Source organism: Notamacropus eugenii, chromosome 2 (assembly GCF_028372415.1).
Source record: "Notamacropus eugenii isolate mMacEug1 chromosome 2, mMacEug1.pri_v2, whole genome shotgun sequence".
NCBI classification, from domain to species: domain Eukaryota; kingdom Metazoa; phylum Chordata; class Mammalia; order Diprotodontia; family Macropodidae; genus Notamacropus; species Notamacropus eugenii.
In genome coordinates, this window is record NC_092873.1 from 279,300,210 (window position 1) to 279,372,298 (window position 72,089).

Consider the following 72,089-nt stretch of genomic DNA (forward strand, 5'->3'; position numbering starts at 1 on the left):
CTTTCAAATGCAAAAATCAAACGAAGTCTGAAAAGAGAGACAGGAAAGAGAAACCATAAGGGACTTATTGAAGTTGAACTACATGGAAAGATTATGTTTGTAACTCATGAGACCTTTCTCAGTATTAGCATAGTTGGAGGGAATATATATATGTGTTCATGTGTGTATCTATTTATCTGTCTACCTATATTTATATATACATATGCATATATCTATATATGCATGTTTACATGTTTACATGTACGTATGCATGTGTGTATAAGTGTGTGCATATACATATATGTTTATATACATACATATATACATACATATATATGTGGAGAGAGAGTGAGAGCACAGGGTGAGCTGAATATGAAGGGATGATAACTACAAAATTAAGTGTTGAGAGGAATGTACTGGGACAAAAAGAAGAGGAGTGGTAGGATTTAGTAAATCATCTCACATAAAAGAGGCAAGAAAGAACTTTTACAATAGAGGGGAAGAAGGGGAAGATGAGAGGGAATAAGCCTTACCTTCTTTGGATTTTGCAGGAGGAGATAATAGCATACACACTTCAATATGAAAGTTTTTCTTACCCTACAGAAAAGTAGAGGAAAGGGGATAAGAGAATTGGAATAATAGAAGGGATGGGAGATTGGGGGAAGGGGTAATCAGAAGTAAGCACTTTTGTAGAGGGACAGGTCAGAGTAAAGAATAAAATAAATGGAGGGTTCAATAGGATAAAGGAAAACATAGTCTTCCACAGCATGACTGTTATGGAAGTGTTTTGCATGACTACACATGTATAACCTATATTGCTTTCTCAATGAGGGTGGATGGAGAAGGGGGAATGGAGAGAATGTGAAACTCAAAGCTTTAGAAATGAATGATAAAATTGAATGTTGAAAATGAATGTTCTCTCCCTCCCCAGCTCTGCTGGTTGGGCCCTGTTGGGCCTGACCTGGCCATGAGGGGCGACCTAAGAGCCTCCCAGCCGACACCCAGGTGGTGGAAATCTGCCTCTTAAAGTTGGGAAAAGGAAAACAACTTTTTGAGTAATGAAGATGCCTCCTAAATTCAAGTGCCACCTAAATGATGATGATGTCACTGGTTCTGTGAAAAGTAAAAGAAGAAATCTTTTGGAAGAAGATTCAGATGAAGAAGAGAATTTTTCCTAAGGGGCCCATCTCAACCAAAATTTGGATCTCAGAATGACAAAATTAGGCATGTACAGAATCAGGTGGAGGAAGTAATTGATGTTATGCAAGAGGATATTACAAAAGTGATTGAAAGAGACGAGAGACTGGATGAGCTGCAATACAAATCAGAAAGCTTATCAGATAATGCAACAGCTTTTAGCAACATATCTAAACACCTTCGAAGACAAATGTGGTGGCATGAATGCAAAATGAAGGTCATCATGGCTCTGGTTGTTCTTATCCTTTTGCTGGTCAATATCATTCCTATTGCCCTGAAATATCGGACTGGATTTGGTGACCAGAGGTTTTCAGTAAAACAGATCTGGTACAATGTAAAAAAAAAAAAAAAAAAAAGGGGGGGGGGGGGGGAAGCCAAGATGGCGGAGTAGAAAGACGCACATACACATAGCTCTGAACCCACAACCCACACAACGGCTAGAGGGGACCAACTCACGCTGAATTCTGCACCCAGAGGCCACGGAATATTGGAGCGAGGGAGATTTCTGTTCCGGAGAGACCTGCAAACCTCTCACGGGGGGTCCTTCGCGCTGCGGACTGGGCACCAGGACTGAGATCTGAGTGCAGCCCTGCAGCAGCCTGCGACACTGAGAGGAAAAGATCCGAGCAGGCTACGGGGACGGGATCTCCAGCGGCCACGCGGGTCCCTCCACCCCCAGAGGGACCTGCAAACCTCTCGCAAAAGGTCCGTCGCTCTGCAGATGCGGAGCCCAGCCCAGACCTATGGCGGCCGCGGCTCCGAGAGGTAGAGATCCGAGCAGGCTTCAGGGACGGGATCTCCAGTGGCGGCACAAGTCCCACCACCCACAGGTGACGGGGGTCGGTGAGAGAGTCTCTTTGGCGGGTCGAGAGGGGAGTGGATTGCCCCCATGGCTCGGGCCCCCCCGGGAGGCAGAAGCTGAGAGGCGGCTGCAAACAGGGGCTCTCCAAGCGGGCGGGAGCCTGGATCCATTGTGGAAGGTCTGTACATAAACACCCTGAGGGAACAGAGCCTGAGAGGAGGCCCTGCCCCGACCTGACCACCTGAACTTAATTCTCACACTGAATAGCAGCCCTGCCCCCCCCAAAAGCCCTAAGGCGGGAAGCAGCATTTGAATCTCAGTCCCCAAACGCTGGCTGGGAGGACCAGGAGGCGAGGTGGGAGTGAGGAGAATATTCAGAGGACAAGTCACTGGCTGGGGAGAATGCCCAGAAAAGGGAAAAGAAATAAAACTATTGAAGGCTACTTTCTTGGAAAACAGACATTTCCTCTCTTCCTTTCTGATGAGGAAGAACAATGCTTACCATCAGGCAAAGACACAGAAATCAAAGATTCTGTGTCCCAGCCCACCCAATGGGCCCAGGCCATGGAAGAGCTCAAAAAGAATTTTGAAAATCAAGTTAGAGAGGTGGAGGAAAAACTGAGAAGAGAAATGAGAGGGATGAAAGAAAAGCGTGAAAAGCAGATCAGCTCCCTGCTAAAGGAGAACCAAAAAAATGTTGAAGAAATTAACACCTTGAAAACTAGCCTAACTCAATTGGCAAAAGAGGTTCAAAAAGCCAATGAGGAGAAGAATGCTTTCAAAAGCAGAATTAGCCAAATGGAAAAGGAGATTCAAAAGCTCACTGAAGAAAATAGTTCTTTCAAAACTAGAATGGTACAGATGGACGCTAAGGACTTTGTGAGAAAGACAGGTATCACAGAACATAGTGAGAAGATTGGAAAAATGGAAGATAATGTGAAATATCTTATTGGAAAAACAACTGACCTGGAAAATAGATTCAGGAGAGACAATGTAAAAATTTTGGGACTACCTGAAAACCATGATCAAAAGAAGAGGCCAGACATCATCTTTCATGAAATTATCAAGGAAAACTGCCCTGAGATTCTAGAACCAGAGGGCAAAATAAATATTCAAGGAATCCACAGAACACCGCATGAAAGAGATCCAAAAAGAGAAACTCCTAGGAACATTGTGGCCAAATTCCAGAATTCCCAGGTGAAAGAGAAAATATTGCAAGCAGCTAGAAAGAAACAATTCAAGTATTGTGGAAATACAATCAGCATAACACAAGATCTAGCATCCTCTACATTAAGGGATCGAAGGGAATGGAATAGGATATTCCAGAAGTCAAAGGAACTAGGACTAAAACCAAGAATCACCTACCCAGCAAAACTGAGTATAATACTTCAGGAGAAAAAATGGTCTTTCAATGAAATAGAGGATTTTCAAATTTTGTTGATGAAAAGACCAGAGCTGAAAAGAAAATTTGACTTTCAAACACAAGAATGAAGAGAAGAATGAAAAGGTGAACAGCAAAGAGAAGTCATAAGGGACTTACTAAAGTTGAACTGTTTACATTCCTACATGGAAAGACAATATTTGTAACTCTTGAATCATTTCAGTATCTGGGTACTGGGTGGGAGTACAGAACACACATGCACACACGCACACATACATAGAGACAGAGTGCACAGAGTGAATTGAAGAGGATGGGATCATATCTTAAAAAAAAATAAAATCAAGCAGTGAGAGAGAAATATTGGGAGGCGAAAGGGAGAAGTTGAATGGGGCAAATTATCTCTCATAAAAGAGGCAAACAAAAGACTTTTTAGTGGAGGGATAAAGAGGGGAGGTGAGAGAAAAACATGAAGTCTACTCTCATCACATTCCACTAAAGGAAAGAATAAAATGCACACTCATATTGATAGGAAAACCTATCTCACAATACAGGAGAGTGGGGGACAAGGGCACAAGTAGGGTGGGGGGGAGGATAGAAAGGAGGGTATGGGGAGGAGAATGCAATCCGAGGTCGACACTCATGGGTAGGGAAAGGATCATAAAAGAATAGAAGTAATGGGGGACAGGATAGGATGGAGGTAAATATAGTTAGTCCTATACAACACAACTATTATGGCAATCATTAGCAAAACTACACAGATTTGGCCTATATTGAATTGCTTGCCTTCCAAAGGGAAGGGGTGGTGAGGGAGGGAGGTAAGGAAGTTGGAACTCAAAGTGTTAGGATCAACTGTAATGTTCTTACCACTAGGAAATAAGAAATACAGGTTAAGGGGTAAAGAAAGCTATCTGGCCCTACAACACAAAAGAGAAGATGGAGACAAGGGCAGAGAGGGAGGATAGAAGAGAGAGCAGATTGGTCAAAGAGGCAATTAGAATGCTTGGGTTTGGGGGGGGAGGGGATGAAAGGGGAGAAAATTTGTAACCCAAAATTTTGTAAAAATAAATGTCAAAAGTTAAATTAAAAAAAAAATTAAAAAAAATTAAAAAAAGAAGATTGCTGCATTAATTTAATGAAATATGTATATGACATTCAAAAGTGTTTTTTCTCAAGAGATAAAAAGGCAAGTGTCCAGTTCAAATTGGAGCACTGACAAGTTCCTTTTTAGCTTCCACTACTTCACAAAAAATGCTCTAATTAATTTATTTTAAAACAGAAACATCAACTTTGTCATGTTATAGGGATCTGATTTGAAACTAAATACTTGCCAATACACTATTTGCATATAAAGTTAAACATTGATGGTAATATTTATAATTCAACACAATTCCTACTGTAAACTAGAGAAGTGGGGATTTATTGCATCAAGTTTAGGCATAGGGTAAGAGTTGAGAGATGAAACATTATGTAAAAGGGGATGGAAACTATTTAGTTAATGATTACAATGTGTATTATTTTTCTCATGTACAAAATTAGAATTTGGAAATGGTTTCCATATATTTTTGGAGAAACTAATGTTTTCAGTACTGCTACTTTGAACTGTGACTAAAGACATTCCAGTAAACCTATTTTGCCTGTATGTAGAATTTTTGACAACTTTTCTGTTTTTTACTTTGGAGCTATAGTAGTGTATTCTGATCAATTTTAAAGCATAGTGTGGCCCAATTAAGTCAGGAAACGAGATTGAAGGAAAGGAGAGCCATCAATGGAGTGTTTGGGATTAATGGCTCCTATATGTGGGCACATTGCATTAAAAAAGTTTTCATTTCCCTCCAGCAATAATTGGAGAGAAATTAAGAGATGATGAGTAAAGGAAATCCATAGATACTTAATTTGTTCCAGTATTTACCATCAACAAACCCTCCTTCCATAGCTGCTAACAAGTAACAAAACTCAGTTGCTATGAGTTTGACTACCATGGCCTACTCACCATCTCTCTTCTGAGAGATGTGCTAATTTGCCATGAGATGGACAAAAAGTAAGCAGGAAAACCTAGTAAAACCCCTGGGAGCCTGAGTAATCTACAGATGGGATCATCTGTATCTGAAAAATTACATGCTGGCTAACATTCAAAGTTTAACATTTTTCTTTACCTATTTTCACTTAATAAATAATTACAGACAGAAAAAAATGAATGATAAATTCATTTTAACAATGTGAATTTCGGGGGATGGAGCCAAGATGGCGGAGTAGAAAGACGCACATACGCTACCTCCAAACCCACTGCCCATAAAATACCTGTAAAAAAAAAGAACCACCGGTGAATTCTGGAACAGCAGAAGCTACAGAATGGAGCAGACAAGATTTCTGCTCTAGAGAGCCTGAAAACCTCTCGCAAAAGGTCCCTCGTGCCCCGGACCCAGAGCAGAGCCCAACCCTGCCTCGGCGGCGCAGCGCCAAAAGGAGCAGATCCGAGCAGGCTTCAGGGGCGGAATCTCCAGCAGCCACATGGGTCCCTCCACCCACAGGTGACAAGGGCTGGTGAGAGGGTCTCTTTGGTGGGTCGAGAGGGGAGTGGGGTGCCCCCATAACTCAGGCCCCCTCAGGAGGCAGCAGCGGAGGCGGGAGCAGACGAGGGCTCCCCAAGTAGGCAGGAGCCTGGATCCATTGTTGAAGGTCTCTGCATAAACCCCCTGAGGGAACTGAGCCCGTGAGGCGGCCCTGCCCTAACCTGAGCATCTGAACTTAATCTCACACTGAACAGCAGCTCTGCCCCGCCTAAAGCCCTGAGGCTGGGAAGCAGCATTTGAATCTCAGACCCCAAGTGCTGGCTGGGAGGATCAGGAGGCGAGGTGGGTGTGAGGAGAATATTCAGAGGTCAAGTCACTGACTGGGAAAATGCTCAGAAAAGGGAAAAAAAATAAGGCTATAGAAGGTTACTTTCTTGGTGAACAAGCATTTCCTCCCTTCCTTTCTGATGAGGAAGAACAATGCTTACCATCAGGAAAAAACGCAGAAGTCAAGGCTTCTGTATCCCAGCCCACCCAATGGGCTCAGGCCATGGAAGAGCTCAAAAAGAATTTTGAAAATCAAGTTAGAGAGGTGAAGGAAAAACTGGGAAGAGAACTGAGTGACATGCAAGCAAAGCATGAAAAACAAGTAAACACCGTGCTAAAGGAGACCCAAAAAAATGCTGAAGAAAATAACACCTTGAAAAATAGGCTAACTCAATTGGCAAAAGAGGTTCAAAAAGCCAATGAGGAGAAGAATGCTTTCAAAAGGAGAATTAGCCAAATGGAAAAGGAGATTCAAAAGCTCACTGAAGAAAATAGTTCTTTCAAAATTAGAATGGAACAGATGGAGGTTAATGAATTTATGACAAACCAAGAAATCACAAAACAAAATCAAAAGAATGAAAAAATGGAAGAAAATGTGAAATATCTCATTGGAAAAACAACTGACCTGGAGAATAGATCCAGGAGAGACAATTTAAAAATTATGGGCCTACCTGAAAGCTATGATCAAAAGAAGAGGCTAGACATCATCTTTCATGAAATTATCAAGGAAAACTGCCCTGAGATTCTAGAACCAGAGGGCAAAATAAGTATTCAAGGAATCCACAGATCACTGCCTGAAAAAGATCCAAAAAGAGAAACTCCTAGGAACATTGTGACCAAATTCCAGAATTCCCAGGTGAAAGAGAAAATATTGCAAGCAGCTAGAAAGAAACAATTCAAGTATTGTGGAAATACAATCAGGGTAACACAAGATCTAGCAGCTTCCACATTAAGGGATCAAAGGGCGTGGAATAGGATATTCCAGAAGTCAAAGGAACTAGGACTAAAACCAAGAATCACCTACCCAGCAAAACTGAGTATAATACTTCAGGGGAAAAATTGGTCTTTCAGTGAAATAGAGGACTTTCAAGCATTCTTGATGAAAAGACCAGAGCTGAAAAGAGAATGTGACTTTCAAACACAAGAATGAAGAGAAGCATGAAAAAGTAAATAGCAAAGAGAAGTCATAAGGGACTTTACTAAAGTCGAACTGTTTACATTCCTACATGGAAAGACAATATTTGTAACTCTTGAAACTATTCAGTATCTGGGTACTGCATGGGATTACACACACACACATGCACACGCACACGCACACACACATAGAGACAGAGTGCACAGAGTGAATTGAAGAGGATGGGATCATATCTTAAAAAAATGAAATTAAGCAGTGAGAAAAAAATATATTGGGAGGAGAAAGGGAGAAATGGAATGGGGCAAATTATCTCTCATAAAAGAGGCAAGCAAAAGACTTTTTAGTGGAGGGATAAAGAGAGGAGGTGAGAGAAAAACACGAAGTTTACTCTCATCACATTCCACTAAAGGAAGGAATAAAATGCACACTCATTTTGGTATGAAAACCTATCTTACAATACAGGAAAGTGGGGGATAAGGGGATAAGCTGGGGTGGGGGGAATGATGGAAGGAGGGAGCAATTTGAGATCAACGCTCATGGGGAGGGACAGGATCAAAAGAGAGAACAGAAGTAATGGGGGACAGGATAGGATGGAGGGAAATATAATTAGTTCTTACACAACGCTACTATTATGGCAATCATTTACAAAACTCCACAGATTTGGCCTATATTGAATTGCTTGCCTTCCAAAGGGAAGGGGTGGGGAGAGAGGGAGGGCAGATTGGCAGACAGGGGCAATTAGAACGCTCGGTGTTTGGGGGTGTGGGGAGGGGACAAAAGGGAGAAAATTTGGAACCCAAAATTTTGTGAAAATGAATGCTAAAAGTTAAATAAATAAATAAATAATAATAATAATAATAAAAAACAATGTGACTTTCTAGGGAAATTATTTTTAAATTAATTACTTTGTATTGATTTCTTTAAAAATAAGGCTAAATTTGTTTTACATGCTACTAAGAAATAAGTTATATAGGCAATGCCTATTGAAATCTAAATTACCCTACAGGAAAAAAAAAAGAAAAAGGGATAAGGGGGTGGAGGTAAAAATAGGAGGGAGGGCAGATGGGAGGAAAGGTCAATGGGAATGCATGCTTTCATGTCATGAGGGGAAGGAGGAGATGGGGAGAAAATTTGAAATTCAGAATTTTGTGGAAGCGAATGTGAAAACTGAAAATTAATTAAATTTTTAAAAAGAAACAAAAATAAACAGCTTATAATAGAAATTCATTACTCTATGTAGAATTTATCTTTTTCTCTACTGCTTTGTTTTTGAAACACTCTTTTTATTGGATATTGGTTAAGTTTAGAATTTTTTAAGAGGAGGAGCAAGATTTCCTGCTTCTCATTGTGTTCATGTCCATCCCTCTTCTCTTCCAAATGACTCCTCCAGAAACCAAAAGTAGAATGTTAACACCAGTCTTCTGCTAGAGTATGGCAAAGAATCTTTTTTTAAAATTAATTTGCAACCACATTGGAGATACCCTTCATAGATGGCAAGTCTGATCTGGGTAGCAATAACAACTCGATAGGTGGATCAGAGCAGGAAAAAGAAGGAAATGAAGAGAGTCAATATAGAGAGGAGTATAGAAATTTGGGATTTTAATGAAACTTTTCACAAAATTAATATATACATCCATAGGTTAGCTAATAGAAGGACATTTTGAATAACCTTGGCAAATCAAATGACTTCATACCAGGTCCTATTAGACTGATCATTACTTTTACCTTTTAAAAGTGACTGATCAGAAACTTTTATTGGGAGTATAAATTTCAGTGCTGTCACTGTTTTAATCATTATACATAGGAATTATTGCTAATCTAGTGTTTCCTTTGAATGAATTTTTTTTCATTCACTTGTCTATTTTGAGTCTAGTTTAGTTAAAATTCAATCAAATGGTACATAAATTCAATCTATTGGGCAGTGTAAATTACATATAAAAATATGCTGAAAGAAAAAAAGTAAGTAAAGATGCCATTGTTAATTCCATAGATTTCTCTGACATTTTATGTAACATGTAACCATCTAACCAATGATGGGTAAGGGAAACAATATCATTCTAAATATTATATGTCAGTAAAATTGTGTTTCTTCTGTTTTAGATTTTAAAAAGTTAGAAACAGAATTTTTAAGAATTTCTCCCTGTTGGTCAATTTGCCTGTACCATATCTTGAAGACTACTTGTTTAGTTAATCATATTAGAATTAGGTAAGAATTTGTGATCTCAAAGTTGAAACGAAATTTTACTGCTTTGTAATCTTTTCTATACAAGAACATCTACCTCAAAGTTATTCACAAATAGTTATCTAGGCTTTGCTTGAAAAATTCCATTGAGGGAGAAATCAGAACTTACCAAAGCAACGTGTTCTATTTTTCAATAGCTCCAATTGTTTTGAAGACATTTTTAAACTTAAATGAAATTTGCATCTATATTTAAATTTAAAAAAAAATTCCCTACAAATTCACAACAGTGTTTTGTTGAAGGATTTGAAGGGAGAAATTTTAAGTTTTAATTTTGTTAATTTCTGTGGTGACTTTGAAATTTTCATACGTTTTCAGCCATGCTTTCTTGGGTCCTGAAAAGGATAGTTAAACCCTCCTGTACAGTATGCAGCTAGACCATCAAGTACTCACCTTCCAGATTAAATGATCTATCATTTGTGAACATTTTCTTAATGGAGAGAACCTGGAAAGAAATGAAAAAGGAAAGGGTGGGTAAACAGTGTTATTATATATTTGTTATATTTATCATATAAATCTTATATATGTTACATATTTTTAAAAATATAACTATACATGACATTATATAATATACTTTTGCCTTTCTTGTCTATGCCTGTAATTTCATTAGTTGAATGGAATTCTCTCCATTGGTGAAGATTAGCAACATGCATGATATTATTAATGTTAATGAATTGACTAAAGCATTAAGAACTGAAGTGATTTGACAGTGGTCACACAGCTAATATTTGTGAGAGACCAAACTTGAAACAGGGTCTTCCTAATTGAAATGTCAACCACTTTCTACAATAACACACTGTTTGCAGTGATGGGGGTATATTTAAATAACAACAAAAACATCAGACCAATTTCTCTGCAACCAAAATTCACATAAGAAGGTAGATATGTTCAAGGAATATTTTATAACCTAATGTAAAAAGGTTTCTAATAAGGCACTAGTGAAGTTAAATACAGATCTATGCTTTGAGTATTAAGTTGTGCATTCCTTGAGGATGGAGACTGTGTTTTACCTTTTTTTATATGCCCAAGACTTGACAGAGTGCCAGACATAAATAGGGATTAACTAAATGGTTATTGACTGACTGAGGTCCTCTAAACCTCCAAGCCTTTCTTTCTGGGGTTCCAGGATTTGATTGACCCATGGTTATAAAATCTGACTAGCACATATTTTTGGTCTTAAAAATATCTGAGCACCATTTGAAAGTAAAGGATTAAACATGTCATTACCCCAATCTGAAAAAAAATAGCTTGTCAATTATGAAATCTCTGCCCTTTTCTATGCATCTTATTAATTGTTGGCAGTAAGTTAGATATCATAAAAATAAAAAATTGAAATTTAGACACATCTACTTATTCTTTTACCTAACACTGATCCTCCTTCTTGACCCTTCGCCTTTTCTCTAAATGATTTTTTTTCATGGTACAATCTTCCTGGTATTCTTTTGTGTTATTTATTTTTAAAGCAAGGAAAGAACTGGGAAGAAAAAAAATGGCAGAAATAGAAACTACTTCCAGCTCTAAAAATCAGTTTGATCTATTGTTATTTCCATAATGCTATTAATAACTGCTCATGGTGAGTCCCAGGCTCTCATATCCTTGACTAATACTTTGTTCCATATATTCTTTAAGAAACTGTAAAAAATGAACAATAATATTATAGTATTTAGTCACTTATTCATTCAACAACTGTACCCTCAATAAACATATACTAAGCACTCACTGCATACCAATAATTCACTTTATTAGGTGCTCTCTCACAATTTAGTTAGCTGGATATAAAGATATGTAGATATAGCTGTAAGTATAAATAAAGAGATAAACTACATAAAGCACATCAGTCTATACAATATATAGATATATTCTCTATGTAAATCCTATACATGTATATAAAGAAATATATATATATATACACATAAAAATAAATGTTTGATACTTCAAAAAGAAAATATTAAATAAAAAATTTAAAAGATGCTGCATAAGTTAATATGAAAATAGAAAGTAATACCTGTCATTCTACACTAGACCTGATTATTACAACTTCAGGGATATAGGATCATAATTATAATCATAGGAGGTATTTGTAGACTATATGACATTTAATAAAATGAGGGTTACTTAACATTAATATGGAAAGGATATTCATCAAGGATTTTGATTGATTCAATCTACAACAGATTCTCTTTTTTCTGAATTTGCAATAGTGGTACATTTATTTGGAAATATATATGTGCTATTTTATATCTGCTTAAGCTAACAGGAAGCTATATCATCATTTTGTGATAGTCCCCTAGATCATATAAGTCTTCAGGAAAGTTTCAAACGAGCAAGCCTACATTTAGGGATCATGATAGATGCTGCTAGTACTACATTGGACTTTTGTTAAGCTTCTAAGAAGAAAAGTAAGCTGAGTAATCATAACCATATCTCATATGCATGTGTATCTCTGATGAACTAAATATTTTCTCTGACATAAAAATGAATATATATGTATATGCATACATATATACATACACATATACATTATGGACAAATATACAGTATTCAAAACATATAATTATATAGTTGTGCATGTAGTTTGTATGTATATACATACATGCATATTGAATAACACATTGATGGTAATTCCTTTCATACAAACATTTTGCTTGACCTAGTGAAGATTCCAACTTACTCTCATAAAAATAAAGTCCTGTAAAGTGAGAGATTTTCATAGTCTAATGCCAGGCCTAGAGGCCTGTGTGGGCTACCCGAGTCTTCTTACCTCACCTCCGAGGTCTTCGGTTGGCCAAAACCGGATGCTCATATGAGAGAAAGGACGTTCCAGAGTCGAACAAGGGTTGAGCTTTATTTCAGGGTCTAGTTACAAGTACAGGGTGGTCTTCCTTAGGAGGAAGAGGGGGAGATTTCCTAAGGAGGCTAAGATCTTAAGGGATTGGAAGTAGAAGTACAAGTGGGGAGAGAGGGGGAGGGGAGAGAGGAAAGAAGAAAAGCGGAGCCTGCTGTCCTCTTGGCTCCTCACGTGCTAAGAGAGCTTTCAGGCTTCCTCAATCCTACTTAACCTTCAGCCGCATAGTTTGCATCTCAATACCGTGCTGTTAGATAACAATAGTGTGCCCAGATCCGGGACCATCTCGAGGGCGGGGAGATCTCTCTCCCATCACGTTTCTCACGGGAAGAGGCGGAATTACTCGAGATAGCTCGGTTCACCTCTATTCCCTGCGGTTTCCTGGGAGGGTCTCGTGAGAGCTCTAAGATTTAGAAGCTCCCACCTTTACCCGCCCGAGACTGTCCACACGGAATTGAGCTTCCAATCCCAACAGCCTAAGCTGAGTTTTGTGCCATCAAAAGAACTGTACAAGAAAATCACCAACAACTATTGTTTTAAATATAGATTGTCTGAATTTAGAGATTGTTACCCAAAGAAAAAAAAAGCTCATGCATGAAATTCTGAGACATTTAACAGTACAATTTCAGAATTTCAGTGACAGAGATACAACAAAATTTGTAAGCATCCACGAGAAAAGCCTTCACTAATGAAGAAGCATCCATTTGAAAAACACAGATTATTCAATAGCCATAAGAAATCATGGAAAAGAAGAAAATGATTTATCCCCAAAAGTGAAGAGTTGAAACTTCAATCCATAATGTCACATAATGCAAAATCAAGCTAAATTTTCATGAAAAAAAAAAAAAGATGGAGCTACAATAAAACCCAATTGCAGCAATTCTAGAGAAAAAAAAAGTGATTTAAATATTCATTTTACAGATACTCCTGAAATAAGGATAAGAATTATAAATAAGTGCAATTATAAAATAAAAATTAATTAAATAATTTACATTGTGTATTTTTATTTTTTTGTTGTTGATGACTTGAGCAGTAAATTAATGAAAGAATAGAAATCATCAAAATTCAATAGGATCTAAAGCATTCAAATTTTAAGGAAATTTGAAACAGTAAGGACAAGAAAATGAGAAAGTGTAAGGGAATTGCCAACCCTCAGCTCTCTTGGACAGCATACACCAATCACGGCTCAGGTAATCTGAGGGGAGATTGGTAAGGCATGAACAAGATGGCGCTGGGATGAAGGGTTCCGCCCCTGTTCACCACCAGATACTTCCTGAAACGTGGCTGGAAAGCAGTAGCAAAACCTGCTTAAACTAGTTTAATCTTGCTTGTGCTGCTTACGTAACTAAGGCGTACATGATACTATATTAGTGCCTGAGCTAGTTTGAATAAATGGAGTTGCCTTACATCTTTGCCTCCCACCTCATCGTTACTCACAGCGAGCTCCTTCAGGGTCGACAGGCCCTGCTGGTCAGGTAAACCTGTCGGCTCGGGGTGAACGGCCCCAATAAATCCCGTTCAAGAAAGAAGTGAATTAATAAAACAGAGACTAAAGCTTGCGTTCCACTATAATTGATTTGATATGTTACATGGGAGGATTACATCGTTGGAAGTCATTTGAGTAGAAAGGAAGTAAAAAATAAAAGGGAAGACTTGGAAACTTCCTGCCTGGAGGTAAACAGATAAAGACTAGCTGTTATTTTTTTATATTTTTATTCTCTCAACCAGAGTGAATGAACATGAGAGTGTGGGGGAAAAGAGGTGTGGATAAAAGACTGAAGTAGCGGGTAGTGGAAAGAGACGAATCAATCTAGAAGAGAAAATAAAATAATTTCAGTAAAGAAATATGACATGGAAAAGTAAGGCACTACTAATATGGAATACAGTATAAGTTTTCAGATGTGATAAATGTGTAATTTGGTTCTGCTAAATTGTTATTACTGCTGTTGATTTTATCTTTGTTGCAATGGAAGGAAGACTTACTGGATAAAAGTATCCAATCAAATTGATGTGACATAAAAGAAAAATAATGAAATTTTAAAACTAAATTCAATGAAAAAAATCAATGTAGTATGCATGTTATATGGGAGATATGGCTAAATATATGTTCCTATGAAAAAGAGGTGGATATTTAAATGAACTATTAGTAATAGACTTTTGAGCAAGATAGTAATATGGTCAAATCATTAGTTTAGGGAGATTTAGATAGCTCAAATCGGAGTGGCCATTGAGGTCAATATTACAAGAATTCTGATGAATGATGCTAAGTGTATGAACACTTTAGGAGTTTATGTAATTAAAGAGAATAGAAGAGGTGCAAGAGGAATTATGGAATTAGAATTTAGAAGAGTTGAAAACAGACTAGATATACTGGATACAGGGGTGAATAAAAATCCTAATGAATCAATGACGATTCACCTTTCTCATCTGTAAATGTGTTATAGCAAGTCTTATGCTACCTATGTCAGAGGAATGTTATAAGAAAACTTCCCATTGATTTAATTCCAATAATTTAAATCCTTATATCATTTAGGTGATTCTGTTATATCATAGAAATGAATCATAGGAGTATAGTTAACACATATGTAATCACCAACTAAGCATATCCTAGGCTGTGTGCTGAGTACTAAGGATACAAAAAATGGGGGAAGAGTGTGAAAACATTCTTGGTCTCAAGAAACTTACAGTGTAATAGGGAAGACAATATAAAAGTAACTAAGTACAAACAACAAATATCAACATATATATGGGATAAATTGAAGACTACCAATAGAACAAATTGTTTAAATCTAAGGAGTACTAAGAAAAGCTTCTTACATAAGGTGAGATTTAAGGTGCATCTTGAAGGAAGCCAGGAGAGAGAGAGAGAGAGAGAGAGAGAGAGAGAGAGAGAGAGAGAGAGAGAGAGACAGAGAGAGAGAGAGACAGAGAGAGAGAGAGAGAGACAGAGACAGAGACAGAGACAGAGACAGAGACAGAGAGACAGAGAGAGAGACAGAGAGAGAGACAGAGAGAGAGACAGAGAGAGAGAGAGAGAAAATTTTGAAGCATGGGGAACAACAGATGAAAATTCCCAGACAGAGTAAGAAGATTGAGAGTCATGGAACACAAGAAGGTGAATATCACTGGCTGCAAAATATGTGGAAAAAATTAGGTGTAACAAGGAAGGGACTGGGTTATTAGGGGTTTTCAAAGCCAAACAGACAAATCTATATTTGATCCTGAAGGTAATATGGAGCCAAAATCTTACCTAGTCCTTAGTCATTGAATGGACATTATCTCACATAAACTGAGACCTAGGAAAGACTTTAATTTAGGAAGGCCAAGGTCACCCACTGTATCCTCAGACATATTCTATCATTTTGATGTTTCTTGCCACTAGGTTCCTATGACTAGAGGAAAAAGTGAGGCTGACAACTTTGCACTGCTCTGTCTTACTTTTAAATCTAATTCACATGCAAGTCAAGACATCACCCTCATGATGTCACTGGTCCTCCTCAAGAACAAAAGACAAAGACAAAATAATGGATTCTGGATTCTTCAAAGTGAGTGCATTCATTTGTTTATGATTTTTATTCCCAACTCCTTTAGGGGAAGGATGACATTTTATAGGGTGTGTATGTGGTTATGTATTTGTTTGCGTGTGGGTATGAATGATAGTTTTCATCATTTATGGGTTGAATTTTATTTGTTTGGACAAAGCAAAGACATGCTGTTAGTTGTATACAATACAATAAATGTAACCAAACAAGATATATTTTGATGATACTGAATTCATAGATTTAGAATGGGAAGGGACCTTTGAGACCATTGAGTTCAGTCCTCTTATTTTATAGATGAGAAAACCATGGTACCAAGAGGTTAATAACTTGCCCAGGATCACAATCTAGTAAATGGATTAGGTGGAATTTTAATTCTGAATCTCCAAGCCCAAAATCCTATCTACTATATTACATTACACTGGACATTCCTCTTTACCTTTTCAGTTATAATTAATTTATTCAGTTAATAATAATAATAATAATAATGTTCTATAAGATCAAATGTCATAGTAATTCAAGATTTTCTAGCGGACTGACATAAATAGAAAAAAAAAACCTTTGACTTTTTCCATTTGTAATGTAAACTCAAATATGACATATAACATTGGTTGTGAAATTGTAAAAATATTATGAAAAGTTCATATAAAGAATTTACAGAAAGTTGAATTATGCATAAATCCAATGTGAGAGATTAAGCAGTTCAGGTGATTGATAAGAAATATATTGGACATGGATTCTTCTTTATTTAAATATTAATTTTAATGAAATGACTGAAATGAAATGTAATAGGCAATAAAATATGAATAATTAATAGAAGATTCATTTCAAACAGGGTATTTTGTGCAAAAGCTTTTTAATTTTATGTAATTATAATTATTCATTTTATCATTTCTGTTCCTCTCTATCTCTTGTTTAAATGTGAACTCTTTCTCCATAGATCTAATAGGACGTTTTTTAATCCTTTTTCTCTAATGTGTTTGTGGTATGACATTTTGTATATAGGTCATGAATTCATTTGGACTTTACCTTGATATAAACTGTGAAGTAAAAATAAAAAAATACACTATTAATATAAACTTCATTTTCACCCTGTTTCATTCATTTTAATGTATGTATTATTTGTACATGTATGTGTATATCTGCATGTATTTATCTGTTTATTCATTCATCTATGTACTTATTTACTTACTTATTTGGGGGATTCAACCTCATCTACTCTTAAAGTTGAGGGTGCACTCACTGATGGGCCTGATCTCGTTGGCAATCTGCATGGAAGCTTTGACATGCTTTGTTTCTTACCTGGACCAATAGACTAGTTGTCCACTTCCTCCTCTTTAGGATCTCACCATATCAGTTCCTGATTGTGCAAATGCTCAGTGGACCTTTGTCCTTCCATAGCCCAAAATTTATGAGCTCAAGTCATTCCTCAGCTTCTACCTCCACTGGGAACAGACAATATATGAGTGTGTGCTACCATGTCCAGCCTTGCATATAGTTTCCATGACAATGAAACCAGAAAGCCAGAGCAATTTTGTTTTTGTAATTTAAATATCTTTCATAGACACTTCTGGATAGCTGGAATTAAACAATTAGGAGATACCCATACTCTTAAATTTGCTGCTATTATAATAGCTTTTGCCATAATAACCACTTTGATACAGTAGAGAGAATATTTCTTTACCATCAGAATAGGGACATTGCTTATAGGGAGGATTGATGTTAAAGGGCTAACGTTTTTTTCTTCTTTTCCAGGCATCTTCAGCAAGGAAAAAAAAAGATGCAAATGCAAATGAAGATCAGTATTTCCTAAGGTTTCAGGCAGTGCTTCTTGAAACACATTTCCATAAAGCTAGAAGAGGAGAAGAAATTCTCTTATGTGCCAGGCACTGTGGTAAGTGTTAGGGATACCAAAAAGGATAAAAAATGAGTCCTTCTCCTTGAGGAGCTTAAAGCCCCCAAAACATGATCATTTCTCATTTTACTAACCAATTAATCATTTTTTTAAAAAAAGCATTTATTAAGTTTGTTCTATTTGCCATGTATTAAGTTAGATACTAGTGAGACATAGATAAAAATGAATGTCAATTCCCTGGATAATTCTGCTGCTACTTTATAAATTCAGAAATATCCTGCATTCCTCAGTTCTCTTTTGTGATTCTGGTTATCCTTTGGGTCTTAGAATAAAAAATACAATAGATAGAAGTTGTCTCAGTTGAGCTGAAACAAAGAAATTATTACACTAGATCTCAATTTGAGAAATTTATATTGAGACATTTAAATTGGACCCTTAAGTTAACTTTCTCTCTAAAAATGTTCAGTTAATGGTGAGATAATAGGAGAATGGACAAAAAAGCAGAAATTGATGGTCATAATGATGTACAAGGAAATTAAGATATGCATTACATTTCATTAGAAGTATATGTGTTTACATATACTTTATGTATACATAAGAGTACATAGGCACATTTATATACATATATACATATACATGTATATGTGTATATACATACATACACACATACATACATATATATATATATATATATATATATATATATATATATATATATGGATGTTCCTGCTATATAACACAGCCTATCCTAAATCCATTTCATATCCTGGATTTTCTTATTTCTTAAGCCTTGGGAAAGCCATTACTATATACTTCAGATCTTTTCAGTCACTAAACATTTTTTAAGTGTCTTCTGTGGGCTAAGCAATGTGCTAAGCACTGGTTACACAAAAAGAGGCAAAAGAGAGCTTTTACCACCAGGAAACTTACAATACAATGGAGAGAAAAAAATGCAAAAAATATATACAAGCAAGTTATAAAGAGTGTAGTAGGAAATAATTAATCAAGGAAGTCACTAGAATTAAGAAGGATTGTAAAAGATGGGATGTGAGCTGGGACTTAAATGACGTCATACAAGTCAGTAGGTAGAGATGACTAGGGAAAGCATTTTACCCAATAAAATAAAATATTGCCATTTTTTTCTTGTGCGTTAATATATCAGTCAATCTTTGATCTTGTTGATGGAAATAATCTTTACAATGATTAGAGCATGAGCCACTCATGTCTTCTTTCTCTGCTGTGATTCTTTTCCATCCCATCCCATAAATCTAGCTCAAGTTTTCCACAGGACTGCCTAAGAGTTTTCCTCTTTTTTAATATTATAAGATGTCAGTAAATTACATGAAAAATCCATTGGATATCTCTCAATATATGACAAATCCACTTCCATATCTGTAAATACAATTTTGATAATGTCCTTTGCATCATGACTTTTTGTGCGATTCCTTGTTGGTCTTATTGCCACTTGCTTACGTTGACCATGTTTCTCTACATTACACTTCCAGTGATCCTCAACTTTAATTGTCTGGAAATTATAGTGTTATTCCATGACTGTCAGTCAGTCAATAAGCATTTATTAAAATCCTCTTATGTGCCAGGCACTGTGGTAAGTGTTAGCGATACAAAGAAGGATAAAAAATGAGTCCCTCTCCTTGAGTAGCTTAAAGCCCCCAAAAACATGATCATTTCTCATTTTACTAACCAATTAATCATTTTTTTAAAAAAGCATTTATTAAGTTTGTTCTATTTGCCCTGTATTAAGTTAGATATTAATGAGACATGGATAAAAATGAATGTCACTTCCCTGAAAGGGCTTACATTCAATTGAGGGACACAATAGCATGGAATAATAGTTAATTTTAGCAGGGAAGGCAGATCTAGGAAAAAATATATTGCAGAAGGTGGTATATGAGTTAATATTCAATCTAAGAGGTGGAGGTAGAGGGAGAACATTGGTGCTATGGGGTGAACTTGAGAAACATCAATCTGTCTGGATCATGGAGTTAGTGAAAGGGAATTCATGTACAATAAAGTTGAAAAGTTAGGTTAGAGTAAAGTTGTGAAGTATATTAAGTTGCCATCCAAAAAAGTTTGCATTTAATTATAGAAGAAATAGGGAGCCAGTGGAGTTTATTGGACCAGAGAGTAGCATGATCAGACTTGTGCTTTATTAACATCACTGTTTTAATGATGGATTAGAGAGGAGAGAGAAGCACTAATTAAGCGATCTGTTGTTATGAAAGGAATAGACTCCTCTATATTGTTCCAATATGGATTGAAATATTTTATCTTAAAGAGGATAGAAATTTCTGAATTTATATAATATCAACTTTCTTTGAAAACTATCCAAAATATTGTATTTTATATTAATTAATTATACTTATTTTATACAACACATTTTGCTAAAAATTAGTTAGAGTTAGGAAACAAGACAAAGCTCTGGTTCAGTGAGGCGACAATCTATTAAGGAATAAAATAAATTCCCAGGTAACTGTAAGGTAATTTATAGTATGGCAAATTAATAGGGGAAACTTAACATGTTGATACAAAAAATTCACAAACAGAAATCACATAGGACTGAGGCAATCAAGAATGTCAGCACTAAAATTTTGGATGACAGAATAATGACCCAAAAAGATCTCAACAGACTGGTATGATAGGCTAATATGATTAATTTTAATAAAGTTAAATATAAAAATTTAGATGTGACTGAAAAAAATGCATGATTCAAGAACAATGAGAGATGCATCTAGTACACACTTTGTATTAAAGGGTCTGGATTATTTAGTTGACTAAATGTTTAATAGAAGTCAATATGGTATGGTAATCAAAATAGTTACGCAGTCTTAGACAAAGAAGTGAGATAGGGTATACAGACCTATGGTGATAGTCCTGCTTTGGTCTGTCTCCTAAGTGGAAGTGCTTCATTCAGCTCTGTGAGCCACTTTTTAATGAAAATCATTGATAAGGTGGAGTCCAAATAGTATGATACATGGCCTTGAAATAGTGTCATATAAAGATTTCTTGAAGAGACTAATGATTTTTAGCTTTAAAAAGAGGAAATTTAAAAAGTAGAGAATTGCATGTCTGAAGTACTCTGGTATAAAAATTGATTAAGACTTTTTCTCTTTGTTCTGAAAATAGTAGAGCTTAGAGCAAAAAGAGGCAGACTTGGGCTCGAGGGAACAAAAATTCCTGAAAGAGTTATCTGAAAGTGAAAATGCCACTTCAGGAACTAATGGGTTTGCCCCTCATTAAAAGTCTTCAGGAAAAGATTAGGGTAAAAATAGCCTATTACTCTCTGACTCCATTTTCATTCTTCTCCAATCTATCTGTCTCATAGCTGCCAAAAATGACATTGCTAAAGCACACCACTAAACAAGCTACTTCTCTGGTCATGAGGCTGCTTTGAGTCCCAATTTTCTCTAGAATCAAAAAAAAATCCTCACCTTTCATAATATGGCTCTGGACCAACTTTTTAAGTTTAGGAAGATTTTTTTTTTCTGCCCCATGTGTTATTTGCTTATTATGTGTTTTTAGATTCTTCAATGTTTTACTATACATATATATATATCATATACATATACACATATACATATGTATGTATACACATATGTATATATATGTATATATATATATACGTATGTGTATAGTTTTTTACATTGAATACAAAATAATGTGGTTACCAAGCTCACTATCCACTCTTTCTTTTTCTTTTTACTTCTGAGTGCTTCTTTTTTTCCCCTCTCACTCTCTCCACCACCAAAAAAAATAGAAAAAAAAGAAAAAAATCCTTTTAAAAATTAAGTACAGTCAAGCAAAACAGATACCCAAGTTGGCTATGTTCAAAAATGTGTCTCATTATGTATATTACTCTATTACCTCTGTGTCAGGCAATAAGTAGCATTCCTCATCATTAATCTTCTGGAATCTCAATGGATCATTTCATCAATCTGAGTTTTAAAATCTTTTGATTTTGTTGTTATTGATTTTATAATCTTAATATTATAAATGTAGATGTTATAGTTTAAATTTTTCTCCCACTTCTATTCATTTACCTTTTGCATCACTTCAAACAAGTTTTTCCAGGTTTCTCTGAAACTGTCGTTTTTATCATTCCTTATACCAAAATGGTATTACAATACATTCACATACCAAAACATGATTTTCTTTCCCCAAATTATGATAAGCTCTTATGGGATGGAGCCAAGATGATGGAGTAGAATAAGGGATCTGCTAGAGCTCTCCCCCAAACTCCTCAGAAAATCTGTAAAAAATGATTCTAAACAAATGATTCTAGACCAACAGAAGTTACAAAATTACAGATTGAAGCAAATTTTCATCCTAAGAAAATCTGAAAGGTTGACAAGAGGGGTCTATTGCACTGTGCTGGAAGCAGAATGCAGTTCAACATGCATCACACTGGCAGGGATGGGGCTCAAGCAGGACTTAGGGGACTGAATTGCTGGCAGCTGCAATTTCTGTGGTTTCCAGTTTTCTCAACCCATAAACACCAAAGACAGCTTTGAAAGTCAGTGGGAAGGGTCTCTCACCTGCCTGAGAGGGGAACGTGGTCTGGTCCCAGACACAGTCCCAGTCCCAGGGCAGCCAGCAGCAGATACTCCTGAAGCAGAAGCTGCTTCTAGAGCTTCTCAATTAATAAGGACGTCAAAAGTCAAATGATTGACTGAGACAATAAGCAAATGGGGGAAAAAGAAATAGACTATACATTCTCATTTTCTTGGTAAAGAGGTATTTTCTTACATCATTGGTGATGAAAAAGATCAAAACATACAAACAGAAGATAACAAAGTCAAAACTACTGCATCCAAAGCCTCCAAGAAAAATATGAATTAACTCTAGGATATGGAAGAGCTCAAAAAGGATTTTGAAAATCAAGTGAGAAAAATAGAGGAAAAACTAGGAAGAAAAATGAAAATGATGCAAGAAAATCATGAAGAAAGAGTCAACAGTGTGCTAATGGAGACCTAAAAATATGCAGAAGAAAATAACAGCTTTAAAATTAGAACAACTCAAATGGCAAAACAGGTCCAAAAAGCCAATGAGGAGAAGAATGCCTTAAAGTAGAATGGATCAAATGGAAAAATAGGTCCAAAATCTCAATGATGAAAATAATTTCTTCAAAATTAGAATGGAGCAAAGGAAAGCTTTATGATAAATCAAGAAATTATGAAACAAAACCAAAAGATTAAAAAAATAGAAGACAATGTGAAGTATCTTACTGGAAGAACAACTGAACTGAAAATGGATCCAGGAGAGATAATTTAAAAATTATTGGACTACTTGAAAGCCACAATCAAAAATCGAGTCTATACATGATGACGTATATCTTTCAAGTCATCTTCAAGGAAATCTACCCTGATATTCTAGAACCAGAGCATAAAATAGAAGTGGAAAAAATCCACTGATTACCTCCTGAAAGAGATTCCCAAAGGAAAACTCCTAGAAACATTGCAGTATGTATGGTGAAAGAGATACAGAGGGAGGGAGGGAGAGATCACAGGGTGAGATGAATACGAAGGGATGAAATCTAAAAAGATGATATCTATAAAAGAAAATTAAGTGTTGAGAGAAATGCACTAGGAGAAAGAGAAAGGGAGAGATAGAATGTACTAAAACATCTCACATTAAAAAAAGCAAGAAAGAACTTTGACAATGGCAGGGAAAAAGGGGAATATGAGATGGAATAAGCGAACCTTTCATTCATCAGACATGGCATCAGGAGGGAATAGTATACATTCTCAATTGGTTACGGAAGTTTATCTTACACTATGGGAAAGCAGCGGGGAAAGAAAATGGGAGGGGTGGGAATAAAAGAAGAAATGGCAGAGTAGGGAGAAGGGGTAATCAGAACCAAACACTTTTACAGATGGACAAGTCAAAGGAGAGAATCGAATAAATGGAGGGCAGGAAAGGATAGAGGGAAATATAGTTAGTCTTTCACATGACTGTTATGGAAGTGTTTTACATGACTACATATGTGTAACCTCTACTGAATTTCTTGCTTTCTGAATTAGAGTGGATGGGGAGGGGGTAAGGGAGACAATGTGTAACTCAAAGTTTTAACAATGAATGTTAAAAATTGTTTTTATATGCAACTAGAAAAAAAGACATCTAGGCAATGGGGTATATAAATCTATCTTTCCTACAGGAAAATAGAAGGGAAGGAGATAAGAGAGGTGTGGGGGATAGAAAGGAGGGCAGATTGGAGGAAAGGGTTATCAAAATACATTCTCTCCTGGAGTGGGGGAGGGGGAGATAAGGAGAAAATTTGAAATTCAAAATGTTGTAGAAGTGAATGTTGGAAACTGAAAATAAATATATATTTTTAAATTATGATCAACTCTTAGTTTCCAGGTTACTTTTTTGCCACTGCAAAAATAACTACTTTTTTTTTTATGTATGGAATTTTTCTTTTTTAAATTTCTTTGGATTCTACATCACCTTTTCTATTTTCCAAGATCTGTCAGAAGCAATTGAATGTGGCTTAATCCATCTTAGGTCAGTACTTTCCAATATAGTTGATTTAAAATTTTCCTGTGTGTGAGACTTTATAACAGACATAGTACTAGAAAAAATAATAAAACAACTTATTATTATTGTTATTGATACTTTTGATCCACACTTACCTGTTATCTGTAGGAAGGACTTAGAAGTAGAATTCAACCACAAGTTATTTTGCCAGTCTTTTGCTTTTCTTTGTTCACAATGACATCTGATCATATTTTATATGCTTCCTCCTTTTTTTAGGTTCTCAGATGCAGTGATTTTGTATAGATGATGTTAGTCTAAAAGTCTTTACATCATACAAAGCTCAAATATTCTGGTGCAATAAATATTTAATATTTCAATGAATTTTTGATATTTGGTTTTGATGTGAGAGAAGTACTTCTAAATCATGCTTCATTTATTAAAAGGAATGTCTTCATTTATAAGGCTGTTGCTACAAGAGTCAGAATAACCAGTCAGAGATTTTTTTTATTTGGGGCCATAGTGTTGCCAATTTGAACATGTATTTAGTATGCTGGTATTTATGTATGCAATCCCTTTTAAAATGTCTAATTAATTGATATTTCATTGTATCTGCCAAAGGAATTTTGTACCTTTTTTTTAAAGATTTGATTTTAAAAGCAATGCTTATTTGTATTTTTTAATTGAAACATAACCTTTGTGCCAAGTGAACGCATCTGAGCAAAGGAGAATAGCATGCAAAGATTCAGTCATGAGAGGTTTGACATGGTTTCATCACTACAGAAACCACTTCTGCCTCTCCAGTGTAACATAGCTGTCTTGTTTAAAGTCAGAGTATGAGATATGAAAGATTGCATCTTGCAAATAAGTATAAATAAAAGGCAAAGGCCCTACAATGAGGCCAAGTTAATGTATCATGAGCATGACAGTTTAAAAAGAAAGCTCAGATACAAGAGCCAACTAACAGGATTTTGTGGATCCTCAGCCAGTCTACTTTTTAAAGGAATGTGTCTCTTTATGCACAATGTGAATCTGTATATCAATATGCATCTCTAAATTGTCACATGGATATGGCCCATCAGATTCTCAAGGTTTTGAATATATTACCATAAAATCACAGAATCTTTAAAAAAAGATATAATCTAATTCAAGGGCTTTGTGTACAAATAGACAAATAAACACCAAAATTGCTAAAAGATCTGCCTAGTGAGTTAATATCTGCAATTTCAGGGATCAATCATAGATCTCCAGATTCCCAATCCACTTATCTTTCCCTTCTACAACATCAATACACTTATTTTGATAATTCTTTGACGTTTTTTTCTTCTATTGTCTATAAAATCCTCAATTTTCAGTTGGGAATATCTGGATTCAATTCCTAACTCTGATGTTTCCTAGCACAATGGCTTTAAATCATTTCTTAACATATACTATACTATACTTGATTCTGAGGCAATTAGTTTTCTTTTATAATAAAGTAAATGAGAGTTCTTTTATAATAAAGTAAATCACTTAAGTAGAACTAATAATATAGTTACCTCAACCAAACATGCATCCATCTTTCCCTATCTGTAGCACTCCTGAGATTTCTTTTTTTTAAAATTATCAGAAATCTATTTGCCCTGCCACCTCTCCCAGGATCAGAGAGAAAAGAAAAAGAAAATGACATTGATATAACAAATATCCATACCCAAGCAAGGCAAATTTACTCAATGACTATATGCAAAAAGTGTCTCATTCTGAAACTTACATCCTTCACTGCAATTTTCATCATCAGTCATCAATGTTCTTTATAGTGATCATAGTTCTTACAGCATTCAGTTTGATTGTTTTTACTATACTGTTGTTATTGTATCAATTGTTTTCTTCTTTATATATACTTCATTATTGTTAGGTGTAGATCACAACAAAATGAGCCACCCTCAAAGAGACAGGAGTACCAGTTCGTGTTTCCTGAGGAACATATACACAGGTCAAAAAGCAAGAGTTTGAACAGAACATGGAATAAATGATTGGTTTAAGATTAGAAAAAGAGTATGTCAAGGCTGTATATTATCACTTTATTTATTTTACTTACATGTAAAATACATCATACGAAATGATAAACTGGATAATCAAAAACTGGAATTATGGTTGCTAGAAGAAATATCAACAATTTTATATATGCAAATGGTATTACTCTGATGGCAAAAAGTGAAGAAGAATTAAACCTCTTTATGAGAGTGAGAAAGGAGAGTATAAAAGTTGGCTTGAATTTTAACATCACAAAAAAACCCTGAAATCTTGGTAACTGGTCCCATCATTTCCTAGCAAATAGAGGGGAAAAAAATGGAAGCAGTGTCAGATTTCATATTCTTGGGTTCAAAGATCACTGCAGATGGCAAATGCAGCTATGAAATTAAAAGATACTTACTCCCTAGAAGAAAAGTTGTGGCAACTCTGGACAGTATACTAAAAATCAGTGACATCACCTTGCTGACAAAGATCCATCTACTCAGTCATGTTTTGTTTTTGTTCTGGTAGCAGTGTCTGACTGAGAGGAGTGGCATATAGGGAAAGCTAATTGCCTCAGAATCAAGGCTTTTGAATTGTGGTGCTGGAGATTTCTGAGACTGCCTTGGATGGCAAAAAAAAAAAAAATTCAAATCAGTCAATACTTAAGGATATTTTTTCAGACTATTCACTAAAATGTAAAATTCTGAAGCTGAAGCTTCAATACTTTGGATAGATAATGAGAAAACAGGACTCATTGGAAATATCTTTTCTCTATGGAGGTGGATCTCCAACACTAATTGCCTGGCATTGATACCAATAGTCAAAAGTATATCAGGGTGGGGAATCTGTATACTTGAGGTTACCTGTGGCCTTCTAGGTCCCCAAGTGCAGCCCTCTGACTGAACCAAAACTTTATAGAACAAATCCCCTTAGCAAAACGATTTGTTCTGTAAAACTTGGACTCAGTTCAAAGACTTCACCCAAACTCCATTGAAGGGCACATGTGGCCTAGAGTCAGCAGGTTCCTCACCTCTGGCAATCCTAGGATGTGCAATGATCATAAGTCTTTGTATCCTTGTTTTAACAGTTGTTTTTTTTTTTTTTCCCCCTTAGGTTTCAACTGAAGTGTCTTAGAGGCCTCCACTTAAACATTGAAGCATTAATACTCATACTAAAATATCTCACTGGATGTGTGATGTTATTAATAAGGGCATTCCCTTTGTTAGATTAGATACAACCCATCAGAGCCTTCTTATAATGTGTAAGTCTATCTGTTTCCTTCCATTTATCCCCTATTAAGCTGCTACCCAATTTGTTAGAGAACTTCCTCCAGGGCCAGGGACCCTTAACCTGAAGTCTATGAGTATTTTTTTAAACTTTTAATAATTACATTTAAATATAATTGGTGTCTTTTGTAATTTTATCAAAAATATTATTTTGAGAAGGGGGTATACATGCTTTACCAGATTGCCAAAAGTGGATAGGACATAAAAAAAGACTAAGAATCACTGTTCTGGACTATTTATATTTTGAGAGTAGCTATCAGGGAAGTTTGACTTACCATTTTGTTATCAGCCTTACCATACAGCCAGTACAACCTTATTGTTACCTGCTCCAAACCCATCAGTTTTACACTTTCTAGCAAGAGATCTCCAAAGGAAGTCATGAATATACTTTAGTATATTCATGTATATGGAACAATACATGGGAGTGTGTCATATAGATCCAATCAATTAAAATTTGATAAACTAACATCTACAGTATCTCTCCAGTCCACCAGTAAGTGTACTTGGTTAAGAAATAAATTAGATTACTCTTAGAAGTCCCATTTTCCACAAATCTTTATCTCTTATCACTTCCTTTTCTGGATATATTTAAACAATATCTCTTAAAATATTACCAGCAATCTAAATCAAGTTCACTACCCTGTAACTCACAGGCTCTACTAACTTTACTTCTCTAAAACCCTGTGGTATTTTTTCCATTATCTTTCTTCTTTTAAACATTGTTGACCATGGATTACCAATAATTTCTTTCAGTTATTTTAGTACCTAAGCATGAAATTCTGCTTGTTCTAGTGACTTAATTCGTTCATCAAAGGCAGTTAAATGTTCTCTTTTTACCAGCTCGCATATTTTGACTATCAACTCCCTAATAACATTTTTGTTCTGCTCTCTCTGGTTCAAAGATAACTTTCCTTAGAGGGAAAAAAACACAAGGAAGATAATATGTGTGGAGCTGATTTTGCTTTCTCATCAGTCATCGTTATCTTAACCAATTCAAGCACTATTATCTTTCTCTGACTTACCTCTTCTCCTTAATATAGATAAAATCCTTTTTTATTGTCTTTAGCATTTCTTGCCATCCTCATTTTTTCTCAGTTTTAGCATTTTGAAACTATTCATATAAGACAATTCCATAAATTTTTGTCCCTCATCGTTATCATCAGTGTCAATATCATCATAGTTAGCATTTATATAACACTTTAAGCTTTGCAAAGTGCTTTACAAATGCTATTTCATTTTATGCTCACAATAACCCTGCGATGGAGGTGCAGTTACTATCCCTGTTTTACAGATAAGGAAACTGAGATAGGTTTTAATCAAGAGAATTGGCCAGATCAGATTTTTAATAATTATCTGAGGTGGGATTTGGACTCATGCCTTCTTGATTCTTGGTCTAGCACTCTAGCCTTTGGACTGTCACTATCACACATACACATGCACACACAAGTGTGCGTGTACGTGTGTATATATATATATATATATATATATATATATATATATATATATATATATATATATATATATATATATATATATATATGTATATGTATATGTATATGTATATGTATATGTATATGTATATGTATATGTATTTATTTATATAATTTTGGACAGTGAGTTACTTCTGCCCTAACACCTAATATCAATCATTATGGAAAATTCCCTTATATACTTTATTTCATAGTTATTTTTCCATTGTAACTCCAGAATTCCTTTACTGAGAGGTTTCCATTCCACCTTCAGTGACTTTTTTTTGTGAGATCTTATCCATTTTACTTCTTTGAGGAGACAATTTGTTGTGAGTAGGTCACTACTGAAAATGTTTTACAACCTATTGACCTTTGATATTTTTCTTTATTGTTTTATGGTTCATCCATATTTTTAATTCCTCTGATACTATGATATTCCAAGATGGCAACTATTAGGCACAAATATATGTGTAGGTGAGAAAAATTGTTATTTTTTTATGTTGTAATCATTGTTAGAAAAGCAAAACTATAGTGTTCTCCATTCCCAATGGGAAATAAGAAGTTACCTAAATGTTAAAATGTAAATGTGAACCAGGAGAGTATAAAACATTCAGAGATAATATGGCACATGGGAAATAATGAAAGGAAAATAGAAACAAAGCATCTACATACAAGAAAGGTCTAGCATGAGTGAATTTGTGAGACAGACGAAACTGTAAGTATAGAAAGCTGCTGAAGGAACCTGTTACTGGGGAAGAGGAAATGTCTCCCACCAGAGAGAAATAGATTTTTCCATTGTCCATTTTCAAAAAGGCCGGAAGATCTTTGCTATAAAAGCCAATAATGAGTAACCATGTTTCATGATGTTTAGCCAGGAACTGAATATCTAAGACAACTTTAGAAATCTGCGTCATCACTGCAAAAACAACACTATTTTTTCTGTTTCTTTAATGATGTAATACCATAGAGAGATTTATTTAAAATGAGTCAAATCTCTCTTTTTTTGCAATTGTCTGGCAAAGTAGGAATTTAATGGTAAAAAAAAAAAGAAATGCTTCTGAGATCCTGTCTGATGTTACTTGAGATTAGAATGGATAAACTATAAAGCATTTTTCTCATTTCATTTTTTTCAGATTTTTTTCTTTTCTTTTTTATTGAATTAAAGGCCAATAAATCAATAAACATTATGGTCAAGGAACTTGGAAGTACTGTCTGGGAATCTAAAGGAAACTGTTCTGTTGCAAGTAATTTAAGATTAGCATTGTATCCAAAATGAAAAGAATGATTATTGTGCTTAACTCTGCACTGAACAGATGACATCTGGAGACTTGTACTCAGCTCTTGATGACAAATTTTAAGAAGGTCATTTAAAAAACTTCAGAAGAATAGCTCAGTTCTTCATAGAACTAGAAACTAGGTCATAAGAAGCTCAATAGAAGAAACTGGAAGATGCAAGGTACACAAGATACAGCAGTCAATAATTATAGTAAGCTACTGTTTGATAAACCTGAAGACTCCAGCCTCTGAGATAAGAACTCTGACAAAAGCAGTTGGAATACTGGAAAATAGTATGGCAGAAACTAGGCATAGACCAGCCTCTTACATCCTATACCAAGAAAAGGACCAGTTGGGTACATGATTTAGACATAAAGGACGATACCACAAGAAAATTAGGAGAGCAAGGAATAGTTTACCTGTCAGATCTAGGGAGAATGGAAGAACTTATGACCAAACAAGAGACAGAGAACATTATGAAATGCAAAATGGGTATAATGTAATTTAAATGAGGAGATCTTTCCAATTCATTAATAGGCCTATGTGACATGCCTGGAAGTCTGAGTCAAATGGAGCCTGTGGTGGGAAAAGCTCACTGAATGGGTGGAACAAAAATGGTGGAACAGGAAGTGGTGAGGCTAGAGCAGAGTTGAGAGAAAATTGGTAAGAGCCTTGTCAGAGCTAAGGAAGATGCAGGAGAGCAGTCTGCAGGCTAGCATGAGTGAAAGAGTTTGTTTGTGATTTTGTTTAAGAGCACCTGCATGTGATTTATTTGATGGAGCTGGTTTGTGGGAAGCCTAGCAGGGGGAAGGCTTGTGGATGGTATTGTCCTCTGCATAGTTATTGTGTGTAGATTTTTGTTACTGTGATGGATTTGGTTTTCTGGTGTCTGAATAAATGTTTTGGTTTTGTTTTCCATGCAGAGAGTCTGTTGTATTTTCCAATTCATAATTGCACCATGACATACATAGTCACCATGGGTGCTGTGACTATTGCATCGGTGCTACAATGGGTAATTTTGAGTACATTAAATTAAAAAGCTTTTGCACAAGCAAAACCAAGCAACCAAGATTAGAAGGATAGTAGAAAGAAAGGAAACAAGTTTTACAGTCAGTATTTCTGATAAAATCCTCATTTCTCAAATAATTAGAGAACTGACTCAAATTCAGAAGAATACAAGTCATTCCCCGATTCACAAATGGCCAAAGGATATAAACAGGCAGTTTTCAGATGAAGAAATTAAAAATATCTATAGTCACATAAAAAAATGCTCTAAATCCTTATTTATTAGAGAAATTCAAATTAAAACATCTCTGAGGTACTAGCTCACAGATTGTCTAATATTACAGAAAAGGAAAACAATAAATGTTGGAGATGTGGGAAAATTGCAACACTAATGCATTATTGATGATGTTGTGAACTGATCCAAACATTTTGGAGAGCAATTTGGAACTATGCCCAAAGGGCAATCTAATCATGCATCTTCTTTGATCTAGCAATACTACTACTAGGTATGTATCCCAAAGAGATAATTTAAAAAAAGGAAGAGGAACTATACATACAACAATATTTATATCAACTCTTTTTGTGGTAGCTAAGAATTAGAAATTGAGTGGATGCCCAAATGATGCCCATCAATTAGGGAATGACTGAACAAGTTGTAGCATATGAATACGATGAAATACTTTTGTTCCATAAGAAATGATAAGCTGGTGGGTTTCAGAAAAACCTGGAAAAGCTTATATGAACTGATGCTAAGTGAAGTGGGCAGAACCATGAGAGCCTTGTACGTAGTAAAGCACATTGCACAGTGATCAACTATGATAGACTTAGCTCTTCTCAGCAATACAATGATCTAAGACAATTCCAAAAGACTCATGATGGGAAATGCTATCCACATCCAGAGAAAAAACTAAGGAGTCTGAATTCAAATCAACACATGCCATTTTCACCTCTTTTATTCTATTTTTTGTGGTTTTTCCTTTTTGTGCTGTTTGTTCTTTCACAATATGCCTAATGTGGAAATATGTTTACATAATTGCACATGTAAAACCTATATCAGGTCACTTACTGTCTTGAGGAGGATAATAGGAATGAGAGAGGGAGAAAGAATTTGAAACTTAAAATCTTATAAAATGATATTGAAAACTATTTTACATGCAATTGGGGAAAAAATAAAGCACTATTTACCAAAAAAATAAAAAAAAAAAAAGAAACAGACCACAAAAGCAATAAATCTTTCACCTGAAACAGAAAGAAAGGGAAACAAAATAAAAGAAAAAAGTGCAATAGAGGAGCCAAGATGGCAAAGAAAAGGAAGGGACTCACTTGAGCTTTCTCAAATTTCTCTCCAAACAACCTTAAAATAAAGCTTCAAAATGAATTCCAGTGGCTGAAATCACAAGAAGATGGGGTGAAAGAAGTTTCCAGCCCAAGATAACTTAGAAGGTCCATGGGGAAAATCTGTCACACTGGGGTGAGGGTAGAGTGCAGTCCAGAACAGGCAACACCTCAGCAACTCAACAAAGCCACAGCAGGCCTGCATCAAAAGCAATGGTTTCCAGTGCTCTCAGATCACAGACCATAAGAGGATTTGACAACAGGTCAAAAAAAAAAAAAAAAAAGATTCCAGGGTACCTTTTCCTGGCACTGGATATATGACTCAATTGCATTGCCCTTATGTCGTGGTCACATTCCTAAAGTGGAAAGGAGTTCTAGCACACCAGAACTCCTGGAAGCAGAGGACTCAATATCCTGGTCAGAGTTTCAACATGGAAAAGAGTGTTTATGGTCACTCACAGACCAGAGTACAGACCAAAAGGGTAGTGAGCACACTGCTCATTAAATAATGCCAACTTGGAAGAACTGAAAATTTAAAGACCCCCCCCCCCCCCCCCAGAACTAGCTCTGAAAAGAGCCAAATAATAAACATGAATGTGGCAAGAGTGCATCCTTGTGGCAAGGAACAAAACTCAAATCCAACATAAAGTTAGAAGTCAAGAAACAATGTGAAAAGAATATCAAAGAAATGAACAAAAAAGACCCTAACCATAGAAAGTTACTATGACAAGAAAGATCAAGGCACAAACTCAGAAAATGACAACCAAGTAAAAACTGCTATATCTAAAGCTTTGAAGAAAATGTAAATTTGACACAAGTCCAATAAGAATTATTGGAAAAACTAAAAAAGAATTTTTAAAATGAAATAAGAAAAGCATAGGAAAAATTGGCAAAAAGTAATGAAAGTGGTACAAGAAAATTATGAAAAGTGAGTAAATAACTTGGTTTAAAAAAATAAAAAATACTGAAGAAAATAACACCTTATAAAAATAGAATAGGCCAAATAAGATACAGTAATCCACCAAGGATAAGAACTTCTTAAAAAGCAGAATTTGCCAAATATGAAAAGGACATACAAAAGCTCACTAAATAAAATAATTTCTTTAAAAACAAAAAGAATTGAGCAAGTGGAAGCAAATGACTATGACATATCAAAAAACTATCAATAATTTTTTTAAATAAAAAATGGAAGAAAATGTGAAATATCTAATTAGAAAAAAAAGCAACTGACCTGGAAAATAGATTGATAAGAAATAATTTAAAAATTATCGGACTACCTGAAAAACATGATTTTTTTTTTTAAAAGGAGACTACACAATATCTTTCAAGAAATTATCAGGGAAAACTTCTCTGACACTCTAGAACCATAGAGAAAAATAGATATTGAAAAATTTCACCAATCACTTCCCGAAAGAGGTCTCAAAATAAAAACTCCCAAGAAAATTGCACTCAAATTCTAGAGTTCTGAGGTCCATATTTTAAGCAGCTAGAAAGAAACAGTTCAAATATCATGGAGTCACATAGGATAACATGAGTTAGTAGTTTCTACATCAAAGGATCAGAGGGCTTGAGATTTAATAATCTGGAGGGAAAAGGAGTTACAACTACTACTAAGAATCACCTACACAGCAAACCTGAGTATAATCTTTTGGGGGAAAATGGGCATTCAATAAAATAGAGGATTTTCAAGCGTTATTAATGAAATGGCCAGAGCAGAATAGAAAATTTGACTTTCAAATACAAAACTCAAGAGAATGTTGAAACAAAACCAGCAAAGAGGAATAACAATGGATTCAATAAGGTCAAACTGTTTATATTCCTTCCTACATGGCAAGATGATGGTTAGAACTACCAAGAACTTAATCATTATTAGAGCAGTTGCAGTATCCACTGACAGTGAGTATGAGTTAAATATGATGGGACGATACCTTAAAAATATTAGATTAAACTAAGAAGTGAAAAAAATGTACTGGGAGAAGGGGGAAGGATGAGGTAGAATGGGCTAAATTAACTCACATAAAAGGAGCACAAAGGATCTTTTATAGTGGAGGAGAAGATTGGGGACATGGGAGAGGGCTTGAACCTCACCCTTATCGGGAATGGCTCAAAGAGGGAATAACATATGCACTCCATAGGGTATAGAAATATGTCTTGTCTTACAGGAAAGATGGAAGGGAAGAAAAAAGGGTGGGTTGGGAAAGGGAGGAGTCAGAAGCAAAATACTTTTAAGGATAGACTGGTGAAAAGAAAGAGATAATAGACTAAACAAAGTGAAAAATAGGATGGAATGAATACACAGTAATCACAAATGTGAAAAAATTCCAATAATTTTCTTTGATTAGGGTCTCATTTCTCAGATCTGTAGAGAACTCAGTCAAATTAATAGAAATATAAGTTATTTTCAAATTGATAATTGTTCAAAAGTTAAAAATAGTCTTCCAAGGAATTAAAGTTATCTATGGTCATATAAAAATGTTGTAAATCACTATTGATTAGATAAATATAAGTGAAAAATCTCTGTGGTACCACTTCATATCATCAGATAGACTAAAATGATAGAAAAGGAAAATAACAATGTTGGAAGGAATGTGGGAAAATTGAGATGTTCATGCATTGTTGACAGAGCTGTGAACTGATTCAACCATTCTGGAAAGCAATTTGGAACTTTTCCAAAAGGGTTATGAAACTGTTCATATCCTTTGACCACAAAATATCATTCTATATTGAAAAGAGAAGAAAAAACAAAAAAGGAAAAGATCCATATTTAGAAAAATATTCATACCAGTTCTTTTTGGTTACAAAGAATTGGAATTTTGAGAAATGTCTATCAAGTAAGGACTGGATGAACAAATTGTGCTAATATCATTATAATGGTAATTTAAATGGGAAAATCTTTCCCATTCATTGATAGGTCCATGTGATCTACTTAAATCACATGGAAACCTAAGTCATATGTTATGGGAGGAGCTTGCTAAACAGGTGGAACAGAAAGGGTGGAGTAAAGCTGAGAGAGAGGTAGTCGGGCTAGTCACAGGACACAGGCAAACAGGCACAGCTAGGCTCATGAGTGTTTGTTTGTGGGAAGGCCTGGGGTGGGGAGAAACTTGGAAAGACCTTTGTCCATTGCAGTGCTAATGTGTATTGACTTCTTGGTTACTATGATGGATTTGGCTTTCTGGTGTTGGGATTTGGCTTTCTGGCATCTCAAGGATTGTATTTCTTCTGTCTTCTATATGGAGAGTCTATTATACTTTGTGATTCAGAATTATGCTGGCATATTCACAGTTTCTCTTGAGGCTTGGAGGACACATTTGGTGCCACAAACAAGATCACAATGTATAAAATCTCTTTGGAGACAGAAAGGATTTGGACGAATAAATGGATATCCCAGCATGGGAGGATTTACAGTATTCCTCTCTGGCAAGGGAATGTACTAAAAGCACTGGACCCTGTGAAAACTGGGAACCAAGGTTACAGGAGGGGGAACCTAGAAACCTGGAAAGGTGTTTGCAAGGAAGACCAATAAGACAAGGAAAAGAATTGGAAGGAGTGTGGAGGAGAATCTGGATTTTATTAACAGGTTACTGTATTATATGTAAAAGCAGAGATGAGCTGTTAAAGGAAAAAAATCAGATGGAAAAAGAGTTAGCTAGTTTGCAAGGGAATTCTCAGTATTCAGGCTCTCCTTTAAAAAAGCAAGCTGAGGAATCTCAGGTGGAAGAAAGAGTTGTTCATTTAGCTAAGAAGAAGTGTGCATACAACTTTTATACAGACCCAGTCTAGTTGCCATGATGTCAACTGCCAGGAGAGTAAGCAAGCAGAAAATGCAACTGTTTCAGTAAGCACCCCTAACATACACAGGGGGACCTCCTATCTATCACAGGTTCTTAGAGCTGCATTCATAAAAGGAAAGGCAACTTTTGAGGGGTTACCAATCACTTTAATCAAGTACATGCATCATGCTTTTAACCAAGCACATGTATCATTCACCTAGTTCAGGGGAATCAGCACCCCAAACTTCAAAGAAAATACAGAAAAATCAAAAAATCAACAGACATGGCTTCTTCTGCCTGAAGTCAACAGACAGTTGGACCCCAGCTGGCTGACCATAGTTATCAGAGAGGAAAGCACTGATATCTGGGTTTGCAAAGTCAGGGGATTCCTTAACATGGCTTCCCAGAGTATGTATATTATTGTATGTATGAGTCCTCTTCCCTTTTCTATGATCTCTTTGAGCTACAGACCTAGTAGTGGTATTGCTGTATCAAAGGGAATGCACAGCTTGATTGCCCTTTGGGCATAGTTCCAAATTGTTCTTCAGAATGTTTAGAACAGTGAACAACTCTAGCAACAATTGTGTTCCAATTTTCCAACATATTCTCCAACATTTATCATTTTCCTGTTTTTTCATGGCAGCCAATCTGATAAGTGTGTTGTGGTAACTCAGTGTTGTTTTAATTTGAATTTCTCTAATCAATGAAAATTTAGAGTATTTTTATATGAATACAGATAATTTTAATTTATTAAATTGAAAACTGCCAGTTCATATCCTTTAGCCATTTGTGAATAGGTGAATGACTTGTATTCTTATAATTTTGAATTAGTTCTCTACATATTTGAGAAATGAAACCTTTATAATAAATACTGGCTGTAAAAATTGTTTCCTTGTTTTCTGCTTTCCTTCTGTTCTTGGTTGCATTGGTTTTGCTTGTGCAAAACCTTTTCAATTTAATGTAATCAAATTTATCTATTTTGCATTTCATAATGTTCTCTATCTCTTGTTTGGTCATGAATGCTTCCATTCTCCCTAGATCTGACAGGTAAACTAGTCTCTCAATTTGCTTATACTATCACCCTTTATGTCTAAATCATGGACCTATTTTGTCCTTTTCTTGGTAAAGGGTGTAAGAGGTTGGTGTATGCCTTGTTTCTGTCATACTATGTTCCAGTTTTCTCAGCTGTTTTTGTTAAATGTGAGTTCTTATCCCAGAAGCTGGAGTCTTTGGGTTTATCAAATATAGATTAATATAGGCATTGACTACTCTGTATTATGTACCTAACCTACTCTATTGATCTACCATTCTACTTCTTAGCCAGAACCAAGTAGTTTTAATGATTGCTGCTTTGTATTAGTTTTAGAACTGGTACAGGTAGGCCACCTTCCCTTGTGTTTCTATTCATTAACTCCCTTGATATTCTGAACCTTTTGTTCTGGTATGTTGTTATCGATGGGGCTTGTGGGCTTTTTGAAACCTCAATAAAAATATTACTAGGAGTCATTTTGGGGGATGCTAGAAAGATATGGACAAACAATAATCTAAAAAAGATGGCTATTTAAATTTTTTTATTTTTATTTTTAATAATACTTTAGTTCAATAATATGGAAAGAAAAAAGTTAGCATTCATTTTTACAAAATTTTGAATTGGTGATTTTCCCCCTTCTCTCCCTTCCTCATCTCTCTTCATAAACCAGTAAGCAATTTTATATGGGCTATATATACACAACTGTGTAAAACATAGTTACATATTAGTTATGGTTGTGAAAAAAGAAACAGACCAAAAGGGAAAAAAAAAGTATAAAGTCAAAATAGTATGCTTTGATCTGCATTGAGGCCAGCAGTTCTTTCTCTGGATGTGAATGGCATTTTTCATGATGAGTCCTTTGTAATTTGTTTTGGATCATTGTATTGCTGAGAAAAGCTAAGTCATTCATAGCTGATCTTCATACAATATTGCCGTTACTGTGTAGATTGTTTTCCTGGTTCTAGTCATTTCACTTTGGATCAGTTTATACAAGGGTTTTTCTTCCAGGTTTTTTTTCTGAAATCTGCCTGCTCATCATTTATTAAACAATAATATTCCTTCCTATTCATATACCACAGCTTGTTCAGTCATTCCTTAATTGATGGGCATTCCCTCAATTTCCATTTTTGCTACCACACACACAAAAGAGCTGCTATAAGTACTTATGTAGAAAAAGATTCCTTTCCCTTTTTATCTTTTTCGGATACAGAATTAGTAGTGATATTGCTGGATCAAAGGGTTTGAACAGTTTGATTGCCTTTTGGGCACAGTGCCAAAATGCTCCCCAGTGTTTATTCATTTTAATCTAATCAAACTTCACTTAGATCTATTTAGTTCAGGCTCCTCTTATTCCTTCTGCTTTGAAAAGTCCTTGTGATTTGTTGTTGCTAATCTATCATTTCAGTCATGTCCAAACTTTATGATCCCATTTTTTTTTGAAGATACTATGCCCAAAGATCAAACTGGCATCCCTTTCAATCCAGCAATACCACTACTAGGTCTATAGCCCAAAGAGATCATAAAAAGGGGAAAAGGACCCATGCATACAAAAATGTTTATATCACCGTTTTTTATGGTGGCAAAGAATTGGAAATTAAGGAGATGCCCATCAGTTAGGGAATGACTGAACAAGTTGTACTTGAGGAATGTAATGGTATACTTTTGTTCCATAAAAAATGGTGAGCAGGTGGGTTTCAGAAAAACCTGGAAAGACTTCTATGAACTGATACTAAGTGAAGTGAGCAAAACCAGGAGCAGATTTTACACAGTAAAATTTTTAACTTTAAAAAGATACATTTCCTTCCCCAGATCATTTTATAGATGAAGAAACTGAAGCAAACAGATTTAAGTGACTTGCCCAGGATCACACAATTGTAGGTGTGTGAGGACAGATTTAAACTCAGGAAGATGAATCTTCCTGACTTTAGATAAGGCACTCAATCTGCTGCTGGGGTTTGTAGGAATTCTTTTAAAAAATCACTTATACAAGATCAGTGTGGGAGTTCTGCAGCAGTTTGTAACTTGTGGATCTTGTTTTGTTGTTGAGTAATTTCCTGAGCCTGTCCATTTGCAGTGGGAGAAATAATTACTTCATCTGTTCTCTTTCCTTTAGTCCATCTTCGCTTTCTTTTTGTCTCTCTTAAAATGGGGGTTGCTGTTCATTGATTAACTTATTTTCTATTGAGTGTTATGTTTAGTACATAGATATATATCAAATACAACAGCATTTACTCCTCTTACTTTGAAAATAACACATCTCTTACATTCAATTGTTTATTCTTGTTTTACTGCAATCCATTTCTTCCTGTCTCCTCCCTTCTTGAAATATTCCAACAGGTGGCATTCCATACTTCTTTGCGAATTTGACAGCATCAGTTCATTTCTCTTTTTAAAAGCTCAGCGCTTTGTTCATTTGACAAAGGGAACTGATGTTCAAGTTAAATATTTCCTCCTGAGTCAGAGATGAAACTAAAGTTTAACAGAATGCTTCACTATGCTAGAATTCACCCATTTTATTGTATGGACTTTTTCTGAGTTGCCCAGGAAAACCTTCCATCATAGCTGTTGCTGCCTTGAAAAAATAGGGGAGTGGAGATGGAGTCAGAAGATCAAGATTCAAATTCTGCATCAGCTTGTTTTATTGGCTTTGTCAACATGGCCAAGCCCCTTTACCTCTGAGAGTCTTGGTTGTTTTATGTATAAAAGAAGATAATGACTATGCTACCTGACTCTTGGGATTATTTTAAGGTTTGGGTGAGATCATGTATGCAAGGTATTTTAAAAACCTTTAAATATTAAATTCATGTCAGTGATTCATAAGATGACAGAACTGGAAGGAACCTTAGAGGAAAGGGGAAATGATGCCTAAGAGAGATTAAGCTTATTTCCCAAGGTTACTCTGGTAGTAATGTCAGACCCTAGATTTGAACCTAGGTTCGCTGTATAAAAACTTCCATTCTATCAAGCTTTTTCTTTTTCTTTAGTCACTTCCTGGATTAGAAATTAAGGAAATTTCACAGATTGTTTCACAGATACCCATGGTAAAATTATGAGGTACCTCAGACACGAGTTGGACAAAATGTGCAGGCTTGGCTGGGTTGAAACATCATGGAGAGTAATACCAAATTGAGTTAAATTCAACAACTCATAGATTAAATACTTATGTGCCAGGTGCTCTGCAAGGTGCTATAAGTACAAAGAACTAAATAAAAATGTATTATTTATCATCAAAGAGCTTATGTTCTCTTCCAATGTAGTTGATGCAATGGGATTCATTCCTTTTCCGATGAGAAAATGTACCCATTGTTGCACTGGAGAATAATTCTTAACTTGAGTTCCATGATTTCAAAAACATACTTTGATAGCTGTGTTGGAATAAAATTGATCTCCTTTATAAACCTTTATACATTATTGTATTCACCTTATTCTAAGTTCATAGGCTTTATCAGACTGCCAAAGGGTTCATCTCACACACAGATACACACACACACACACACACACAAATACATATACGCACAAATATTAAGAATTCTAGTAGTAGAGTATTATGGGTAATAAAACTAACATATATTGTATGTACAATCAGATAACTGATGTTGTAAAATATACTCAGAGTGATATAAGTTTAATTTCTATAGCTGCTGCGATTTCTAAGTTTAAGCCACACATGACCATTGGCTAAAAAAACATGTAGTTTATGATTTGTTCACAATGCAAGCCAATGGCATTTCTTGATTGTGGCAGACATTGAGAAACCACAGAAAGAGCAACTCATGAATGTCATTTAATGTCTCTGTGCCAGAGTTTCTTTTCTGTAAAATGGCGATAATTATAGATTTAATGTGGGATCCAAATATTGTTCCCTTGCCCCATTCCTAGACCATTCTGTCTTTCAACTCAGCCTCTGAAAATCCTTGGTTTCATTAAAAATCCAGTTCAGATCTTTTCTACAGGAGTCCTTTTTCCATCTCTCAGTGGCTAATGCCTTCTCTAAGGGGATATATGCTAGATATACCTTATGGATACTAATAGCTATTGGGGATGATCTTACCTTTCATATCTCCAGAGCATAGTACATAGAAAAAGCTTAAAAATGCTAATTATTTGAATGATGGCTAGAAATCACTTTGCAAATTTTAAAGCAATAATGTATTATATACATATGTATATATGCACAAATATACACATATATGCTGCTGTTATTTTATATAACCATAGCTAGTATTTACATAGAGATTTAAGGCTTACAAAGCACTTTACAAATATACTTTCATTATCCTCACAAAATCTGTGAGGTTTAGGTGTTATTATTATTCCTATTTTACAAATCAGTAATCTGAGTTAAATAGAGGTTATATTTGAGATAGGATAAAATTAAATATCATTAAGTCTAAGTAAAAAAGTTGATTTGCATGTGTAGCTTGTGACGGCAAAATTATCATAGGAGGGAAGAGTATTCACATTTCAACTAACATCAGCAGTAGTTGAACAGGCAGTCTTAAGCTGGAAACCATGAAGAACTGTTTTGCATATGCAGAGGAGTCAATTCAATAAGCAGTTTTTGGTGATAATAACAAAGAATTCAAAACATAGTATATGAGAAGCAAAATATATTTAAAAGTAAGAAATCATATATATATAAATTATATATACACACATGTATATATTATACATTCATACATATGTGTATATGTGTATTTATCTATACATATATAGATGTAGATATAGATGGTGATGAAGTAATATGGAGATAGAAAGTTGAAAGAAGACGTGTCCATGACTAATCCCATAACATTTTCATGAAAATCATGAAAAATTAAAAAAAAAATTGGCTTCTCTACATAGATAATTAAATCAGAGAATAATCCCGATACTTAAATTTAGGTTATAAAACACTTAAGACTTCTGAAAGAAAATTTTAAAGTGAGAACCATTTTTTGTGATGTTCTTGTCACACATTTTGAGTGATAAATAGAAGTGGTTAAGATTTGACATTTGTTCTGACCTTTCAAGGCAAGCTAGACAAAGTAATACTTTCTGAAGAAAAGAATAACTTGCAATGAAAAGGGATACTTCAGGATGAGATGGAAAAGAACACAATTCAATTCCATGTTTATTAAGTACAAGGTACTATTTTAGGTACTGAGGATTTTTTTTTTTTTTTGTGGAAGAAAAAGGGAAGGAATAAATCTGTGATTTTATGCAGTAGGGAAGTTGTGTAGATACTTTTCTCCACTAATAAAGATCAGAAACTCATCTGTAACAGATTCTTAGAGAATTTCCTACCACACTGAAAGGTTATACTGGTCAAATAGTTAATAAACGTGACAGGCAGAAGCTGAACCAAGGTGTTCTAAAATTTAGTTTAAAAAGATAAAAATGAAAATAGTCACTGCTCTCAAGGACCTTAAATAAAGTATTGCCAGCTCTAGGAGAAAATACTAAGCTCCCTCAATCCCAAAGAAGTGTGTTTGTCAACATCTCAAGTAAAAACAGTGTAGATTTGTGAATTTGGTAACTGTGGTGTTTATTCAAAATATATCATGACAAATCAAATAGTCAGGCAAGCTTATTATCTAAATATTCAAAATCGCTGGGGAGATGCTGTGTGGTGACACATAAGTGAATTATAGGTCAATGTCTATGTCTAATAGCCTGAAAAGGAGTATTGGACCCTAGTTCACATTACCCATGTTATACACTTTACTTTTTAGATTTTAAATATACTTACTCCAGTAAAATACAAACTCCATGAGGACAGTGACTACTTTTGATTCTTTGTTTTCTTGTACCTAGCACTGTATTTGTACACAATCTGTGCTTATTAAATGTTTGTTGAATTAAAAGGTATGCTTGTTGCAAGTTATATTTGGTTGTTTCTAAATGGGGAGTAGCTACAATGGATAGGACATGTGACCAAAAATCAAGAAGATCTGAGTTCAAATGGAGCCTTAGACACATATTAGCTATGTAACCCTGAGAAAATCACTTAATCCTGTTTGCCTCAATATCCCCATCTGTAAAATGAGCTGAGAAGAAGGAAATAGGAAACCACTCCAGTATCTTTGACAAGAAAACTACTGATGGGATCGGAAAGAGTAGGGCACAACTGAAATGACTGGGAAACAACAACCAATGTAAGGATGGAGTTCCAAATCAACTTCATGGTCCAAGGATAAAAGTGCTAGAAACTAATGATGAAGACAGAAGACATCATAGAGGAAAGGTATCCTCATTGAGTAAAGAAATGAGAAACACCTCTGGGATTATGTATAAAAAAAGAGTCAGCCACCAGTGATCCAGCAGTCTAACAGTGAGAGAATTTCACTTTTAAGACTCTTTCATTGGCAGTGAACCTGCAGCCTTGAGGTCTCATGTCATCTTCTAGGTCCTTGAGTATAGACTTTTGACTGAGTCCAAGTTTTATAGAAAAAAATACTTTTATTAAGGGGATTTGTTCTGTGAAGTTTGGATTCACTCAAGGCCCCACACTTGAGGACCTAGAGGGTGACAAATGACCTGGAGGTCACAGATTACCCACCCCTGCATCTAGTTCAAGAATTATTACCTAGTCACTAAGAGGGAAGTACTCTTGAGGGCTAGGGGTAAAGAATCAATCTCTCTCTGTCCCTCCCCCTCCCCATACTTGTGCTCCCTCCTCCATTTCCTTACCTCCCTCCCATCTTCTCTCCCTCCCTCTCTCTCTTCCTCCACTTTCCCTCCCTCTCTCCCCTTCCCTTCCACCACTGACCGTGTGACTAGAGAGATTGGAATGAAAAATACTACATCTACCTGGGAGCAATAAACATATGAAGGAATGTAGCTTCCTAGATTATGATCTCATGTGTTGTACAGGCAATGGACTCTATGGATCCCAGAATACAGGTACACTAATAAGAAATATGATGAGAAATTTATAAAACAAGAGAAAAATGTTCTAATTATCATTTATTACTTATCTTGCTATATGTGGCTTTTTTGCATGTGAGTCTCACTACCATATTACTTTAAACTGATTCCACCTCTTTCCATAAATCTTGTGTAGATTTGTGAGAAAATGAGTCTTTAATTTTTGACAGGGGTATCATCTTACAGTACCATCTTGGTAAATAGTTGGGGGGTTTTTTGGTGTTTTTCTGAAATCTCAATCTGATTGGACGATTATCAATGAGTAACACACTGGCGAAGACAATAAAGCAAACTCAGTCCCTCACTGTTACTACTAGAATTCTGAAGTAGTAATACTTAGGTACCATCTGGAGATCTGGCCAAGTCATTGCAAATAAGTGTTGGGAGGTTATAAATGCACACACATGCACACACACACACACACACACACACACACATACCTTCAAAATAATTTACCACCATTAGAGTATTCAAAAGATTGTGGCAAAGCTTGTGAAATAAAAAAAAATCTATTTTTTTATTAATGGTATCATCATTGACAATACAGTGTTGTAGAAAGAAATCTGTACTTAAAAATATAGAATCAAATCCTTATTCTAATACTTACAAGCCATATGTCCCAAAGCAAACCATTTCATCTCTCAGTTTCCTCAGGAAAAAATAAAACAGAAGTAGGTAAAAAACAGCGGACTTGGAGACAAGAAAAGACCAAGGTTTGAATTCTGACTGCAATTCACTGGTTATGTAACCATGGTGAAATAATTTAAACTTGCAAACTTTAGTTCCTCACCTGTAAATTAGGAAAAACAATACTTCTGTCATTTATTTGATAGAGTTATAGTCAAATGACTATCCATATGTCATATTTTTATGACAGCTAAGTGAGGCAGTAGATAGAGTGCTTGGCCTGAAGTCAGGAACACTCACCTTTCTGAGTTCAAATCTGGCCTCAGACACTAGCTGTGTAACTCTGGACAAGCAACTTACCCCTATTTAACTCAGTTTCCTCATCTGTAAAATGAATTAGGGAAGGAAATGGCAAACCACTCCTGTATCTTTGCTAAGAAAACCCGAAAGAAAAGTCATGAAGAGTGTTACATGACTAAAATAACTGAACAACCACCATTTTACATTTAGTAAACCACAAACTGCTGTATACATATCAGCTATTACTAACAACAATGATAATAATAAATATGTTAACAAATTCAGTGGGTTTTGAGAAAAACATTCTTAATTTTTAAAAATACCTAGGACTCTTTAATATTATTTATTAAAGTGACAAAAACGTGTTAGGCAAGATGGGAAGTGCCAGGGACTAAAACTAGAGTAAAAACACAGCCCAGCTTGACAATTAAGGACCTCCTTTCTAATCAGGGAAAAAACATTCAAACAACATGTGTGTGTGTGATACATATATGTATATATATATATGTGTGCGTATACAGTTTGAATGCAAAGTAATCACTGGAAAGGTAGCAAGGAGGGGAAGATCAGGAAAGGCCTCTTGCAGATAATGAGATTTAACCTCATTCTTTAAAGAAACTCAGACAACTAAAAGGCAGAGATGAGGAAGGAGAGCATTCTACTCACAGAGGATTGTTAGTGCAAAGCCACACAATAGAGAGTTTAAAAATTGTGTGTGTATAATGAACAGCAAATAGGCCTGTAGAACTGGATTGTGGAATACATAGAGGGCAGGAAAGTGTAAGAAGCCTAGGCGGTTAGGAAAGTGCCAGATTGTAAAAGACTATCAAAGTCACACGGAGAATTTTGCATGTGATCCTGGAGGTAAAAGGGAGCCACTGTTATATACTGAGTAGGAGAATGAAATAGTCAGAGATACACTTTTAAAAGATCATTTTGGCAGCTGTGAGAGCCACAATGAAGGGATGCCAGTCAGAAGGCCATTAGGATAGTACGGGCATGAGATGATAAGCTAACCAGGTTTGTGACTATGCGATTACAGAGAGGGGAATGTATCTGAAAGATATTGGAGAGGTAGAAACAACAAAACTTGGCAACAGATTAGATAGGAGACCTCAATGAAAAATCAAGAACATTCAGGTTAGAAGCCTAGATAATTAGGAGGATTGTGGTGCTCTTGGAACTAATAGTGAAGATAGGAAGAGGGTAAGATTTAATGAGGAGAGGTGGGGAGACGATCATTGCTTCAGCTTTTGACAAGTTGAGTATGAGATGTACAATAAGCAGTTGGTACTAGATCCTAAGCAAGAGATTAAATGAAGTGTAGACCAGAGAATCATCTACATGGAGATATCACATTCATGGGAATTGATGAGATCACCAAGCATAATAATGTAAAAGAAGAGGGCCAAGGATAGACATTTGGGGAATAATCAGGTTTAGTTGTCATAATCTGGAGGAAAATGAAGCAAAGGACATTGAAAAAGAGGATTAAACAGGTAGGAAGAGAACAAGGAGAGATCTGAGTCATAAAAACCTAGAGACGAGAAAATGTTCCAGAAAAGAGGATAAATAACAACATGGAAATGGGAAAATTACTGAACTTCTCTAACGCCTATTACCCTCATCTATAAAACTGGGTGGAAAAAATGGACTAGATGACCTCTAACCTTCATTCTACCTTTAAATCTATAATTCTACATTTTTACTGCTGTAGAGAATATCCCGTACCAATAGTAATTGGCAACTGCTCTGGAATTTAGTCTTAAGAGCTGCCTGGAGCATCAAGGAATTAAACAATTTTCCAGGATTGTACAGTCTTGTAATATAATCTTGTGTCAAGATTTGAACACACATCATACTGATTTTGAGGTTGCTCTTTATTCTCTATGCAAGACTGCCTCAGATATATTATGCATGAATTTTATAAATCAGTTTCTACTGAGGCAGCCAGGTGACAACAGTAGATAGAGCACTAGACCTGGAATCAGCAAAATCTGCGCTCCTTTAAGGCCTCAGACTCTTCCTAGCTGGGTGACCCTTAGCAAGTCATGATCTCTGCCTGTTTCAATATTTATCAAATGGAGATGAAAAAAGCATGTCCCAACTCTCAGGGTTGTTTTAAAGATCAAATTTGTGAACCACTTTGAACATCTTAAATCATTATAAAAATACTGGCTATTATTGTTTTATCTTCATCATTATTATGATTAATTCCTGGTAAAGTCAATTAAACACCAGAGACCTAAGGTATTTGGGGGGGTGTGTTCTGGGTTTGGTTGCTGTTTTTCTGTTTGTTTGGCAAGGCAATCAGAGTCAAGTGAGTTACCAAGGCTGACACAGCTATATTTGAACTCAGGTCCTCTTGACTCCAGGGCTGGTGCTTCATCCACTATGCCATGCAGCTGCCCCAGGAGACTTAACTTCTGATTCTGGTTCTGTCAATCAACAGGCCCTTGTAATAATCTGAAGGATTTTTAGTTATCCTTTATCTGCAAAATGAGGAGATAGGAGGTAGGGAAGAGAGGAGGGTGAAACATAGAGAGTCTCTTAAGGTTTTTAAATGTTATTATTCTATTGGATAAGATAAGGAATATGCAAAAATGCCTTTAAGTTAGGATCACAGCTGGTGAATCAAACTTCACAGAAGATTGCTCTCTCTAGAGAAAAACTGTACTATTATCTTTTTGGCAACAGAAAACTGGTTACTGGCCTAAAACTGTTGGAAGCAAATTCAGCCTTCATGTTTGTCACTTGTTCATTCATCCATTTATTTTCTACAAAATAATGTCCCACTGGTACATTAACAAGGACCTTAGGAGTGACAATCACTCTTTCTTCCTCCTCCTCCCCCCCACTGGATACTAAGCTGGTGTCAGAAACTAACAAAGGAATAAAAGATGAAAACAATCCAGAGCAAATCTATTTATAGCTTTGCTGACATCCTGTTGGTCTGGCAACCACCCAAAGACACAAGACATTAATTGGTTATCATTCTTGGTAGGGGATATAATGATTCCTGTCATTGTTGCAGCTGCTTTCATTAGTGTGTAAGAAAACAACTTCTCCAAGTTTAAGAGCAGTTTTCTCTGGTTTCTCATGTTAGTACCAAACAAGCTTTATTTTATCTGTCTATCTAACCTATTAGCTTCTCTAAATTTAAGAGCAATATTCTCATTATAGTCCAAAATTATTTTTTAATTTTAAAAAAAGATTATCAACTTTTCTATATTTAAGAGTAGTTTTTCTTTGGTTTCTCATGATTTGTCCAAATAAGTTTTTTTTATCTTTATTATTATTTATAAATATTTTTTTTTGTATTTTCACAAAAGAGAAATAATTCAGGATGGTGGGGAGGAGAGATTTCAAAAATTCAAATAATTTGAATTGGGAAGGAAGTCATCAAACATTCAATAATCTCTTTGTTCGACAGCCAAGGCAAATGTATCAAGTAAGCAATCCTGGGACTTTTATATGTTGGGCCTATCCTGACTGTGTGTTGATGGGCATGGGAAGAGGACTGACTATTTAGCTATCATATTCAGGGAAGTTTTATTGCAATTGAAATGGTTCAAAAGAAAAATAAGGATGTGGGAAAAGAAGAAATGTATGTAGTAAAGGATAGTTTTCCCTATAAACTTCATAAAATCCCTCTATCCAGGGACAGGGATTAAGGAGGCCCTGGCTCAGATGGTAGGGTAAGCAGCTAATTAAAGAATTCATGACTGGAGGGAATAGTCAAAGGCTGAAGCATTATTCATGTGTCTTTGATGGACTGCCACAGGTAAGAAATAGGGACTGTTTATCAGATGTACAGCAAGTGTAGAAGTGCATATGATCCTGTACCTCAAAGAAATGTGGGAGTTCAATACCTTCTATCATCAAATGATTCTATAGCTGGCAGGACATGTTGGCCAGCGACTCAGTACTGATTCATAACACCTGAAAAGTTCTAGGTAAATTTAAAGTTTCCAATTCCAAATACAGTATTTCCAATTACTATTTCCAGTATTAAAACAGAGAAGTAGTATTAGAGTCATCAGGCTAAATATGCTTATGAATTCTATACCATATCTCACATGATTATTTGCCTCAGATTTTTTTTCCTCTCAGTGAAGAATTTACTTTGTTAGAAATGAAAAGTAAGAACCTTGTGTGATTGATTGGCCATATATAAACTGATCATCAAAAAAGAATCAGATGGTAAACTAAAAATATGTTGCATAAGGAAACCAAAGATCTGGCTTCTCATAATTACTCTACTATTTGTCAGTACTATGACCTTAGACCAGGAACTTCTCTGATCCTCATTTTGCTAATGTAGGGTGTCCCCAAAGTTGTAGTTCAGTTTTAATCTATTAAACCTCAAGACTACACTAAGACTTTTGGGATGCTTTTTAGTTAAAATGAAAATAACAATACACATTCTGTTGGTCTCGCAAAATTAGTTTGACAATTAAATCAAACCTTTTTATGTATACTATATTATCAGATCTATATATAATAAATCACTCCGCAAATAAACCATTATTATTTTCATTACTACTTTGAATTACTTTAATCACTTAACCTTCAAGTCACAGATGAGGCTCTGCTTTCTCATAGCAGGTAACCATGCTGCACACAGATAGACCTTAGAGGCAATATTAGTTTCTAGGGGATCCAAGAGATTCTACCCATTTACATCACAGTGTGAGTGTAATTTAATATATCCTTTCACTTCACATGACCTTTTCTCTTGCTTCCAAAGTATTTTTCCTTTTGAGGAAAATAGAATGGACTAGATTGTCATAAATTCCTTTTACTAGAAATGTACAAGGAGAAGCTGCACATCTTTTATTTTGTAGAGAATATAACTATATTGGATGGTAAGAGGGAAAATAATGACTATTAGAGGTTGTCTCTAATGCTAAGATTTGGTGGTATTTTGTAGGGCATTTAAAGACACACCAGAGGAAGCTGCTAGTCAAAGGTCTTCACTTTTACTGCTCATAAAGGCAATATTCATCTCTAGTTGGTGCAGTGGATAGAATGATAGGTCTCAAATTGGTAAAGCCTGAGTTCAAATCCAGCTTCAGACACTTCCTGGGAGTGTGATCTTGGGTAAGTCACTTAAGCTCTGCTTGTCTCAGGTTCTTCAATTTAAAATGAGGATAATAATTGTAACTACTTCACAGAGTTATTGAAAAGAATAAAAAAGATAATATTTATAAAATTCTCAGAATAGTGCCTAGTACATATAATAAATGCTTGTTCCTTTCTCCTTACTAAATAGGGAAAGAAGCTTGTCCTTTACCAGAGTTTTGTATCTGTGAAGAGTTAATTCATTTGTACAGAGGTGTGTTAAATAAAGCAAGGTCATTTGTTTTATCAGTATATGAACTAACTGACTTTTCTCTATCATTCCACCATAGGTTATATCCATAGCCCCAGACACATGTTTTTCAACATGTACTAGGTCAATGAGACGGCATGATGAATTGGTGAAAATTCACTACCTTTACTTTTAAAGAAATTTCAAACAGGTTTTTCTTTTAAAGAAAGTGGTTACATAACTTAATCAGACAGAGGATATATATGATACAGAAGGAAGAAACCAAGATCCTGAGTCAAAAGACCTAGGTTTGGGGGCAACTAGGTGAAGCAGTGGATAGAGCATCAGCCCTAGATTCAGGAAGACATGAGTTCAAATTCAGCCTCAGTCATTTGACATTCAATAGTTATGTGATGATGGGCAAGTCACTTAACCCTGATTTCCAAGTCTAAGAAAAAAAGGCCTAGGTTCAAATCTTGGACAAGCCACTTAAATTTTCTGGTCCTCAGTTTCCTAAATTAGAAAATGGCAGGTTGGACTTGACACATAAGGCTCCTTTAAAATCTAAATCTCTAATCCTATCCTACTATTAAAAAGATAAAATATAGAAAACTCAAAATGCTTCACTAATTATACGGTTTATGGTGTTAATATATCACAATGCTTCAATTTGCACCCAGAGTTCATCAATTCTCTCTCTAGAGGTAGATAGCATTTTTCATCATGAGTTCTTTAATGTCTTGGATCATTATCTTGATCGGAATGGCTAAGTATTTCACAGTTGATCATCCTTATAATACCTTTATAATACTGCTGATTATATGTACAATATACTCCTAACTCTGCTGTTGCAGTTCATATAAGTCTTCTCAAGTTTTTCTGAAAACATCCTGCTCATCATAGTTTTCTTCTTGTTCAGTTCTTTCAGTTGTGCCCGACTCTTCATAACCCCATTTGGAATTTTTTTGGCAAAGATAGCAAAGTGGTTTGCCATTTCCTTCTCCAGATCATTTCACAGATGAGGAACTAAAGCAAACAGGGTAATGTGACTTGCCTGGCATCACAGAGCCAGTAAGTATCTGACACCATATTTGAACTCATGAAGATGAGTCTTCTGTATACAAGTTTCCTGAATTCAATCTGTTCACTGTGTCATCTAGCTGAGGTATACATGGTATTGAAGGAGGACTAGCACCTCTGATGTGAGGGCTTGCTAATCCCTTTTCAGGACTACTTGTCAACCTTTATTATCCACCTGCTACCCAAGTTCACCCATGGCTCTAAGAAGCTGTAGCATGCATAGTGGCCACACTCTGGTAAAAAAATCTCAAAAGTTAGAGAAAACCAGGTTGAGGGCTTCAGATCCAGCAGTGAGCTAACATATATTAGGACTTCTAAAAATGTTTATTTATTTGTATCTAGATTTCTAAATTGTAAATATCCTTAATAAAATGTGGTACACAGAATTCAACACAATACTCCAAATATAGTGTTATCAGCATAGGGTGTTTTGAGCATTTTTGGAAACAAATCCAAAATATACTTTCTTGCATTGATAACACTAACTAAAGACTCCTTTCTTTTCTCCACCGTTGATGCTACTTTCTTCTTATTTCATCTTGTTTAATGTTACTTATTAATTCTCTCCCCATAGACTCATTACTTGGCAAGCAGTCCATTTTCAAAACCTTGACAAATTGATGTTTCTAAAATGAAGTTTTCATCATTTTATTCCCCTACTCAGAAGACAGTTAGATGGTATACTGAATAGTGTGAGCTTGAAGTCAGGAAAGCCTCACCTGAAATCCTTCCTTAGGCACTTATCAGTTGTGTGACATGGGGCAATTCATTTAATCTATTGAACTCAGTTTCCTCATCTGTAAAATGTAGACAATGATAGTATTTACCTCAGAGCATTCTTATAAAGATTCAATGAAATATGTAGAAAATCAACAAGCTCCTATTAAGTAATTACTGTATTAGATACATAGGGAAAGCTAGATCATTCGGTGAATAGAGTGCTAGGCCTTGAGTTAGGAAGACCTGAGTTCAAATCTGGTCTCACATACTTACTAGTTATGTAACCCTGAGCATGTCACTTGATCTGTTTGTTTTAATCTACTGGAGCAGGAAATAGGAAACCATTCCAGTATATTTGCTTAGAAAACTTCATGTACAATGGGTTCACAAAGATTGAAACATAAGTGAATGACTGAACAGCAAAAAATGAGGTACTGTGATAAGTGCTTGTTAATGTTTAAAGTACTTTATAAATCTTATCAGGCTGGTTACTATTACCATTCAGAACTTTTCAGTGACTTCTTACTGACCCTAGAATAATATACATGTAACAGGGTATGTTGGGGTTGGGGGAGGTTGTGAGTTGATATGGTCATAGGACATAGGCCAAAATTGTTGCCACATCAGTTACAAAAATTTAAAGGCATTTACAGTCCAGTTCCTACTTTCCTTTCCAGCCTTATTTTGTGTTTCTTACACATTCTACATGCTAGCAAAATAGACCTAGTAAGAACAATGTGCAACGTTCCATCTCTTACCTCTCTATACCTTTACACAAGTAGCCTCCCATGCCCAGAATGAAATTCCTCCTAAGCATTCATCTTGAAGTATCCCTATTTGCCTTGAAAATACATTCACTTTTTACATGATGAATTTATTGATCTCAACCCCTCTCCCATTATTGATACTCTTTCATTCTTTTTTTAATTAATTAATTTGTTTTCAGTGTTCTACAGCCACTTCCATATATCTTAGATTTTTTCCCTTCCCTTCCCCATTTTCCCCCTCCCTCCCCAAGACGGCATGCAATTTTATGTAGTTTTACACATACATTTTTATTAAATACATTTTCATCTTAGATATGTTGCATAGAAGCATTAAAATGAATGGAAGAAACCATGAAAACAAAACAAAACATAACACAAGAGAAAATGAACTGCTTCATTCAGTGATCCAATTCCATAGTTCTTTCTCTAGATGTGGAAGTATTTTGCCTCAAGAGTTCACCGGGAAATTTTTAGGTCCTTGCATTGCTGTGAATGACTGTCTACCAGAAAAAATTCTTACAAACTGTGGTTGTTGCTGTGTACAAGGTCCTCCTGATTCCACTCCTTTCACTCAGCATCAGTTCATATAAGTCCTTCCAGGCCTCTCTGAACTCTTTCTATTCATCATTTCTTATAGCACAATGGTATTCCATTACATTCATAAACCACAACTTGAACAGTCATTCCTCAACTGATTTCCAGTTCTTGGCTACCACAAAGAGATGTTATAAATATTTTTGTACATGTGGGACCCTTTCCCACTTTTATGATCTCTTGGGGATACAGTCCTAGAAATGGTATTTGTGGGTCAAAGGGTATGCACATTTTGTAGCCCTTTGGGCATAGTTACAAATTGCTCTACGGAATGATTAGATCAGCTCATAGCCCCATCAACAATGAATTAGTGTTCTAACTCTCCCACATCTTCTCCAATACTTAACATCTTCCTGTTTTGTCATGTTAGCCAATCTGATAAGTGTGATGTGGTACCTCAGTTTTGATTTGCATCTCTCTAAGAAAGAGTGATTTAGAGCATTTTTTCATATGACTATGGATAGCTTTAATTTCTTTCTCTGAAAACTCCCTGTTAATATCCTTTCACCACTTATCAATTGGGAAATGACTTGTATTCTTGTACATTTGACTCAGTTCTCTATATATTTTAGAAATAAGTTTTATCATAGACACTAGTTGCAAAAATTTTTTCCCATTTTTCTGCTTCCCTCCTAATCTCGGTTGCATTGGGTTTGTTTGTGCAAAAACTTTTCAATTTAATATAATCAAAATTATCCATTTTAGATGCTGCAGCCAGCACAGTCCAGTAGGTCCGAGGTGGTTACAGGGCTCACAGAGCAAGGATGAAAAGACAGGCGGGACACAGCAGTCTGAACAAGCTGAGTTTATTCTAAACATACTGAGCCAATAAATCAGGGAATTGGGGTGCTTAAATAGTAAAAAACCATAAGGGTAGTGATTGAGGGATTAAACAGAACAGATTGTGATAAGTAGAAAGGGAGGTCTCAAGGCCTCTTTATCGGAATGTTATCCTGGATAGCAGGGGCCCTGATTCCTGGAACTTCAACACCTGAATTCAAGGGCGTGTACCTGAGAACAATATATCACTTAACTTCTCAAGTGAGCTACTCTCCCTTGGAGGAAGGGAACTCTTGATAAGGAGCTCTTTCAAACCCCTCAAAGTTCTCTATATTTATACTTCATATTTGTCCTCTATCTCTTGTTCAAAAGTTTCTCCATTATCTATAAATCTGACAAATACATTTTTCTTTGCCCCCGTAATTTGTTTATAGTATCAGTCTTTATACCTAGATCATACATCCATTTGGATTTCATTCTTGTGTATGGTGTCAAGCATTGATCTATGTCCAGCTTCTGGCATACTGTTATTCAGTTTTCCCAGCAACTTTTGTCAAACAGCAAGTTCTTATCACAGAAGCTAGGGTCCTTGGGTTTATCAAACAGTAGATTGCTTTTTCACTGACTACTGTGTCTTAAGCAACTAACCTGTTCCACTGGTCTACCCCTCTATTTCTTAGCCAGTAGCAAGTGGTTTTGATGATTGCTACTTTATACTAAAATTTGAAATCTGGGATGGATAGGTCACCTTCCCTATCAATTGTTTTTCATTTGTTCCCTTGATATTCTCAAACTTTTGTTCTTTCAGATGAAATTTTGATATGTTTTCTGGCTCTAGAAAATAATTATCTGATAGTTTGATTAGTATGGCATTGAATAGGTAAATTAATTTAGGTAGGATTGTAATTTTCATTATGTTAGCTCAGCCTGCCCATGAGCAACTGATGTGTTTCCACTTAACTTAGATCTGACTTTATTTGTGTAAAATGTTTTGTAATTGTATTCATATAGTCCCTATGTTTGTTTTGGAAGATAGACCCCCAGATATTTTAAAGTGTCTACCCTAGCTTTAAATGGGATCTTTCTATCTCTTGCTCTTGGGGTTTATTAGTAATATATAGAAATGCAGATAATTTATGTGGGTTTATTTTGTAACCTGCAATGTTGCCAAAGTTGTTTATTATTTCAAGTAGATTTTTACTTGATTCTCTTGGATTCTCTAAGTATATCATCATATCATCTGCAAAGAGAGATGACTTAGTTTCTTCTTTGCCTATTCTAATTCCTTCAGTTTCTTTTTCTTCTCTTATTGCTAACGCTAACATTTCCAGTAACACATGGAATAACAGTGGTGATAATGGACATCCTTGTTCCATATCTGATCTTATTGGAAATGCATCTAGCTTATCCCCATCACATATAATGCTCAATGAAGGTTTTAGGTAGATATTGCTTATTATTTTATAAAAGGCTTCATTTATTCCTATACTCTCTGGTGTTTTCAGTAGGAATGGGTGTTATATTTTGTCAAAAGCATTTTCTGCATATGTTGAGATAATCATATGGCTTCTATTAGTTTCGTTGTTGATATGATCAACAATGTTGGTAGTTTTCCTAATATTGAACGAGCCCTGCATTTCTGGTATGAATTCTACTTGATCATAATGTATTTTTCTTGTGCTAAGTTGCTGCATTCTTTTTGCTAATATGTTATTTAAAATTTTTGCATCTACATCCATTAGAAAAATTGGTCTATAATTTTTTTTTTCCTCTGTGTTGGCTTTTTCTGGTTTCAGTATTGGAACCATATTTGCATCATATAAAGAATTTGGTAGGACTCCTTCACAAATTTCCCCAAATATTCTATATAGTATTGGAATTAGCTGTTCTTTAAATGTTTGATCGAATTCACTTGTCAATTCATCTGGTCCTGAAGTTTTTTCCAAGGGAGTTCATTGATGTCTTGCTCAATTTCTGTTTCTGAAATGGGATTATTTTAGTATGTAACTTCCTCTTCTGGTAATCTGGACAATTTATATTTTTTAAAATATTTATCCATATGATTTAGATTGTCAAATTTATGGGCATACAGTTGGGCAAAGTAATTTCTAATTATTGTTTTAATTTCTTCCTCACTGGAGGGGAGTTCACCTTTTTCATTTTTGATATTGGTAATTTGTTTTTTTTTCTTTCTTTTTTTAATCAAATTGACCAAAGCCTTATTTTATTGGTTTTTTTTTTCATAAAACCAGCTCTTACTTATTAGTTCAATAGTTTTCTTAATTTCAGTTTTATTAATCTCTCCTTTGGTTTTCAGTATTTCTATTTTGGTATGTACTTTGGGATTTTCATTTGTTCTTTTTCTAGGTTTTTCAGTTGCATGTTTAATTCATTGATATTCTCTTTTCTATTTTATTCATGTCAGCATTAAATGACATAAAAAATTCCCCAAGAACCTCTTTAGCAGGATCCCATAAGTTTTGGTAGATAGTCTCATTATTGTTATTCTCTTGAATGAAGTTGTTGATTGTTTCTATGATTTGTTGTTTAATCCACTCATTCTTTAGGATTGGATTATTTAGTTTCCAATTAATTTTTGGTTTATCTTTCCACATAATTTTATTACACATAATTTTTATTGCATTATGATCTGAGAAGGATGCATTGACTATCTCTGCTTTTCTGCAGTACATTGTGAGATTTTCATGCCCTAACACATGGTCAATTTTTGTATATGTGCCATGTACCACTGAGAAAGAGCTATATTCCTTTCTATTCTTATTGAATTTTCTCCAGAGATCTATCATATCCACCTTATCCAGAGTTTTATTCACCTCCTTAATCTCTTTCTTGTTTGTTTTGAGGTTAGCTTTATCAAGTCCAGAAAGGAGGAGGTTGAGGTCCCCCACTAGTACAGTTCTTCTTGTAACTCCCTTAATTTCTCCAAGAATATGGATGCTATGTCACCTGGAGCATATATGATTAGTTATGATATTGCTTTGTTGTCTACGGTGATTTTTAGCAGGATATAGTTTCCTTCTTTGTCTCTTTTGATTAGATCTATTTCTGCTTTTGTTTTGTCTGAGATTAGGATTGCTACCCTTGGTTTGTTTTTGTTTTTGTTTTGTTTTTTTACATCAGTGGAAGCACAACATATTCTTCTCCAGTCTTTTAACTTTACCCTGTGTATATCAACCTCCCAATTTCAAATGTGTTTCTTCTAAACAACATATTGTTGGATTATGGTTTTTAATTAAATCCACTATCTGCCTTTGTTTTATGGGAGAATTCATCCCATTCACATTCACAATTATGACTACTATTTGTGTCTTTCCCTCTCTCCTCTTCCCTCCCCTTTCATGTTTTTAGTTGTCCCTTCTCCCTTGTCCTCCATAATAGAGTTTCCCTCAGTATCCTTTCTTTTCTTTCAGCCCCTACTTTTACTCCCATTTTCACTTACTACTTCTTCCCTCTCTTTTAGCCTCCCCTCCCTTTTCTTTCCTGTTTCCCTCATACTGCTTATAGAGCTAGTTAGATTTCTATACTTAACTGAATTTGTTGTTCCCTCCTTGAACCAAATCAGATGAGAGTACATCTCAAAAGATGCTCATCTGCCTCGCCTCTTTCCCTTTGCTGTAATATATTTTTGTGCCTCTTCTTGTGATGTAATTTCCATTTCTCTGTCTCCTCCTTTTCACATCTCCCATCACAATCCCTTCACACCCTTAAATCACATTTTAATCATCACATCATTTAATTTAAACTCATTCCCTCTACCTATGTATATCCCTTTTATATATCATAATAAAAATAAAGTTCTCAGGATTAACAAGTATCATATTCCCTTTTAGAGCAGTAAACAATTTGCCTATGTTGAAGAACAATTTTTTTTTTCCCTGTTCACCTTTTTATGCTTCTCTTGAGACTTGTGTTTAAAGATCAAATTTCCTATTGAGCTCTGACCATTTCATTAGGAAGGTCTGGAAATTCCTTATTTCATTGAATGTCCATCTTCTTTCCTGAAATATTATGCTTAATTTTGCTGGCTAATTGGTCCTTGGTTGTAGTCCCAGCTCCTTTGAATATCATATTCCAATGCCTCCACTCTTTTAATGAGAAACCTATATGGTCTTGTGTGATCCTGACTGTAGCTCCTTGATATCTGAATTGTTTCTTTCTGGCTGCCTACAGAATTTTCTCCTTCACTTGATAGTTCTGGAAGTTGGCAGTGATATTACTTTTTGTTTTCAGTTTAGGATCCTTTTCAGGAGGTGAACAGTGGATTCTTTTGATGACTATTTTGCCCTCTGGACCTAAGACTTCTGGGCAGTTTTCCTTGACAGTTTCTTGGAAGATATTGTGCAGGCTCTTTTTTTCATCCTTCCTCTCAGGTGGACAAATTGGTCTTAGATTTTCTCTCCTGTATCTATTTTTGAGGTCAGTTGTTTTTCCAAGGAGATATTGTACATTTTCTTCTATCTCTTCATTCTTTAGATTCTGTTTGACTGATTCTTGATGTCTCATAGAGTCATTAGCATCTACTTGCCAAATTCTAATTTTAACACGTTTCTTTCACTTAACTTTTGTGTCTTCTTTTCCATCTGTCCAATTGTTCCTTTCAAGGAGTTATTTTCTCCAGTTTGTTGTACTTCCTTTTCCATTTGTCCAATTTTCTTTTTAAATTCTTCTGTGATTTCTTTTTTTTGTATTTTTAAAATCATTGTGCAGTTTTGATTCTACTTCCTTAACTTGGCTTTTAAAATCCTTCTTGAGCTCTTCTAAAATGCTCTTTGGGCTTAAAACCTGGTCCTATTCCCTTCTGAAGTTTCAGGTGGGAGTACAATCTCAATGTAATCTCTTTGGTATTCATGTTTTGGTCCTTGTCCCCATAGAAAGATTCCATGCTTTTACCTTTTCTGGTTTCTTTCTTCCTCATGTTCATCACTCACTTCCTGACTTTTAAAGTGGATCTCTGCTTCTGGGGCAGAAGGGGCTCCTTCCCACAATTCTTGTGCTTAGAACTTGAGGCTTTGTGTATTGTGGCCACTTTTTCTTTCAGCTAGAAGCTAGAATGTTGTAACTTACCTGTTGCTGAGCTGGCTGGTGTGCCAAAGCAGAAGACAGGTGAAGTCTTTCTGAGTTTCCCTAGAGTTACCCTGGAGCTAGCTGCATTAAGTGGGGGGGGGAAGGGTGGGATAGCTGCAGGAGGTCTCCTCTCCTGAGCACAGGCAGGCTCAGTGGTTTATGAATCCTATTTATGCTAGTGTCTTTCTGAGTCCCCTGGATGTGCTGAGGCAGGCCTGGGGTCCTGGTGTTGACAATTATGGGCTCCACCCCCTTGGGGCTCAGGATCTCCTCCTGGTTCACTGAAGTAGAGTTGTCTGGGACAGCTCCAGTCCTGCACTGATCCCCTTCAGCCATAACAAGAGGGATGCCCCTTTGCAGTTTTCCTAGCCTCACAGGTCAAGAGACTCTTTATCCCTTTAGCTGATCTCACCATTTCCAAATTTTTCCTGAGCAAATATTCTATGGGTTTTCAAGGTCAATAAGGGGATATCATTTACTAATCACTCCACAGTCTTGGCTCTCAGAAGTTCAAGTAGGTGACTCATAGACATTTAATCTGTGGGCTGATAGTCTTAGGAGTGGCTGCTGCAGTTACCTGTGGTTTTGTAGTTCCCTCTCACTCACTTCCACTTGACTCCCATACTGGGCTGATATGTTTGAGATTCCACAGTGCTGCTGTTGCTGCTTCAGACTTCTGGGGCTTCCTGCTTGGCTTTGCTATGATGGGGTCTGGACTGTTGCAGTCTGGGTGCTGTTCGCTCCTCCAACCCTGTGCAACAGATCCTTCCTGTTGAAATTCCAGTCTGTCTTGGGTTGGAAATCTGCCACACTCTGTCTCCTATTGGATTCTGCCACTCTAAAATTTGTTCAGATTCTCTTTTTAGAGGTATCTGAAGGGGTTTTCCTTAAAGCATAGGTGAGTATTTGCTCTCACTCCACCACTTTTTCATTCTTGAATTTTGCATTACTTTGATTACACTTTTTTTTATTCTATTAACTTTGATGAATGTTTCCAGTGAAATTACTTAAAGGTTCTGTCCATGGTCATGTGTTCAACTTAAAAAAATCAATAACTTAAATGAAAGCATAAATAACGTTTATTACAATCTGAATATATAAAGTTATGTGACGTCAACATGTGGATAAAAGAAATATGATTAAAAACATATTTTGACAGGGCTAGAATGACTGGCCTATTCTAAGGTAAAAAAAAAATGTAATAGAAATAAATGTAAAATTCTACATTTGACTTCAAATAATCAAATAGACAATTATGAAAAGAGATAGTGATTACTAGACAGTAGTTCTTATAGAAAACAATTCATTAATTTGAAGGAATCACAGGTTCAAAGCCATTCAGTAGTATGGCATGGCAGAACAAAAATAATAATAGAAGGTGAGGCTACATGGAGAGATGCTGTCTTCATAATATGATCAGTGGTCATCCTCTCACACTCCTGCATCAAGCCTTTGAGAAATCTTATATTCAGTCCTGGAGGCATTTCAGAAAGGGTATGGTGAGTATCACAGAATAGCAGAATGTGTGACAGAGAAAGGATCCATCCATCTAGCATTCACCTAGCCCAGGGTATATACAGAGTAGAGTGACCCAAATAGCAAAGAGAATGGAAACCATGAATATGAAAATCATTTCAATCAATATGATTAATAAGGAGAATACTGGGAAGGAAATCATAATTGATCAAGTAACTTGGAGTTAGGATATCAAGCTAATAAATTTGGACGAAAGTCAGAAATATAATTTTAAATCATGTCCAAAATTGCTTTTTTGATCCTAAAAATTTGAAGTAGTAGAGACATCATTTGTTTTGAATGCTAGGTATGAAAAAACATTTTCCCAGGAAGGTTTTAGTGCCAAAGAAACTGGCAAACACAAATTTTGTGGAAAAATTATACACCATGAAAAAAATAACCTTTTTGCAATGGAAACACCTGCATCTCTTCAAGTGAAGTGTTATAGAAACACTATAACTATAATAAACTCTAAAGGAAGACATAAGCTGTTGGAATTTTTTCCTTTTTTTTTAAATTTCCCATTCTCCAGAGTCTACTTCTTGAGTTTAAGTGACTTACCTTTTAGTAAATAGTGATCACAAAGGACTACATCTTGGGGGCCTTAAATATTCATGATTTCCTATTTTAGAATGGCATCATAATTTGCAGTCTTCTCAGTAATTCTTTTCCAAAGAGCAGATTTGTGTATATTATAGCAATGATGATTTCTGCGCATGAATTGGCATAAAAGATATCATCTGGGAAGATCATAATCAGAAAATGAGATAATTGGTCATGTAATAACACTAAGGGATAAGAGATGAAATTCCCATTCCACACTAGTAAACTTGAAATGGTAAAACACCAACAAGAATTTTTCCAGAATGTGAGGAAGAAACTTTACAGAAAATTTAAGAGACTATTGGGAGAAAAACAGTAAGAAATTTGGAGATATGAATAAAATTTGTTCAGCACTAATTAGAGGAGCAACAACTTTGAGAGGAGGGAACAATTCAGTGAAAGTTTTCATTTATACCCCATCTCATGCCTTGGGAAGTGACATAAGCAGTCATATATTTGAAGAGGTATTTTGTCCTTTGATTTGCAGAGAAAGTGAAAATGTGACATGAAAATATGTCATCTTATTCTTAAGCTGCTGTGGTCCTTGCTACCTAGTGCAAATCAAGAAATTTTAGCCAGGTCAGGAATTCCATCATGTACTATTTTATTTAAAGATTTTTTTCTGCAATGAATTTTCAAAAGGCATAATTGCACAGAAAGAGCACTGGAGAGGCGGGGATGAGGCCTGGGTTGCACTCTAGTCTCTGTCACTTAACAGTTGTGTTGATTGGGCAAGGTACTTCAAATAATTTTCCTCATGCTTATAAGTTGTTCCAATAAATTCTATGAGCATCTGAATTGTACAGAAAACAACATTTTCCAGCTACAGGAGGAAAATGAAAGGAGGCGTTTTCCTTCTCCTTTTTGGAGCTTGTATGGTTTGTAATCTCTCTTTAAGAATCCAAAAGGGATATTTGGTATCATTCTATTAAGAACCATGACAAGACTAAATATTGGATATACCAGTCCTCACTTTGTCATCCTCCGTTGGCATTTGGAGGTGTAGTTGGTAAGAATCACTTTGATAGAAATACAAATTAAGTCATTTCAAATATTGACCCCTCCCCTTTCCTTCATTTAGTTGAGAAAGCAATCAACAAGCCTTTATTAAGCTCTTAATATATACCAGATCATGTCTAAATGATGGACTCAGACCCCTATTCATTATTCACAAAATCACATGGTAGGGTTACCTAAAAAGGAATTGTCCATGTTAACTTGGAAGAGAGATTTCTAGAAAGTGGATGAGCAAGCCAATTTGAACAATATCATATTTGATATCAATTATGTGATACTAGATAATAACAATATCATTTATTTATGTAGAATGAAAGAGAAGGAATTCTGTTACTAAAATTTATACATTTCCAAGAAACCTTACCAGAGTTCTAAAATCAACAAATGTGCCTCCTTTTGTTTTTGGTGGGGAGGAGGGGGGAACCTCTGAAAACATTTACCTTTTCTAGGCTGGCAAGAGTTGAAATAGCGAATTTTTTAAAACTTTAATCTAATTTTCGTATATTTTCTATGTTTTCAAATAAGAGTTTCCTGTCTCCAAATTCCTAGGGAAACAAAATGTTACCAGATTAGCTAACGGAAAGAAATCAGAAAGCACATTCATTTTCCCCGGTTCCACAATTAAGATGTGAATTGCCTTAATGGAAATTTTTTAATCTTCCTGTACCTTGTTTTCAGACTCCCTTAAAGGAAGATAATATTGCCCCTACCCTAAATTTTCAGTGAAGTTGAAAAGATTAATGAAAAAGTTCTATGAAAGTCTTTGAGCTGCTTTCAGAAAGGCTTTATATGAATATACCATGTTGCTATTGTAATCTTTCTGTACTATGAGGCAGAGACCAAACTAGAATGTGAAAACTTTCATTTCATTTTTACTCTGTCCCACATTGGTTCAGAATAACTTTAGTACTTGAGATACTTATCTATTTCACTCTCTGAAAAAACTTAAGATTTTTCCACTCAAACTAATCAAAACTAATATCTCTGAACATTACTCCAAACAAATAGATTTTATCATTTCTTTTAAGATATTCTAGGTGGAGCCAAGATGGCAGAGTGAGAGCAACAACTCACCTACGCTCTTAAACAAACTCCTTCAGATACCACTAAGGAAGGAATCTGACCAAACTTTGGAGGTCCAGAATCCAATAGGAGATAGACTGTGGCAGATTCACAGCCCAGAACAGACTGGAAGGTTGCCAGAAAGGATCTGTTCCACGGGAGTGAGCCCACAGCACACAGCGCAACACAAAGTGTCCAGCACAGCAGAGCAGGAGGGCCCCGGGGAGACCTGAGCAAGTGACAGCCACTGAACCTTAGATATGAGCTGCAGCAGCTCCTGAGACTTTCAGCCCACAGATTAAAGATCTGTAAGTCACCTACTTGAACTTCCAGGAGCCAGGATGGCGGAGAGATCAGTAAATGTTCTCTCCTCCCCACTTGATGACCTCAAAAGAATCATAAAATATTTCCCCAGAAAAATCCTGGATCAGTGAGAACAGCAGAGGGGGCAAATAGTCTCATTACACCTGCAGCTAGGAAAATAGCTAAGGGGGATTGCTCCTACTGTGGCAGAGGAAAACTGGAAGGACAGAGAACCCAGGATGGAGGAAACTTGCACTAGGACCCAGCCCTAGGAGAGAAGCTCCAAGGGTGGTGGAAAGTAGCATTAGGACCCAGGCAAGCCTCAGCAGTAGAAGAGGAGCCCCAGGAAGGGTGGAAACTCGCACTAGGATCCTGGCATACCTCAGAACTCTAGGGGGAACTGGAAGACAATAAGGTAGCTGGGATCACCAATCCCTGAACTTGCCTTTGTCTCAGCTCAGCTGAGGAGATCTCCCTTGATCAGACCGCCCCTCCCCCATGCCTAACAAGATAGACCCAGAACTGATCAGGAAACACAAAACAAAAAGGCAAAAACATATTTGTCCTTAGTTTTTTCACACCAGTCAGCTCATCATCAAGTTATGCAATGTCTAACTAAAAGAACCAGAAGCCATAACACATAATCACCATCATGAGTAGGAAAAAGCAAAACAAGGGTGAAAAAATGACAGAATCTTTCTATGGGGACAAAGACAAAACCATAAATACTAAAGAGGTCAGTAGTGAGACTGTACTTCCATCAGAAACTTTAGAAGGGACTATGAACTTCTCACATGCACAAAAAACTCTCCTGGAACAGCTGAAGAAGGAAAATAGAAGAGAAACTGGCCAATGATTTTAAAAGTATGAAAAAAGAATTCCAGGAAGAGAACATTTCTTTAAAAAGGAAAATTGAACAAATGGGAAAGGAAATTCAAAAACTAACTGGAGAAAATAATTCCTTAAAAGGAATAATTGGACAGATGGAAAAGGAGATGCAAAAGTTAACTGAAGAAAATTAGAATTGGGCAAGTAGAAACTAATGACTCAATAAGACAGCAAGAATCAGTCAAACCAAAACTAAAGAATGAAAACATAGAAGAAAATGTAAAAAATCTAATTGGAAAAACAACTGGCCTGGAAAGTAGATCCAGGAGAGAAAATTTAAGAATTATTGACCTGCCAGAAAGCCACGATGAAAAAATGAGTCTGCACAATATTTTCCAGGAAATCATCAAGGAAAACTGTTCAGAAGTGCTAGATCCAGAGGGCAAAATAGTCATTCAAAGAATCTACCGTTCACCTCCCAAAAGAGATCCCAAACTCAAAACCCCAAACAATATCGTTGCCAAATTCCAGAACTATCAAGTGAAGGAGAAAATACCACAGGCAGTCAGAAAGAAACCATCCAGATTTTTAGGAGCTACAGTCAGGACCACACAGGACCATGGAGCTTCTACATTAAAAGATCAAAGGAATTGGAAAGGAGCAGGGAATACAACCAAGGATTTCAAGCAAGGAGATGGTCATTCAATGAAGTAAGGGATTTCCAGACATTCCTGACAAAAATATCAAAACTTAATAGAAAATTTGATCTTCAAATGCAGGTCTCAAGAGAGGCATAAGAAGGTAAGCAGGGAAAAAAAACAAAAACTTGCTACTCAATTTGGGCAAACTGTTTCCCTCCCTATAAGGGAAGATGATAGCTGTTAATCTTGAGAACTGCACATATAATATGAAATATAAAAGGGATATACATGGAGGGAACAGATATAAAGTAAATGATGTTATGATAAAAACATGATTTAAGCATGTGAAGGGATTGTATCATGAGGTATGAAAAGAAGGAAGCAGAAAATGGTAAATTACATCACAGGAAGAAGTACAAAATTACAGCAGAGGGAAAGAGGGGAGGGAGATGAGCATTGTTTGAGAGGTACTCTCATATGATTTGGTTCAAGGAGGGAATGATAAACTTAATTAGGTATATAATTCTAACTAGCTCTACAGGTAGTAGGACGGAGAAGGGGGAAGAAAAGGGAGGGGAAGCTAAAAGGGGGAAGAAGCAGTAAGGGGAAAAGGGAGTAAAAGGGAGGGGGGGCTAAAAGAAGGACGGAAGGCTGTAGGAGGTGGTGGTGAAAAGTGAAAACTGTTGAGGAGGGGAAGTGAGATGGGAGAACTAAAAGCACAAACAGTGGGAAAGAGAATGGAGGGAAACAAATAGATTGTAATCTAACTGTGAATGTGAATGGAATGAATTCTCCCATAAAATGGAGACAGATAGCAGAATGGATTAAAAACCAAAATCCATCAATATATTGTTTACAAGAAATGCATTTGAAACAGGGGGATACACACAGGGTGAAAGTAAAAGGCTGGAGCAGAATATGTTGTGCTTCAGTTGATGGAAGAAAAGCAGGGGTAGCAATTCTAATCTCAGACAAAGCAAAAGCAGAAATAGATCTAATCAAAAGAGATAAGGAAGGAAACTATATCCTGCTAAAAGTCACCATAGACAATGAAGCAATATCATTACAAAATATGTATGCTCCAAGTGGTATAGCATCCATATTCTTAGAAGAGAGGATGGGGAAGTTAAAGGAAGAAGTAGACAGCAAAACTATACCAGTGGGGGACCTCAACCTCCCCCTCTCTGAACTTGATAACTCTAACCTCAAAATAAACAAGAAAAAGGTTAAGGAGGTAAATAAAACTCTGGATAAAGTACATATGATAGATCTCTGGAGAAAAGTTAATGGGAATAGAAAGGAATATATCTTTTTCTCAGCAGTACATGGCACATATACAAAAATTGACCATGTAATAGGACATAAAACTTCACATTCCAGTGCAGAAAGGCAGTGATAGTCGATGCATCCTTCTCAGATCATAATGCAATAAAAACTATATGTAGTAAAAGGCCATGGAAAGATAAATCAAAAATTAATTGGAAACTAAATAATCTAATCCTACAGAAGGAGTGGGTTAAACAACAAATCATAGAAAGAATAACAACTTCATTCAAGAGAATGACAATAATGAAACAACCTAGCAAATTTTATGGGGTACTACAAAAGCAGTTCTTAGGGGAAGTTTTATATCTTTGAATGCTTACATAAATAAAATAGAGAAAGAGGGGATCAATAACTTGGGCATGCAACTGAAAAATCTAGAAAAAGAACAAATTGAAAATCCCCAAGTAAATACCAAATTAGAAATACTGAAAACCAAAGGAGAGATTAATAAAATTGTAATTAAGAAAAGTATTGAATTAATAAATAAAACCTAGAGCTGGTTTTATGAAAAAACTAATAAAATTGATAAACCTTTGGTCAATTTGATTTAAAAAAAAGAAAGAAGAAAATGAAATTAATAATATCAAAAATGTAAGGAGTAAATTCACCTCCAAGGAGGAAATCAAAGCAATAATTAAGCACTACTTTGCCCAACTTTATGCCCATAAATTTGACAATCTGAATGAGATGGATGAGTCTTTTAAAAAACACAAATTGCCCAGATTGACAGATGAGGAAGTTGAATACTTAGCCCCATCTACAAAAAAAGAAATTGAACAAGGCATCAATGAACTCCCTAGGAAAAAATCTCCAGTGCCAGATGGATTTACAAGTAAATTCTATCAAACATTTAAAGAGCAGTTAATTCCAATACTATATACGCTATTTTTGAAAATTGGAGTAGAAGGTGTCCTCCCAAATTCTTTTTTGATACAAATATGGTTTTGATACCTAAACCAGAAAGAGACAAAACAGAGAAAGAAAATTGTAGACAAATTTCTCTAATGAATATAGATACAAAATTTTAAATAAAATTTTAGCAAAATGAATACAGCATCTTAACATGAGAATAATACACTCTGATCAGGTAGGATTCATCCCAGGAATGAAGGGATGGTTCAATATTAGGGAAACTATTAGCATTATTGATCATATCAACAACAAAACTAACAGAAACCACATGATTATCTCAATAGATGCAGAAAAAGCTTTTGACAAAATACAACACCCAGTCCTATTAAAAACACTGGAGAAGATAGAGCAAATGGAACTTTCCATAAAATAATAAGCAGTACCTACCTAAAACCTTCTGCAAGCATTATATGCAATGGAGATAAGCTAGATGCATTTCCAATAAAATCAGGGATGAAACAAGTATGTCCATTATCACCACTATTATTCAGTATGGTACTAGAAATGTTAGCTGTATCAATTAGACAAGATAAAGAAATTGAAGGAATAAGAATAGGCAAAGAAGAAACTAAGTTATCACTCTTTGCAGATGATATGATGATATACTTAAAGAATCCCAGAAATTCAAGTAAAAAACTTCTTGAAATAATAAACAACTTTGGCAAAGGTGCAGGTTACAAAATAAACCCAAACAAATCTTCTGCATTCCTATATATTAGTAACAAGGTCCAACAGCAAGAGATAGAAAGAGAAATACCCTTTAAAGCTAGGGTAGACACTATAAAATATTTGGGAGTTTACTGGCCAAAACAAACCCAGGGACTATATGAACACAATTACAAGACACTTTTAGCACAAAGGAAGTCAGATCAAAGTAAGTGGAAAAACATCAGTTGCTCATGAGTAGGCCGAGCCAATTCAATAAAAATGACAATTCTACCTAAATTAATTTACTTACTTCGTGCCATACCAATTAAACTATCAGATAATTATTTTCTAGAGCTGGATAAAATAATATCAAAATTCATCTGGAAGAACAAAAGTTCCAGAATATAAAGAGACCAATGAAAAGAAATGCCAGGGAAAGTGGCCTAGTGCTACCAGATCTCAAATTGTATTACAAAGCAGCAATTATTAAAACCACTAGGTACTGGCTAAGAAACAGAAGGGTAGACAAGTGGAATATGCTAGGTACTCAAGACGCAGTAGGCAATGAATACAGCAATCTATTGTTTGAGAAACCCAAGGATCCCAGTTTCTGGGATAAGAAATCACTGTTCCACAAAAATTACTGGGAAAACTGGATAACAGTGTGGCAGAAACTAGACATAGACTAATGCATGACTCCATACACAAGAATAAAGTCCAAATGAGTACACAATGTAGGTATAAAGATTGATACCATGAACAAACTGGAGGAGCAAGGAATAGTGTATTTACAAGATTTATGGAGAAGGGAAGAATTTTTGACTAAAGAAGAGATAGAAAGCATTATGAAGTACAAGATGGATAATTTTGATTACATTAAACTTTAAAGTTTTTGCACAACCAAACCCAATGCAACCACAATTCAGAGGGAGGTAGTATACTGGGAAAGAATTTTTACAGCTAATCTCGGGGATAAAGGCTTAATTTCTAGAATATATAGAGAACTGAGTCAAATGTACAACAGTACAAGTTATTTTCCAATTGATAAATGGTCAAAGGACATGAACGGGCAAATTTCTGAAGAAGAAATTAAAGATATCTATAATCATACAAATAAATGCTCTAAATCACTTTTGATTAGAGAGATGCAAATCAAGACAACTCTGAGGTACCACATCACACTTATCAGATTGGCAAACATGATGAACAGGAAAATGATAAATGTTGGAGAGGATATGGGAGAGTTCGAACACTAATTCATTGTTGGTGGAACTGTGAGCTCATCCAAACATTCTGGAGAGTGATTTGGAACTATGCCCAAAGGGCTACAAAAATGTGCATACTCTTTGACCCAGCAATATCTCTTCTAGGACTGTATCCCCAAGCAATTATAAAAATGGGAAAGGGTCCCACACGTACAAAAATATTTATAGCAACACTCTTTGTAGTGGCCAAGAACTAGAAATCAAGGGGATGCCCATCAATTGGGAAATGGCTGAACAAGTTGTGGTATACGAATGTAATGGAATACTATTGTACTATTAGAAATGATGAACAAGAAGACTTCAGAGAGGCTTGGAAAGACTTATACAATCTGATGCTGAGTCAAAGGAGCAGAACCAGGAGAACTTTGTGCAGTGTACGAGTTTCTTCTGGTAGACTTGGATCTTCATAGCAATACAAGGACTTAAAAAAAAATTCCCAATGATCTTCTAAGGCAAAATGCCTTCCACATTCAGAGAAAGAACTATGGAATTCAGTCACAGAATGTAACAGATCATTGTGTGTATGTGTGTGTGTGTGTGTGTGTGTGTGTATGTGTGTGTGTGTGTTTGTTTGTGTGTGTATGCATTATGTATTGGTTTGTTATATGATTTCTCCCATTAATTTTAGCTCTTCTACACAGCATGACTATGGTGAAAATGTATTCAATAGGAATGTATATGTAGATCCTACACAGAATTGTATGTCATCTTGGGGAGGGAAGGGGGTCCTGGGGAAGTAGGTAGGGGAGAAAAATAAACCTAAGTTTTATAGTAGGGATTGTAGAACACTGAAAATGAATAAAAATTAATTTAAAAAGAAATAACAGAATACTCAGAACAGTCTGAGATGGATGCCTGGATGAATTGTACTATGTAAATAAAGATCTTTCAATGTAAAAAAATAAATAAATAAAGTCCTGTCATGGGGAGGCTTAAAAAAAAAAATAGATATTCTGGACCTAGAAAGGCTACTTTGTGTAGCGGAAAGATTTCAGTAACTTCTTATAATTATGGAAACGTAAATATTTTATTGATTTTCACAAAAGAGAAAGTGGGGTGAATAAGGCTTCAAATTATAGACTCATGTACCTGACTTAAATTCCAAGAAAAATACTAGAACTTGTTTAAGAGATTATTTGTAAACATTAAGAGGGAAAAACAGTGGCCACTGGAAGTAAATATAGAATCATCATGAATTTATAGTGCCCCAACTAATCTAATTTCCTGTTTTAGCAGGATTATTTAAATGGCAGATTAGTGGGATACATAGTATACTTGGATTTCATCAGTGCTTTTGACAGATTCTTAATAATGGGGAAATGTGAGACTAGACCATAGCAAAATTAACTTGATCCAGAATTTATTAAACAAGTGAATAAAAATAGTAATTGATGACAAATGTAACCTGGAATAATGACTCTATTGAAGATCTGTCCCCTGCAGTGTACTATTCATTATAAGTTGGTGCCCTTTTTACCTCTCTTCAGCTCCAAATATCGCCTAGTATTTGCTTCATATTCTTTCATTCCAGTCAAACTTGCCTATTAGCCATTCCTTAATGGCGTATTGCTCTTTCCCACTTGTGTACATTCATTCACATATCCTCCACACTGGGAAAATGACCCCCATCCACATCACCACCTGGTGTAATTCTTCAATTTAAGGACAAGTTCAGATGACCTTGTCTGTGAATTTCTTTCCAATTCTCCCAACCAGAAGTGATCATTTTCTCCCTGTCTAGGAGAGGGAGAATTATTTCTCACTGTATGAATACTCCCATAGATACATCATAGCTATGCTTATTTTCTATTTCTTACATCACTAATAGGTTGGAGTATTATGGGATCATAACCCTAGAGCTAGAAAGGATGTCCTAAGTAACAGTCCTGTTCCCTTTTTTTCCAGATGAGATTAGGGGAGAGGAAGTAAATTTCCAGGTTCACACAGTTATATAAGCATCAGATACAAGTCTTCTGACTTTACAGACAGCATTCTGTTCACTCACCAACACTGAAAGGCATGGATGACATTTTCACTTTTTTATGTTTATCTCAAAAATCTTGGATAGTATGCTGCAAATATTATATGTTTAAGGAAAATTCATTGAAGACAGTTGACTTATATGTGGACAGATAATTATTGAAAAATATCTCCATATATAATACAATATGATTTCCCTTAAAAACAGCAAATGGGGGAGCAAGAAATAGTTGAATTGTCAGATTTATGAAGAATAGAGGAGTTTGTGACCAAATAAGAGATAGAGAACATTATGAAATCCAAAAGGGAAAACTAATTATATCAAATTGAAAACATTTTGCCCA

At 35.5% G+C, this 72,089-nt stretch overlaps 1 pseudogene; it reads left to right on the plus strand.

Annotated features, from left to right (window-relative positions):
- Window positions 1-1,002: 1,002 nt before the first annotated feature.
- On the plus strand, window positions 1,003-54,548 carry LOC140522974 (vesicle-associated membrane protein 4 pseudogene; annotated as a pseudogene).
- The last annotated feature ends 17,541 nt before the right edge of the window (window positions 54,549-72,089 follow it).